This window comes from Capricornis sumatraensis, unplaced genomic scaffold, assembly GCF_032405125.1.
Source record: "Capricornis sumatraensis isolate serow.1 unplaced genomic scaffold, serow.2 scaffold52, whole genome shotgun sequence".
NCBI classification, from domain to species: Eukaryota; Metazoa; Chordata; class Mammalia; order Artiodactyla; family Bovidae; genus Capricornis; species Capricornis sumatraensis.
Genome location: NW_027184661.1, coordinates 6,453 through 77,572, shown reverse-complemented (window position 1 = coordinate 77,572; position 71,120 = coordinate 6,453). Strand labels below are relative to the sequence as shown.

General features: G+C 45.2%; 4 protein-coding genes and 1 pseudogene across 4 annotated transcripts; 1 reads left to right on the top strand and 4 right to left on the bottom strand.

Moving 5' to 3' along the window:
- Positions 1-10,049: 10,049 nt before the first annotated feature.
- LOC138072485 (melanoma-associated antigen B1-like) lies at positions 10,050-10,976 on the bottom strand. Its single transcript, XM_068963527.1, has one exon. It carries the CDS (start codon positions 10,974-10,976, stop codon positions 10,050-10,052), a length of 927 nt encoding a protein of 308 aa, XP_068819628.1.
- A 10,495-nt stretch (positions 10,977-21,471) lies between these two features.
- Positions 21,472-23,101, bottom strand: LOC138072478 (melanoma-associated antigen B2-like). Its single transcript, XM_068963521.1, has 4 exons — positions 22,885-23,101; positions 22,109-22,818; positions 21,832-22,008; positions 21,472-21,744 (listed from the first exon to the last, which is right to left on the bottom strand). Exons 1-4 carry the CDS (start codon positions 23,099-23,101, stop codon positions 21,472-21,474), a joined length of 1,377 nt encoding a protein of 458 aa, XP_068819622.1.
- A 14,371-nt stretch (positions 23,102-37,472) lies between these two features.
- LOC138072483 (melanoma-associated antigen B2-like) lies at positions 37,473-38,948 on the bottom strand. Its single transcript, XM_068963525.1, has 2 exons — positions 37,714-38,948; positions 37,473-37,521 (listed from the first exon to the last, which is right to left on the bottom strand). Exons 1-2 carry the CDS (start codon positions 38,946-38,948, stop codon positions 37,473-37,475), a joined length of 1,284 nt encoding a protein of 427 aa, XP_068819626.1.
- Positions 38,949-53,776: 14,828 nt separating this feature from the next.
- LOC138072481 (melanoma-associated antigen B2-like) lies at positions 53,777-55,252 on the bottom strand. Its single transcript, XM_068963524.1, has 2 exons — positions 54,031-55,252; positions 53,777-53,847 (listed from the first exon to the last, which is right to left on the bottom strand). The coding sequence occupies exons 1-2, from the start codon at positions 55,250-55,252 to the stop codon at positions 53,777-53,779; spliced, it is 1,293 nt and encodes a 430-aa protein (XP_068819625.1).
- An 11,795-nt stretch (positions 55,253-67,047) lies between these two features.
- Positions 67,048-67,994, top strand: LOC138072480 (ubiquitin-conjugating enzyme E2 D3 pseudogene; annotated as a pseudogene).
- The last annotated feature ends 3,126 nt before the right edge of the window (positions 67,995-71,120 follow it).

Below are 71,120 nucleotides of genomic sequence, written 5' to 3'. Positions count from 1 at the left end.
TAAGGAACTCAGGACAGATGTTATGATGTCACAGAGATCCAGGTGATATATTCCTGCTCTTCAGCCACATTTAGGTTGGGTGCTTAATCGCTCAGTCATGTCCCACTGTTTGTGACGCCATGTACTGTAGTCCGCCAGGCTCCTCTGTCCATGCAGATTCTCCAGGCAAGAATTCTGAAGTGTTTTACATGCCCTCCACCAGGGATTCTGCCCAACCCAGAGATCGAACCCAGGTCTCCCGTATTGCAGGCGCATTCTTTACCATCTGAGTCACCAGATTTAGGGTAGTTCTAAAATATTTACTCTCGGCACCTCCCTGTTGGTCTAGTGGTTTTGCGCCCCCAATGCAGGGGTCCTAGGTTTGATCCCTAGTCAGGCAACGTGATCCCACATGCCACAACTAAAACTCTCATATCCGACAACTAAGAGTTCTCGTGCCACAACTAAAATCTCACATTCCAAAACTAAAGAGCCAGCATGTGGCAACAAAGATTCCCAATGTCACAACTAAGACCCAGAGCAGTCAAAAAATAAGTAGAAATAACTATTTTTAGTTAAAACAAAGAAAATGTTTACTGTCTACATAGAAGGTCAGCGCCAGATAATCTTGTAAGCCCTCGATCACTTGAGGCTGTCTGAATTTGCACCTGCAGATGATCATATGCTTACTGAGCAGTGTCTCCTGCTCTCCTTTATTCACACCTCTTTATTATTTTGGAGTTTGTATTGCTTTGGCTAGGTGTTCCATCCCAGTGTTTTCATCACAGAGTCCTTCTTTCTGTCACTCAAGATACATTTTGGAGTGCTAGAAGACAGTGAATTAACTGACTCATGAGCACCTCAGGCCGGGACAAGGGGAAGGCTGCACGCTGTGCACAAATTCAGACCAGCGCTCCAGTCCCAGCTCTGGCTCTTATCAGTTGTGTCGACTTGGGTCCATCCCCAACTCGGGGAGCCTCAGGTGAAGTGGCTTTGGTAGGGCTAGTGGCATGGCGCTAAAGCACCTGGCACAGTGCCTGGACCACACTGAGACTTTACACAATATCTGTTTTTCCTATGATTATGATTCTTTTCATCCTGGAGGATACCACCGACCCTGATGAAGTTCTTAAATCCAGGAGATGGCAGAGAATCTGTGGCATTCTTGGACATGGAACACCAAATCAGTCCAAAATGCTCTTTAGAAAGAATCCTTCATTTCCACTACTAAATCATATTTTGAGTGTGGAGGTAGTATTTTAACTGAACGAAATTCCAAGAATCTAAATTTGATTCTGAGACTAATTTTGTCTTCCTTCCCGGCTGCTCTTTCATCTGAACAACTCCTAGAGACTTCCTTAGTGGTCCAGGGGTTAAGACTCTGCACTCCCAATGCAGGAGGCCTGGGTTCCACCGCTGATCAGGGAACTAGGTCCCAAATGGCACAGCTTTGCCGCAACTAATAGTTCACACGCCACAACTAAAGATCGTATATGCCACAACTGAAACATTCCCCAAGCCGCAACTAAAGAACTCTCAGGCTGCAAGGAAGATCAAGGATCCTGCGTGCCAAAGACAAGACCAAGCATAGCCAAATAAATAAGTAACTAAATAAAATAAGCCCCTATCTTCTTCAATTTCACCATCACCTAAAATATACTCACCTCACAGACTTTGGTGGAATTATCAACATAGGCAAAAACGCTGAATGGAATGCCCTTTCAATAAAATGAGCTGTTTCCACGACTCACAGCAAAGAGTGTCAGCCCACTGGCTTCTGAGTTTCCGGTTTCATTCTACTATTACTTTTTTCACAGAAGCTCCTTGGAGATGATGTGCATGAAACATCTCGGTTGTGCACTGTGTTCACGGGCACTGGGACAGGAGCACAGGGCACATTCCACCCCCACCCCAGGGAGGATTTCTCTCTCGTCTACTCATGTTGCTCTTTAGTCACCTGGTCGTGTCTGACCCTTTTCTACCCCATGGACTGAACAGACTGCCCTGTCCATGGGACTCTCCAGGCAAAAATACTGGATTGGGTAGCCATTTCCTCCTCCAGGGGATCTTCCTGACCCAGGGATTGAACCCACGTCTCCTGCAGTGGCAGGCGGGTTCTTTAGCACCGAGCTGCCTGGGAAGCCTGATCATTGAAAAGCAATTGTTCAGAGTAGTTTTCCATTCCAGGCTTAAGTCTCTCATCTTTGAGACCCACCATCTGAGGGTCTGGCCTCTATTTAGTGTTTCCACAGCCTCCCTGGTGGGCTCAACATGTAGCCTAACTTAAAACTACCTCCCATGGACATTTATTGTCCTACAGTCTCCAAGTGCCTTGCCTCAGTGTATTTACACTAGACTCCTCATGAAGAAGCCCTCAATCCCCTCACCTCCTTACATGTCATTTTTTATTCGGCTCCTATATGTTTGTCCACAAGCTACTGTATATGAATTGTTCTCTTAGACTCTAGAATCCTATAGGAAATGGTTCGGTTTATTTTTCTTAGCATCACCAATACTACTCAGAAGCCTCCAAAGAACAGATGCTAAAATAATATTTGAAGAATTACAGTGAAAGTGTGCAAGAAGTGAAGTTTACTGGGATTTCACTTCTCCCACATTCTTAAATAAGCTAAGCCAATCCAGGTATATACATTTCAGTTTTACAAAGAAAGACTAAAAGGAATAAAACAAACCAAGAAGTGAATACCTCTTAAGATTTCTTTTTTTCTGCATCTGATAATTACACAGACTTCACCGTGAAATAATTTCCATTTTTGCAAAAAATCCATATTCCAATATCATGTTTCCTTGTTCCAAATGACAAGAAATGATTCAAGGATTTCAGTTTTTGCCATGTAATACAAAAATTCTTATTTTTCAACTTGTTAATCTGCAGTACATGGGGGAGGTGCGCCATTAGTATACTTAGACTCTGAAGCTAAACACATCTTTAATTAAAAGGAGCAACACTTAAAAATAGAAAAAAGAAAAACCTCCAATTTGTGCATATTGTATAGGAACACAAATACTTTATATGCTGTGTTTCCATGAGAAAAACCTTGGCCCTCCGGTAGCTGGAAGACTGCCTGCTTTCTCTAAATGCAATGTGAAGTATCTGCTCAGACTTCACTAGGGGTAGGAGGAGCTTTGGACATGCTCTGGAAAGTGCAGTGGCCCTGGCACCATAGGAGCCCTGGCTGCAGCTCTGGCTCTGGTTCTCTTTCAGCTCACAAAGCCTCTTCATACCAGGATGTGAAGGCACTGGGCTTGGTATCATTGACATTAGCCCCAAACTCCCACATTCTTTTATATATCTATATCTATCACGGAAGCATCCCTTACTAGTTTACAAAGACCATGCTCATTATTTTTTATAACTGTATAGTACTCCACTCTGTGGATATATATTATGTTCCTTCAGTTAGCATGTTCATGGATATGTAAGGATTTTCATATGGTTGTGGATGTCTCTTCAGGGTTAATTTCTGAAAACTCTAATTACTGGCTCAAATGTGAAAGCATATTTAGTTTTCTGATAATACCAAGTTGTGTTTAGGCTCTAATCTTATTTTTGACATGTTGCTGTCAAAGAATGAGATTAGTATATTCTCTAACACTATATACAAAAATAAACTGAAAATGGATTAGAGACCTAAATATGAGTGGAAACCATAAAACTCTTAAAAGACACTATGAGTGGGACACTTTTTGATATAATTCATAATAATATTTTTTTTGGATCTGTCTCCTAAAGCTAGGAAAATAAAAGCAAAAATAAATAAATGAGATTTAACTAAAGCTAAAAACTTTTGCACAGCAAGGAAACCATCAGCAAAATGAAAAGACAACCTACTATATGGGAAAAAATATTTGCCAATGATATAACCAATAAGGGGTTAATATCCAAAATATATGAATGGCTTATATAACTTGAGAGTTTAAAAAAAGAATTTAAAAATGGGCAGAAGACTTAAATACACATTTTTCCAAAGAAGACATATAAATGGCCGAGAGGCACATGAAAAGATGTTCAACATCGTTAATCATCATATGAATGCAAATTAAACCCACAATGAGGTATTATCTTACACCTATCAGAAGGGCTATCATCGCAAAGGAAGAGAAGTGACAAATGCTGGTGAGCATGTGGACAAGATCTGTACACTGTTGGTGGGAATGTCAATTGGTGCAGCCACCATGGATAACAGTTAGGAGGGCCCTCAAAATCTAAAAACAGAACTACCAAATGACCCAGCAATCCCACTCCTGGGTGTACAGCTGAAAAAAAAAAAACCCACTAATTTGAATGGTCTCTGTCAGGTACGCGATGCTTGTCTGAGTCTAAGGGTTTCCACTGCTCGTCTCCCCTTCCCCTCCAGCCTCATCTACTCTCTGCCAGGGAGCCCTCCCCAGTCCAACCTCTCTGGTTATTAAGAAGGCACCTGTGTCTGGCAGAGCCAGTGTGAGATGAAGAGTTAGTCCTTCCCAGCCACCAGATAATCAGGAGTTTTGGCCGGACGTTTGAGTACACACTGAGACAGTGAGGAGTCAGACAAAAAGCACAGACTGTGGCACTGAAATGGATTAATAAGGAACTTAGTGATGTGGCCAGTGACCATCCAGCACAATATTCTGCAGGTCCAGTTGGGGATGATACATTTCATTGGCAAATCACAATTACGAAAAAGAATGGCAGCCCATATCAAGGCAGTGTATTCTCTGTGACAATTCATTTCCGTAAAGACTACCCGTTCACACTACCTAAGGGTGCATTTGCAACAGAATTTATCACCCAGACATGAACACTAATGGCGGCACTCGGCTCGCTACTCTAAGATCACTGTGGTCTCTTGCTTTCATGATTTCTAGAGTTCTGGTGTCCATTTGTTCCCTGCTATGTGATCCGAATCCAAATGATAGCGTCCTCAGTGCCAGAGGTTGCATAGATCTATAAGACAGACAGAGATAAGTACAACAGAATTTTTCAGGAAGGTACTCAGAAGTATGCCATGTGATGCTAACGTAAAAATCAGAATAACCTGCATTAAATCTTGAGTAAACTTTAAATTACTGTTTAAAATGGAAAAAAAATCCACTAATTCAAAAATTCCATGCACTCCAATGTTCATAGCAGCATTACTGACATTTGTCAAGGTACAAAAGTAATCTATATGTATACAACGTATACACACACACACGCATGTGTGTGCGTGCATAATGGAATATTACTCAGTCATTAAAAAGAATGACCTTTTGCAATTTTTCAACAACATGTATGGAGTTGGAGGGTATTATGCTATTAATCAGTAAATAGTTGGATGGTATTAATGAAATAAGTGAGACAGAGGAAGACAAATGCTGTATGATACCACTGACACAGAGAATTTAAAAAATAAAACAGACCTGGGAAATGAAGCAGACTCACAGATACAGAGAACAAGCTAGTGGTTAGCAGTGGGGAGTGGCAAGCAGGAGGGGAAGGTCAGGGACAGAAGATTAAGAGGTGCAAACTAATATGTATACAATAAGCAACAAGGATATATTGTACAACAAAGGGAATATCGCCAATATTTTGTAATAACTGTAAATGGAACATAACCTTTAAAAACTGGGAATCACTTTGTTATTCATCTGTAATTTATAAAATATTGTACATCAACTATGAAAATGAAGTGAAAGTATTAGTTGCTCAGTCTTGTCCAACTCTTTTTGACCACACAGACTGTAGCATACCAGGTTGCTTTGTCCATGAATTCTCCAGGCAAGAATACTGGAGTGGGTAACCATTCCCTTCTTCAGGGGATCTTCCTGACCCAGGGATTGAACCCAGGTCTCCTGCCTTTCACGCAGATTCTTTGCCATCTGAGCCACCAGGGAAGCCCACATCAACTATACCTCACTTTAAAAAAATCTATTCTCTCAGGAACTTTCACATATACTATACAGTATTATTAACTATGGGGTTCTCTGGTGGCTCAGCAGTAAAGAATCTGCCTGTTGATGCAGAGATGAGGGTTTGATTCCTGGGTCAGGAAGATCCCCTGGAGAAGGACATGGCAACTGAATCCAGTATCCTTGCATGGAAAATTCCTCAGACAGAGGAGGCTGGCAAGCTACAATCCATAGGGTTGCAGAGAGTAGGAAACCACTTGGTGACTTAACAACGATTGACTACAGTCACCATCCTGTATATAATATCCCTAGGGCTTCTTTATTTTGCAAGTGAAAGTTGTGAAAGTTTATGCCGTTTGGCCACTTATACCCATTTAATCCATCCTCCAACCCCCACTTGCGGCAACCACCAATCTATTCTCTGTGAGTTCATTTTTCAAAAATTTTCACATATAAGTGAGATTATATAGTATTTGTCTTTGTCTGACTTATTTCACTTAGCATAATGCCCTCAAGGTGCATCAGTGTTACTGCAAATGGCCAGATTTCCTTTTTTTCTTTTATTGGCTAAATAATATCTGAGTGAGGATGAGTGTTTGTGTGTGTCTGTGTGTGTCTATGTGACATTCTCTTTATCCATTCATCCATTAATGGACAGTTATGTTGTTTTCATAATTTGATTATGGTAAATAATGTTTCAACGAACATGGGGGGGGGGTTCAGATATCTTTTCCAGGTGTTGGCTTTATTTCTTTCAGCTAAATTTCCAGGAGTAGAGTTGCCAGATCACATGGTAGTTCTATCTTCAATTTTTTTTATGAGCATCTATACTGTTTTCCTGGAGAAGGCAATGGCACCCCACTCCAGTACTCTTGCCTAGAAAATCCCATGGATGGAGGAGCCTGGGAGGCTGCAGTCCATGGGGTCGCTGAGGGTCGGACACGACTGAGTGACTTCACTTTCACTTTTCACTTTCATGCATTGGAGAAGGAAATGGCAAGCCACTCCAGTGTTCTTGCCTGGAGAATCCCAGGGACAAGGGAGCCTGGTGGGCTGCCGTCTATGGGGTCGCACAGAGTCAGACACGACTGAAGTGACTTAGCACCAGCATACTGTTTTCCATAGTGGCTGAATCAATTTACATTTTCATAAACTCACATTTTCTTTAATAATTTAAGTATATCCTAAATGCAAGTTACATATGCTTCTAAATTTAAAAGGTATATATCTTTGAAATTTAGGAATGAGAGACTGAATACAGTAAGCTAGACCTGTAACTGAATCACTTTAAAATTTTGTTCTCTTCTTATCCTATCTTAGTGTGGGGTTTTTTACATTACCAAGGATACCCCTATTCCAATGCCATGTAATCTTGCTCTGGATCACACAGATGATTTAAAATTTTTCAGTTTGTATTTCAGAAAGCGAAATTCTTATTTCTAAATCTGGTAAACAGCAATAAATGTGTGACCCGTGTCATTCATAAGCTTATGTTTTGAATCTAAATAAACTTTCTACTGAAAAGAAAATCACTTGAAAATTACTGCCTCACCCCCTGCAAGAAAAGGGTAAGTCAAAAAGTTATTGATGCATATCAGGAACACAGGTTGACAGGCTTTTCTGATCACAAAGTAAAGAACGGATTCATACCACACTAGAGGTGAGATTGAGTGGCCAGATGCAGCCATGGAGTAGGCACTGGCCACAGAAGGGCCATCGCCGCCCAGGGAGAAATGCAGCTGCAGCTCTGGCTCCGGTGCTCTCTACTTCCTCTCTCCAAGTCACCTCACAATAGGGGCAGGAATGCAGTGGGGACAGTATAGTTGACCTTGGCCAAAAACTCCAGGACTTTCACCTTGCCGGTTTCCATAATGGCTCTCGGACCCCACAGGAGCGCTCTCGGATCCCCCTATAGCGAGGGGGATTGTGGCCAGGCAGTGTGAAGAGAAATGAATTGACAAAATGTCAGCCTCAGACTGGGAGGAGTGAAACATTATGGACTCGGGCGCAATTCAGACCAGGCTCTACACTCAGTTCTGTCACTTTATCAGCTTGGAGAATAGAAGTTCTTTGTCTGCTAAGTGAATTTGATAAGCCTTGTCTTACAGAAGTATCAGAACATATATAGCTTGTGTACAGCACCTGGCACTGCAGCTGGCAATGTTTAGGTCTTATGACACTTATTTTCATACCAGAAAGACAATCTATGGGAATTTCTACCTTCATCTATGGGAATTTTTCTTCATCCAGGAGAAACTAGAGACTATGTGGTCTTCTAAACAAAGAAAGCTAAGTCAATCAAACTGCTGCTTAGCAAGAAACGGTAGGGCTTCCCAGGTGCCTCAGTGGTAAAGAATCTACCTGACAATCAGGAGATGTCAGTTCAGTCCCTGGGTTGTGAAGACTGGCAATCTGGGTTGTGAATTGGCAGTCCACTCCAGTATTCTTGCCTGGAAAGTTCCATGGACAGAGGAGCCTGCCAGGCTACTCCATGGGGCCACAATGAGTCAGACATGACTTAGCAACTAAACAAGTAACCCTAAGTAAATTTAGAGGCAAGCGTTTTACCAGGATGCAACGCAAAAACTTATAGAATTTACGTCAAGGACCAGTAACTGCCCTGCCTCCCAAAGCCCTCCCGACAAAACACCCTGATTTTCATGTATTTCACCACCACTAAAATCTAGCCCCGCCCAGCAGGTCTACTAGATTACACTCGAGATACCCTCATGTTTGGAGTGTGCGTTCAGGGCCCAGAGTGCCAGCACAGTGACGTCTCCACATCCCATCACAAAGGTGACAATAATACGCATCAAACACCTGGTTTGTGGACTGTGTTCACCTGCACTGGGGCAGGAGCACTGGACACCTTCTGTTCTTTCCCACAGGCGGAGATTCCCTCTGCTTGACTCACAATCTCAGGGTAACTGTTCAGGGCAGCTTCTCATTTCAGTTTCAGCCTCCCAAACCTGAGGCCCACCATCTAGGGGTCTGGGCCCAGCTCACCATTATCACAGATTCATCCAGCCCACCACGCAGCCAACTTAAAATGACCTCCCAAGAAGGAACAAGAACGCAAAGATGGGAGATTATGATTAGCTTTCCAGCCCCACCTTAGCCTCCCACAACTTAAAAGGTTGGGAGTGTTGGTGGAACACAGTGAAACAGTTGCCTCAGACCTCACTAGGGGCTGGAGGGACTGCTAGACATGACTTTGGAGCACACACTGGCCTTGGCACGACTACAAACCCTGACTGCAGCTCGGGCTCTCTCGTCATCATCTCTCAGAGCCTCTTCATAATGGGGTGGGAAGGCACTGGGGATGTTACCATTGACCTTGGCCAAAATACCAAACCTCAAAGTTTTGGTTTAAGAGAATAAAGGCTGAGAGAACTTATACCTCACTGCTCTCATCCCAACTCCCTCCCCAGCATCCTCCCTGCTTTTTGTCACCTTCCTTATGGAATCACTGCTCATATACTCAAGACATCTACAGGCAGGTGCAGGGTCTCCTTTATCTTTGCATCACCCTCACCAGCACAGAAGCTTCTGAAGAGCAGATGCTCAAGTAAAGATGGGCATAAAGGAGCCACCAAGCAAGGAATGTAGTTTCTTATTGTTTATTTTTATTGGCATTCTTGAATAAACTAACAACATCTAAGTGTATCGCTAAAGGTACTACTGAATGTTAAGACGAAGGTGAATAACATAAATCAAAACTTGACTACAGCTTACTTGATTTTCATCTGTTTTAAAACAACAACCTTCTTTCACATTTCCAAGAAAATTCCTATTCCAAAGCTATGTTATCTTGTTCTGGATCCAAAAATGATGAAGAATTTTCTGAATTCTACTACACAGTGCCAAAACTCTTACTCTTAGATCTGACAGATAATAACAAAACTGTCATTTGTAAACTTGGATTCTGAATCTAAACATTCTAGGACACGCAACAACATTTGAAAGGTAACAGGGTAAAACAGGAACACAAAGAAAATATATATTATGACTTTTCCAGGCCTACTTTAGCCTCTCACTTCTTAAAAGGTTGGCAGTATCGGTCAAACGAAGTGAAGAAGCTGCCTGAGAACTCACTGGGCACTGGACAGATCTCTGGGTGGGAACCTGGAGCGGGCAGTGGCCCTGGCAGCAGCATGAGATCTAACTAGAGATCTGCCTCAGGATCTCTTTTCCTCTTCTCTCAAAGCTTCTGCATAATGGAATGGGAAAGCACCGGGGATGGTACTATTGATCTTGGCCAAAAACTCCAGCACCTTCATCTTGCTGGTTTCAGTGTAGGCTCTTGAGCCCCACAAGAACTCATAGCTCAGGGGATCACTGTCGGGAATCTGACGATACACCAGGTAATTCTGCTGCACCCATTCTTCCGTGATGAGCTTCCTGGGATCCCCAAAGATTACATGCTGCTTTCCATCATAGATGCCCAGAACATTCAGGAACTCCCAGACATCAGCCTCAGAGGCGCGGTTGCCATTCAGGTAGATCACACTCAACAGAGGCATCAAAAGCCCATTCTTCGGCAGCTCACAGCTGCTGCTCAGCACCTCATCACTAACAAGGCCTATCTTGCTGACCAGGGTATAGGAGTAACCATTCGGCTTGATTTCCTTCAATTCAAGGCCAAAGGCCAGCTCCATGCACTCAGCTGCTCTCCTGAAGATCTCGGGGAAGCGTGTCTTGTACCTTTTGTGAAAAAGCTTCAGCATATCTACCCTCCTAATGGGCTCTTTCATCTTAAACTTCTCAAGCAGGAAATGTATCAACACCACTGCCTTCTTGGTCAGAGGATCTGGAGGAGCGGTCTTAGCAGAGGCTGAGGCCTGGGAAGAATTTTTATGTTCCTTAACTTGGCGCCTGCCACGTGCTTTAGATCTTGGGGGTGAAGCCTCTGCAACAGGAGAGCTAGTGGCTTCAGCTCCCTGAGGCTTCTGGCCTGCATCAGCAGTGGGGGGGCCCGGGGGCGCACTCCCAGAAGTAGGGGCGGGGGAGGCAGCAGCCTGAGCATCCCCGAGATCCTTGGTCTCCATGCGTGCCTGGCGGCGTTTCTCACGCGCACGGCGCTTGCTCTTCTGCCCCCGAGGCATGACTGTCAGCAGGCACAGCAGGCAGGGGAGCAGGCAGGCAAGTAGGTGATGCTGGCACCTGGAGAAGGGAAGATGAGTGGATGAGCTCCTTCAGCATGGAGGGAAGGCTGCTCTGCCCGTTTCCTGGAGAGCCCTGCTCCAGGAACCGCTGGCCTCTTGTTCTTGGTCAGCCTATCCCCTGAGAACCCGGTGTAAGAAGTGAGCGCGCGCCAGCCTCAGCCTGCCTGTGGCTACCTCCAGGGACAGCAGAGCCTGGGAGTGGGGCCCCCTCTGGGTCCCTTCATTCACACACACAACTGTCACATCAGCTCTTAGTGGGGCCGGGACCCCTGCCATGTGCCACTTGAAAGGTGATGCCTCAAAGCTCCCTGGGACCCATGAGAAGGAACTGAGTCATGGACACTAGGGGTGGATGGCACTGGCAGTTCTGGGGCCTGCTCTGTCCTGAACTCGGTTCTCCACCATTCAGGGTCCTCATCTTGTCAACACCAAGGCCGTGGGCCCCTCCCTCCTGCCTCTGGTGCCGCCCCTTCAGGTGAAGAACCTCAGCTCCCTTAGAAATGACACAAAGAAATGAGGAGGATCAGGCAAGACTCTAGCGTTCATTTGATTAGCTGGAAGGGGGAGTGTGCTACCTTCAGTCCAAATTCGCAGTCCCCACTTTGACTCCTGGGAGGATCTGGGGGCTCCTTTCTCTCCTGGCTTGAGGACCTTTCCTCACAGCAAGGCCAACAGCTCCCTGAGATCGAATGGGGGAAGCCAGGGTGGCCCTACCTGGCCTTACCACCCATGGTCTCTGGGGCCTGGAGAGCTGCAGCAGGAGGCTGAGGCCCTGTAATGGGTCCCCAGATTTTACTCAAAGAGTCTAAGATTCCTTCCTCTGCTGACCCATTAGACTAAGGCACTCACTTCCCTGTTAGCTGTGAGTGAGGCACACTTCTGCCTGCCATGTATGCCTGGGGGCACCAAGGAGTGACAGTGAGAGGAATTCTGGGAGTTTCCCACAGTCCTCAGCATCTTCTCCGTGAGTCCTGGCAAATGTTAGAAATTCTCCTTCTGCTGACCTGAGCACACTGAGGTTCCCAAGGTGAAAGAAAGTGTGAGCCACCTCCTGTCACCCCTGTCCCTGACCTCCCTGGGATGGCAGCAGGGGCTGGACTCTCTGGGACTCCACTGTTCCATCATTGCTGGCCGTCCTCACCTGGATGGGATCTATGCTCCTCTCTTAGTCCACCCTGAGTCTTCTGGCCTCAGATCAAGGCCCACATCTCCCTGAGTTCCTGGGGCTGGAAGTGAGGGGTGACATCTGGCGACCTCTGCCCGGGGTGCCCCAGGGCTGACAGGGGCTGGGACTTTGCGGGCCCCCACTGCTCTGGGTAGGTGCTCATCTAAGTCATCTCTCTGGGTCCTTACTGTGACTCTGTGACTCCTGGCAAGACCAGGAAATCTCTGTCTCGACTTGAGATCTCTCGCCTCCTACTAAGGCCCCCATCTCCCTGAGACCCACTAAAAAGCAGCACCATTTTCCCGATCTCTAGCTACAGCTGTGTGTGGACTCCTGATGCAGACAGTCAGGAAGAGATTCTGCACTGCCCTCTGTTGTCGCAGGGTAGCTGGATGGTCCCCTCAATTCTTAGGTCCTCTTCTGGGCTCCTGGTACTAGCTGCAAATGCTCCAGTGGTGGACCTGAACCCATACCCCCATCAACGAGGTTCTTCACCTCCCTGCAAGGCTCTGGGCAGAAGCAAGTGGGGGTCATCTGGTCCCCATGCCTGGGTCTTCCAGGTCTGAGAGGGGTGATGTGACTATGTGGTTCACTTCCTCCTGGGTGGGGTTCTCGCATGTTCACTCAGTGTTACCACTGTGTCTCCTTTTAGGAACCGGGCTTCCTCCCTATGTTGAATGAGGCCTCACCCATCACACTGAAACCCCAATGTCCCTGAGACCATCCTTCGAGGAAATGAGAGGGTATCTCAGCCTGAGAGCTCTAACCCGGCTTCCCAGGGTGACGGCAGAGGTGGCACTCTGTGGGCTCCTCTGTTCTGGGGGAGTCAGTTGTCTCCTTCCTCACATAGAATTGGTGCCTCAACATCTGTCATGGCCTGGGACTCCTTGTTTTCTGCTGACTTGGGCAGCCAGATCTGAAACCAAGGCCCTCATCTCCCTTGGACCCCACAGGCAGAAGTCAGGGGCACCAGAACTGGCCAACTGTGTCCTGGGACCCCAGGGGCTGACAGCAGAGGCGGCATCCGATGTGGCTCTCTCTACCGTGTATGGATCTTCCCCTCGACTCCGCATCCTTCCTGGGATTCTGCCCTCTGTCAATCTGAGCCCAAAACCCTGCAAAAACGGTCTTCACCTTTCTGGGACCAGAGGTGACAGAGTGAGCCACATCCTGCCAAAACTGATTTGGGGCTATGCTGCTAACCACAAGGGCAGGACTCTTGACCTCCACCCCTGCCCCAGTTCTGGAGTCAGGGGCTCCCTCAGTCCTCAGGATTCTGGCCTCCAGTTTGGGAGTCTTCCCTCTGCTGATCCGAGTCTACATGCCCCAGAGCAAAGCTCTCACCTCCCTGAGTGGCTAGAGGAGATGCTGGGGGCTCCATATCCAGCTACCTTGTTTGGGGATGCCCAGATCTGAGAGCGGGGCTGCTCCTTAGTGCAGCAATCCGCTTGGATGCCAGGCCTGCTGACTAGCACTGAAGGTCCTGGCTTGACTCCTCCTAAGGCTAAAACTCCTCCCTATGCCTAATGGGGTTACCTTATCTATCTTTCTCTTTACTTACCTTTCACACCTATTGATTTTATTATGTAACTGGTAGTTTGTACATCTTAATCTTCCTCATCTATTTCTCTCCTCCCCCACTCTCTCAACCCTAACTCCCATCAATTACCACCTCTTTTTTTTCTCTGCATCACAACTGTTTCTGTTTTACAGATTTCTCATAGAAGTACAATCATATAGTTTCTTTTTCTCTAACTTATTTCACCTAACATACATAATACTCTCTAGGTCCATACCTTTTTATATAAATGCCTTTCTCTACCTGAACGTCCCTTACTCCCAATGCTTGCCACCACCCCCACCACAAAAATGACGGGTTCTCTCAGCCTGAATTACTCTATGGTAATTTGGACCCCTATGGTAGGAGTCCAAACCTTCCCAATCTAATGCCTAATGATCTAAACTGGAGTAGATGTAATAAAAACAGAAATAAAGTAACAATGTAATGTGCATCCCAAAACCATCCCTTCACCCTAACCCACCCTACTCCCATGCCACCCCACCCTTCCTTGTCCACCCCGTCGTGCCCCATCCCACCAGCTCACCCCACCCCATGCAAAAACTGTCGTCCAAGAAACCAGTCCCAGGTGCCAAAAAGATTGGGGGCTGCTACTCCAGGTCCCTGCAGCAGTGGCGGCAGGAGGGGCCTCTGTGCAGTCACCTCTTTGGAAAGAGATACCCCTGTGAGCTCTGACGGCCCCATCTTTTCACCTTTTGAGAACAAGACTACTCCCTTCACCTAAAGAGGCCGCCCTCTTTAAACAAAGCTGCCTGACCCGCTGCGGCCCTCCACATGGCAACTACAAGATGGCTCCTCGGCCCTGTAATTCAGGACAGGGCCAGTGAAACTGTGTATTGCAGGGGTGGGATGGGGCTGGGTCACTTTTATTACTGGGAGAACTTGGGAAATTCCCTTCAGCTACATTCATGTCCTCACCTTGGCTCCAGACGAGTTCTGGACAATCAATCTCTGCAGAACAGACGCCACAGCAAGCGGCCGAGTGCCTCGCTTCCGAAGCGGAAGTGGAGAGGCGGGGCATACGGTCCTACGTGGGGTCTCCCAGGGATGATGGCAGGGGCAAGGACCTACGGAAACCCTGGTAGCTCAATATTCACCCGTCCTATGAATTTGAGTCCTCCAGCCTCCAAACAAAGCCCTTGCTTCCTGAAGTCCCTAGTCGGGGGAGTCAGGGCACTGCTCTGAGCACCTCTGCTTGTCAGGAGGAGCGCCACTCTGTAAGCCTCCCTCTTTGAGGGGAGGCCCTCTCACTAGTACCGACGGTCCTCACTTTAAGTCCGGTTATGGTCAAGATGCCTCTTTCTGCGGATCTGGGGTCCAATTCCGCTAGAGGAGGCCCTGCCCTCCCTGAGATCACACAGGTGGAATGAGGGAACCACTCAGAAGTAGCTCTTCTGGGTCTCTTAGGGCTAAGAATTTACAGAATTCTGTTTAGCTCCCTCTCCAGGGGTCCCCTCTAACGCTCAGCATTATTACGTGAGGTTCTCCTTGGATTCAGGTCCCTCCCTCTGTGAAAATGAGGCTGATCGTATTAGACAGAGGTCTCACCTCGCTGAGCCTTTCCAGACTGAAAGCAACCTGACATCTGTGCCCTGAGCTTCCTGGGGACCACAGTGTCAGATTTTCCAGGGCCTCCTTTGATGCAGTGTGTGCTACTGTGAGTCCACTTTCACGTCCTCACATCGACACGTGACGAATCCTGTAACTCCGCTCTCTGCTTTATGAAGCTGCTTGTCTTACATCAAGGTCCTAGTCTCCTTCAGAATTCGAAGTTGGAAGTCAGGGTGATCCTCGTTACATCGTAGTCCATTGGAGCCTCCGAGTGGGGATGCAACTCGAGTCCTTCTGGACTCCTCGTACGCAGCATCATCCTCACTACACCTACCACAGCCTGGGACTGCTCTTTCTACTGATCTGAGATTCTTCTTCTTAGTCTTTGGGTGACCCTTACATTCAGGGATGACTGTCTCCTCGGTCCTCTTTCATGGAGGTTCCTATATTAGCTTCTGTCGCTTGATTAAAGGCTTCCTCGGAAATGCATGTTCCTACAACATTTGAGCAGCTACCCTCTAGCAAATCTTGGGGAAAATGGGTCTCTGTCCCCAAAGTGATATAAGGTTAGGAAAATGCAGCACAAATCAAGGAATCCAAGATACATGTTATGCTGTCAGAAAAAAAGAGTTGATATATTCCTTCTCTTCAGTCAGATTTACGGTGTGTGTGTTTATTCGCTCAGTCATGTCCAACTCTTTACAACCCCATGGACTGTAGCCTGCCAGGCTCCTCTGTCCATGTGGGTTCTCCATGCAAGAAACCTGGAGTGGGTTGCCTCCTCCAGGGCATGTTCCCAACCCAGGGATCAAATCCAGGTCTGCTGCATTGCAGGCGCATTCTTTACCATCTGAGCCATCAGATTTAGGTTAGTTCTAAAATCTTTATTTTGGGACTGCCTTGTTAATCCAGTGGTTAAGACTCTGTGCTCCCTGCTTGGGTTTGATCCCTGGTCAGGTACCTGGATCCCACATGCCACAACTAAGTGTTCATTTGCCACAACTAAAAATCTCACATGCCACAACTAAAGAGCCTGCCCATGGCAAAAAAGATTCGAGTGTCACAACTAAGACCCAGAGCTGTCAAAAAATAAAAATAAAAATAAATATTTTAATTAAATAAATATTCACTTTCTACAGAGAGGGATAGTGGCAGATAATCTCGTAAGCCTTGATGACTTGAGGGTGTTTAATTTTGCACAAGCAGATGATCATACTGTTACTGAGCATTATCTCTTTGTCTCCTTTATTTATCACTCTTAATTATTTGGTTAATTATGTGTTATGTGGCAGTATTGATGAGACAGGAGTTTGGGAACGAATGGATACATGTATATGGATGGCTGAGTCCTTCACCGTTCACCTGAACCTGTCACAATATTGTTAATTTGCTATACCCCAACACAAAATAAAAAGTTAAAATTAAAGAAAAACGGTGCTTCCAGTGCAAAGAGTGTGAGTTCAAACCCTGGTTGGCGAACTGAGACCCCATGTGCCATATACCAATCAATCAATCAATAAAATATCATCATAGAAAAAAGTGATAGAGATCCATGAAAGAAATAATTGATAAGCTAGATTTCATTCCCTTTAAACTTCTGCTTTATAAAAATAAACCAAGAGAACAAGAAGATGAGCCATAGTCTGGGAGAAAATATTTGCAAAAGACATATCTGATGAAGGCTCTAATCTAAAATATACAAAGAACTCTTGAGAAGAAGAAAACTAACATCTAACAAAAGTGGACAAAACATATGATCAGATACCTCACCAAGGAAGATACACAGATAGCAAACAAGCATATGAAAAGATGCTCAGCCTCATATACCATTCAGTTCAGTTCAGTTCATTTCAGTCACTCAGTCGTGTCCGACTGTTTGCGACTCCATGAATTGCATCACGACAGGCCCCCCTGTCCATCACCATCTCCCGGAGTTCACTCAAACTCACATCCATCGAGTCGGTGATGCCATCCAGCCACCTCATCCTCTGTCGTCCCCTTCTCCTCCTGCCCCCAATCCCTCCCAGCATCAGGGTCTTTTCCAATGAGTCAACTCTTCACATGAGGTGGCCAAAGTACTGGAGTTTCAGCTTTAGCCTCATTCCTTCCAAAGAACACCCAGGGCTGATCTCCTTTAGAATGGACTGGTTGGATCTCCTTGCAGTCCAAGGGACTCTCGAGAGTCTTCTCCAACACCACAGTTCAAAAGCATCAATTCTTCAGTGCTCAGCTTTCTTCACAGTCCAACTCTCACATCCATACATGACTACTGGAAAAACCATAGCCTTGACTAGACAGATCTTTGTTGGCAAAGTAATGTCAAAAAATTAAAAAAAAGTAATGGCAACCCACTTCAAAATTCTTCCCTGGAAAATCTCATGGACAGAGGGGCCTCATGGGCTACAGTCCATGGTGTCACAAAAGTGTCAGACATGACTTAGCAATTCAATAATAACAAAAAGGTGTGATATAAAGAAGTTAGGGAGAGTGCTGACAGCCATGCCCTGATCTTCTAGAACTGACATCAAAGGATAGGGCATGACTCTCTTTTGTCCCCTCTATTCAACGATGGATGGACCCCTCAGTCTCCACTCAGGCTCCACAATTTGAATTTTGGTGGGGCCTGGGGAATCCCCTCCTTCTTGAACTCCTCATAGTAAGACCAATACCTCCCTGTGAGCCTGGAGGAAGAAATAAGGGTGGCCTTAACTAGCCATGCCTGCCAATAGTCTCATAAGGATGAAAGCTCTGGAAGCTGGTTGAGGATGACAGATGGTTCCTCTCAGGGTCCCAAATCAGGGTCTCAAATTTGACTCTCAGCCAAGCCCAAGATTCCCCCTTGTTAACATGGGACCCAAAACCCTAACTTTCCTGCTACTCCTCAGTCAGAACTGAACAGCCCCTTGGCCTGACAACTTTGCCTGGGGCCTTGTAGCCTGACAGTAGGGAGGATTCTGTGTGGACATCCTGGTATATGTATTCTCACATTCTTTATCATCTTCAATCTGACTTGGAAATAACCTGGAAATGCTCCCTGAATTGCCTTAACGCTTCTCCAATCAGGCCCCCAATTCCCTGAGATTCTCAAGGTAGGTGGAATTTGTCTCACGGGCCACCCAGTCTGTGGTCTTCCAAGGCTAACAGTAGTGGAAGGAATATGTTCTGCCCCCACTGTTTTGAGGCAGGTGGTCTTTCAGTCTTCAGGGTCCTCACCTTGACTTCTGGCACAAGCTGAAAATCATCTTTCTACGGAGCTTTGGCTGCTCCCTTTGATCAGGATGAGGTTCCTTACCTCCATGTGATCCTCTGGGAGGAAGTGAGTAGGACTCACCATGTCACCAGGCCTAGTGGCACAGTCTAAGGCCTAACAGGGACAGTGCCCTCTGTAGCCCCCTTCTTTCTGGGAGGGATCCTTCGCTGTCGGTCTGTATCATCAGTTGATTCCTGTTAGGAACTGGGTACCCTTGCTCAGCTGATACAGGCTCCCTCCATTAGCCCAAGGACTTTAAGGTGCTGAAGCCATTCGCCTTCAGAAAATAAGGGATAAACCTAGTCTGAAAGCCCTGCCTGTTCCCTCCTAGGGCTCATTACATTTGCAGGACTGTCTAAGAATTTATCTGTAATGGGGTAGCTGGCTGCCACACTCCTCATACAGGACTGTGCAAATGTCATGTCTGGGATTTCCACTCTCTGATGAAGAGCCAGCTTATAAATCAATGTCCACATCTCCTTGACACCCTCCAGGCAGAAGTCAGGGGGCCCTTTAGCTGGCCAGCACTTACCTATGTTTCCCAGGGCTAACTGGAGAGGAGGGAGTAAGTGTAGCCTTGTCAGCTGGGGTTGCGGGGCTTCCATATCCACACTCTGGGTCTTCAATCTGCACCCTTCCTGGGGCTCTATTCTCTGCTGATCTGAGGCTGAGGACTCTGCTGATTCCCAATGTCCCCACCTTCCTGGGACCTGAGCTGAAAGCATTAACCACAGCAGCCTGGATTTTTCTGGACTTTATGGGCTTGCCAATGAGGACAGGTCTTTATGGGTTGCTACTGTTGTGGCTGGGTCTTTCTATCACCCTCATTCACGTTAATCACCGTCAATTCCTCACTCCTATCCAACCTCAGAACTCTGCCCCAACACCAAGTTTCTTAGGTCTCTGAGAAGCCTGAAGAATAAGCAAGGCTATGCTTTGCCTAACAGTTCTGAGATCCTCTGTGTCTGAGAGCAGTCGGGAATGCTGTTCCAGTGACCACTCCCTCCTTTTCTGGTGTGTTGCTCTCCTCAACCCTCCTACATGGGGTCCTCATCTTGCTTTCTGTGTCTTGGATTAAAGGCCTTTGGGGAAATTCCACGTCTCTACAAACTCTTCAGCTATGTTTGCTCTGCAGTGCTACAGAGAATGGGTCCCTGTCCTAGGAGTGATGGGAGATGGAGAAGCTATAGCCCAAGGCAGGAGTCCCAGGACAGGTGGTCACCCATTAGGGAAAAAAAAAGTACATCAATCTATCTCCTCATCTGCCAGGTGAAGATTCTCATGTTATTTCTGATAGATATACTTTCTGCCACCAAGAGACTGTAAGCATGATATGGAGAGCCCTTGGTCTTCAGAGGTTATCTAATAGGGCCAACGCACATGCTTATACTGGCACCAAATATTGTCTCACTAATCTGCGAGAAATGAATAAGGGATATGTATTTTTGGTTAAATATATTTGGTATTCTTACTGCTCTGGCTACACATTCTGATCCAAGAGCTTGAGCACAAGGGCATTCTTTTTTATCACCTACAACAAATTTTGAAGTATTAAGGAAAACCCTGAAATAAATGATACAGGGTGGGGAGTTTCCTGGTGGTCCAGGGACTAGGACTCCAGGCTCCCAATGCAGGGGGCCCAGGTTTGATCTCTGGTCAGGGAAGTAGACCCCACGTGCTGCAACTAAGAGCCAGCACAGCCAAATAAATAAGAAAAAGGAAATGAAATATCAAATGTTAAAAGTACTTGTTAAAAAAAAAAAAAGATAAGGGGTGGGGGGTGGAAATAGTATGAGTGCTACAGTAGTTTATAGAGCAGAAGTCTAGTCCCAACTCTGTCATTTACCAGCCTGAAGTACTTCAGCAAAAATCAAACACTATCTCTATGAGCCTTGGGCTCTACATCATGAACTGTGTTTGATAGGCCCTGTCTTGTTGGACTGGTGGAATATATGTATTTACAGAAAGCATCTGTCATGGTGCTTGACTCTACTGAGACATTAGGGGCAATGGCAGTTATTACTATGATTATCTTGACCTCAGATAATTAGCTGGGATTACATCAGCTGGTATTTTTTTTCTTTTTTTGCATCTAAGAGATAGCAGGTACTATGCAGCATTCTAACTGAAGGGAAAAAAAAATACCCAACCTCCTGAATCTAGCAAAAATTCTTCCTAGCAATGAAAACAAAGTAATATGCTGTTTCCAACCCCACTTTACCCTTTTTTCTTTTTCTTCTTGAGGTAGAGAGCATCTCAGCCTCTTCCATAGAATGACAGCTTCTCTGAGAGACTATAATTGAATGGGAAGAGGCTGAGACATTTTTGACTAAATATCACCAGTATAAGCATGAAGACTTCTTAAAAGCAGATGCTCAATTAATGTTTGTGTAAAAGAAGAACCACGAATAAATCATTTGCAATAATTTATAATCTCAAACATTCTTGAAAAACATAAGCATATTCAGGTATATAACTTTTATCTTTACAAAAAGGGAGACTAAACAGAGAGGAAAGTAAACCAAAAACTGACTAGCTTTCAGCTATATCTCAATTTATGTATCAATGTTCTGAGCCTCTCTTAGCGTGGTGTCTTTCACATTTCTAAGCAGATTCTCATCCTAAAGTGATGTTATTCTCACCCTGGATCACAAAGGTGATGTGAGGATTTCCAATATTTGAGAAAACAAAATGTTTGTTTCTAAATTTGACAAACAGCAAACTGTGTGTGACCCATGTTATTCATATGCTTATATCATGAATCTAAATGACCTTTCTGTTGAAATATTTTAAGAACTGAAAATTGGGGGAAATAATGTCAACAAGTTACTGATGCGTATCAGGAACACAGATTGACAGGCTTCTCCACGCACAAAGTGAACAACGGGCTTCAGACCACACTAGGGGCGAGATGAGCGGCTGGATTTGGCCCTGGGGCGCGCAGTGGCCAAAGCTGAAGGCCCAGCAGCAGCTGAGGGTGCAGTGCCAGGCCAGGCTGAAGCAGAAGGGCCAGAAGCGGCTGAGGCAGCAATGCCAGGCTTGGTCGAAGCAGAAGGGCCAGCAGCGGCTGAGGCAGCACTGCCAGGCCTGGCTGAAGCAGAAGGGCCAGCAGCGGCTGAAGCAGCAATGCCAGGCTTGGTCGAAGCAGAAGGGCCAGCAGCAGCTGAGGCAGCAATGCCAGGCTTGGTCGAAGCAGAAGGGCCAGCAGCGGCTGAGGCAGCAATGCCAGGCTTGGTCGAAGCAGAAGGGCCAGCAGCGGCTGAGGCAGCACTGCCAGGCCTGGCTGAAGCAGAAGGGCCAGCAGCGGCTGAGGCAGCAATGCCAGGCTTGGTCGAAGCAGAAGGGCAAGCAGCGGCTGAGGCAGCAATGCCAGGCTTGGTCGAAGCAGAAGGGCCAGCAGCGGCTGAGGCAGCACTGCCAGGCCTGGCTGAAGCAGAAGGGCCAGCAGCGGCTGAGGCATCAGTGCCAGGCCTGGTTGAGGCAGAAGGGCCAGCCCTGGCTGCACCTCTGTCTCCGGTGCTCTCTACCTCCTCTCTCCAAGCCTCCTCATACTGTGGCAGGAAGGCTGTATGACCGGAATCCTTGACCTTGGCCAAAAACTGCAGGACTTTCATCTTGCTGGTTTCTGTGAGCAATTTAGGACCCCACAGGAACTCATAGCGAGGGGGATCACTGCTGGGCACCTGGCGGTACTCCAGATACCCTTCCTGCACCAGATCTTCTGTGATGAGCTTCCTGGGCTCTCCAAAGATGAAGTGACTTCTCCCATCATAGATGCCCAGCATATTCAGGAACTTCCAGATCTTCTCCTCAGGGGCGTGGTTGCCATTCAGGTAGATGACACCCAGCAGAGGCATCAGAAGACCATTCTTCGGCAGCCCCCAGTCACCTCTCATAGACTCACTGTCGCTGAGATCTAGGTTGCTCACCAGGGTATAGCAGTGACTGTTGGGCCTGACTTCCTTCAGCACCAGGCCAAACACCAGCTCCATGCGCTCAGAGGCCCGGCTAAGGATCTCAGGGAATTGCTCCCTGTACCTTCTAGTGACTGCCTTCAGCATTTCAGACCTCTTAATGAGCGCCCTCATCGTATACTTACACAGCATGTACTGCACCAACATCTCTGCCTTCCAGGTCAGAAGATCTGTAGGAGAGCTCTCAGCAGCAGCTGAGGCCTGGGAGGAATTTTCCCCTTCCTGAACTTGGCCCTCAGCACCTATACCAGATCTCGAGCGTGCTGCGTGCCCGACACCAGATCTTGAGCGTGCTGCGCGCCCGACACCAGATCTTTTGCACATAGTACCCGCAGCAGCACTGGTGGTGCCTTGGGCTCCCTGAGGCCCCTTGGAGGTGCCAGCAGCAGACGAGCTTGAGGGACCGCTCTCTGAATCAGGAGGCGAGGAGGAGGTGGTCTCTTCTGCCCCAGATGTGGTAGCCTGATCATGAAGACCCTGGGTCTCAGCTCGGGCCTGGCGATGTTTCTCACGAGCACGGTGCTTACTCTTCTGCCCACGAGGCATGATGGCTGTGGTCAGGGACCACAGGCACGAGTCTGGGCCAATAGACAGGAAGTTGGGGAACCTAGAGGATGGAGAATGAGCTGACATGAGCACCTTAAAACAGGGAGAGTCTGCATTGGCTTAATCAAAGGCCGCCTCTGCAGGTGTCCTTGAGGACACTGCCCTAGGAACCCACAAGGCTCCTGTTGTCCTGCTTAGCCTTTCCCCACACAATCCCACAGAGGAAGAATAGAGGCCGTACTTTTCCTCTGCGACCTCTCAGCCCTGCTTTGGATTCACTCAGGTGCCAGCAGGTGCCAGCAGTGGGGTTTTCTAAGTTCTACTTCAGTGTTATCACGTCAAGTCCTGGCGGAGCCTTGGCACCCTTCCCTCTGCTACACTGATGCCGACACTTTAGGCCTCCCCATGATCCAGAGATAAGTGAAGGAATGCCTCAGTCCACCTCCCTGCCAGGAGATAGACAACCAGTGCTGAGAGCTCATTAGGGTCTTTTCTACCCTGAGTTCACTGGGATCATCATGCAAGGTCCTTACCTCGGCTCCTTAAAACATTGGGCACCATTATCCATTTGCGGGCTGCTGTCTGCACCTTCAGACTAGACATTTCCCCTCCCGCAGACTTTGTATAACACAGTAAAGAAGGTGCTGAGCCTCACAGCCCTTCCCTGAGATTTCCTGGGCTGAAATCTGAGGGCTGGCATGGGTGCACTGATTACTCACTCCGGTTCCTTATTGAGCTCCTGGTAGAGAAGCTCAACTTTCTCCTGAAGTGACGACTGCTTGATACTAAAAGCCAGTCACTCTGTGTCCCAAAAGCAGGAAGTGAAGATGACCTTATCTTACCAAACACGGTCTCCTGAGGACAAAATCTGGTACAGGCAGATTGATGTCCCTGTGGACCCTCAAAAGATCCCAATTCAAGGTCTAAAATATTCTTTTGTTTCTGTTTTCTCCTATATGTCTTTTTGGAAATAAATTTATTTTTTACAATATTACATTATTAATTTATAATATTGTACCAGTTTCTGCCACACATCTGTATGAATCAGCCATAGGTTTATCTTATGTCTCCTCCATCTTGAAACTCCCTCCCACGTCACACCCCTCTTAAGTTATCACAGAACACTGGCTTTAAGATTCCTGGTCATAAAACTAATTCCCACTGGTTATCTATTTTCCATATGGTTATATGTACCTTTTCAATGTTAATCTCTCAATCTGCCCCTCCCTCTCCTTCCCCTACTGTGTCCACGAGTGTGTTCTCTAGGCCTGCATCTCCAGGCTGCCCTGCAAATAGGTTCATCAGTACCATCTTTCTGGATTCCATATATATGCATTAATATATGATATTGGCTTTCCTCTTTCAGACTTAACTCACTCTGCATAAAAAAAAACTAGGAATAAAACTATCACATGAGCAAACAATGCCACTACTGGGCATATATCCTGAGGAAACGGTAATGGAAACAGACACCTGTACTCATGTTCACTGCAGCAGTCTTTACCATGGCCAGAACACAGAAGCACCCAAGGCCTACATTTGACTCATGACAGGGTGGAAGATTTCTCCCTCTGCTGACCACTCCATTCAGACCAAGACCCTTACTTCCCCATTAGCCCACAGTGGGATTCAACATGTATCCTTGAGGTCTCCCAGGGACGAAGACAGGGAGATGTGGTCCGAATGACGTGGTGTGGAACATCCACAGCCCCCCAACGTTCTCACCATCCACCAGGAAACTGCAAACCCTCCCTTGCCAACCTGTGGCTGCCCTCACTGACCTGGTCTCTCACTTTCCTGAGATGTCCCGGGAAGTGTCATGTCAAAACGCCTGATTCTCCCAGTCCTGAAAATAGGACTGGCGCTTTATGTGGCTCCATTTCTTATGGGAGGAGCCCCCATCCTTACTAGCGTCACAGCCATTAATATTGTTGAGGACTAGGTCCCTTTGTTGACCTGGGTCTGTTCCATTAGAGCAAAGCTCTCACTTCCCCAAAACCAGCTCCAGGGAAACACCAGGGGGCACGACAGTTGGCCAGCTCTACCCGGGGCCTCCTAGAGCCCAGTATAGCGGGGCCGCTCAGACTGGCCCCCTTGCAGTGTCGAAGTCTGCTCATCAGCCCTCAGGGCCCTCCTCTAGGACCTAGAGCTTCTCCGGGGGTAGAATCCGGGCCTACCCCCCACAGACCAACGCCTTAGCCTGAGAAACTCTAGCGCACATTCAGCCGATAGCGCTGAGGGACTCATAAGAGCCATATCACAGGGGTAGGATGTGGATGGGTCACTTTTATTGCTGGGAGGGTTGGGAAAGTCCCTTCAGCTCCATTCAGGTCCTCACCTTGGTTCCGGACGAGTCCTGGACACTAAGTCTCCGCCAAACGGTCGCCGCAGCTCCCAGCCCATCCATTCGCTTTCAAAGCGGAAGTTGAGGGGAGCTGCGTAGGGTCCTACGTGGGATCTCCCAGGGATGACGGCAGGGGCAGCGTGCTACCGGAACCCTGGTAGCTCAATATTCATCCATCCTCGCATCCTCCTTGTGCAGTGTATCAGAGCCCAGGATGCCTCCTTGTATGAACCTAAGTCTTCCAGCTCCCAGACAAAGCCCTCGCCTTCCCAAGTCCCCAGTGGTGGGATGTCAGCTCTGCTCTAAGCATCTCTGCTTGTCAGGTGGGTTGCCACTCTGTGAGCCTCCTTCGTTGGGGGAGAGATCCTCCCACTAGAACTGATGGTCCTCACCTTAAGTCCTGTTAGGGTCAACACACCCCCATCTGCAGATCTCGGTTCTGATCGGGCTAGAGGAGACTCAGCCCTCCCTAATATCACACAGGTTGAAGGAGGGGATCACTCAGAAGTAGCTTTGGGGGCTTCACAGAGCTAAGAATTTACAGAATTCTGTTTGGCTCCCTCTGCAGGCGTCCCCGTTAACACTCAGCATCACATGTGAGGTCCTCCTTGGACTCAGGTCCCTCCCTCTGCGAAACTGCGGCTGATTGTATTAGACAGAGGTCTCACTTCGCTAAGACTGTCTAGACTGAAATCAACCTGACATCTGTGCCCAGGGCTTCCTGGGGTCCACAGCATCAGTGATTTTCCAGGGCCTCCTTTTGTGTATAGTGTGTGTATAGTGTGTATAGTGTATAGTGTGTGTATAGTGTATAGTGTGCGTATAGTGTGTATAGAGTATAGTGTGTGTATAGTGTGTATAGTGGTTATAGTGTATAGTGTGTGTATAGTGTGTATAGTGTATAGTGTGTATAGTGTGTATAGTGTATAGTGTGTGTATAGTGTGTATAGTGTATAGTGTGTGTATAGTGTGTATAGTGTATAGTGTGTGTATAGTGTGTATAGAGTATTTTGTGTGTATAGTGTGTATAGTGTATAGTGTGTGTATAGTGTGTATAGTGTATAGTGTGTATAGTGTGTATAGTTTATAGTGTGTCAATAGTGTGTATAGTGTATAGTGTGTCTATAGTGTGTCTATAGTGTGTGTATAATGTGTGTATAGTGTATAGTGTGTGTATAGTGTGTGTAGTGTATCGTGTGTGTATAGTGTGTGTAGTGTATAGTGTATAGTGTGTGTATAGTGTGTGTATAGTGTATAGTGTGTGTATAGTGTGTATAGAGTATAGTGTGTGTATAGTGTGTATAGTGTGTATAGTGTATAGTGTGTGTATAGTGTGTATAGTGTATAGTGTGTATAGTGTGTATAGTGTATAGTGTGTCTATAGTGTGTGTATAGTGTGTGTATAGTGTGTAGAGTGTGTGTATAGTGTGTATAGTGTATAGTGTGTGTATAGTGTGTATAGTGTATAGTGTGTGTATAGTGTGTATAGTGTATAGTGTGTGTATAGTTGTATAGTGTATAGTGTGTGTATAGTGTGTATAGTGTATAGTGTGTCTATAGTGTGTGTATAGTGTGTGTATAGTGTATAGTGTGTGTATAGTGTGTGTAGTGTATCATGTGTGTATAGTGTGTGTAGTGTATAGTGTATAGTGTGTGTATAGTGTGTGTATAGTGTGTGTATAGTGTATAGTGTGTGTGTAGTGTGTGTATAGTGTGTATAGTGTATAGTGTCCACTTTCAGGTCCTCACGATGACACATGATGAACCCTGTAACTCCACTCTCTGCTTTATGAAGCTTTTTCTCTTCCATCAAGGTCCTAGTCTCCTGAGAATTCCAAGTTGGAAGTCAGGATGATCCTCATGTGATCCTAGTCCATCAGGGCCTCTGAGACTAGACAGTGGGGATGCAACTTGAGTCCTTCCGATTCCTCTTGCTTAACATCCTCACTACATCTACCACAGCCTGGGACTGCTCCTTCTACTGATCTAAGATTCCTCTTCTTAGGCTTTGGGGGACCGCTATATTCAGGGGTGATTGTCTCCTCAGTCCTCCTTCATGGAGGTTCCCATATCAGCTTCTGTCCCTGGATTAAAGGCTTCCTGGGGAATGCATATTCCTACAAACAGTGAGCAGTTACCCTCTAGCAAATCTTGGAGAAAATGGGTCTCAGTCCCAAAAGTGATGTAAGATTAGGAAAATGCAGTAGAAATTAAGGAACTTAGCACAGATGTTATGATGACAAAGAGATCTAGGTGATATATTCCTGCTCTTCAGCCACATTTAGGTTGTGTGCTTAATCGCTCAGTCATGTCCCACTGTTTGTGACGCCATGTACTGTAGTCCACCAGGCTCCTCTGTCCATGCAGATTCTCCAGGCAAGAATACTGAAGTGTGTTTCATGCCCTCCACCAGGGATTCTGCCCAACCCAGAGATCGAACCCAGGTCTCCCGTATTGCAGGCGCATTCTTTACCATCTGAGTCACCAGACTTAGGGTAGTTCTAAAATATTTACTCTCGGCACCTCCCTGTTGGTCCAGTGGTTTTGCGCTCCCAATGCAGGGTCCTAGGTTTGATCCCTAGTCAGGCAACTTGATCCCACATACCACAACTAAAACTCTCATATCCGACAACTAAGAGTTCTCGTGCCACAACTAAAATCTCACATTCCATAACTAAAGAGCCTGCATGTGGCAACAAAGATTCCAAGTGTCACAACTAAGACCCAGAGCAGTCAAAAAATAAGTAGAAATAACTATTTTTAGTTGAAACAAAGAAAATGTTTACTGTCTACATAGAAGGTCAGCGCCAGATAATCTTGTAAGCCCTCGATCACTTGAGGCTGTCTGAATTTGCACCTGCAGATGATCATATGCTTACTGAGCAGTGTCTCCTGCTCTCCTTTATTCACACCTCTTTATTATTTTGGAGTTTGTATTGCCTTGGCTAGGTGTTCCATCCCAGTGTTTTCATCACAGAGTCCTTCTTTCTGTCACTCAAGATACATTTTGGAGTGCTAGAAGACAGTGAATTAACTGACTCATGAGCACCTCAGGCCGGGACAAGGGGAAGGCTGCACGCTGTGCACAAATTCAGACCAGTGCTCCAGTCCCAGCTCTGGCTCTTATCAGTTGTGTCGACTTGGGTCCATCCCCAACTCGGGGAGCCTCAGGTGAAGTGGCTTTGGTAGGGCTAGTGGCATGGCGCTAAAGCACCTGGCACAGTGCCTGGACCACACTGAGACTTTACACAATATCTGTTTTTCCTATGATTATGATTCTTTTCATCCTGGAGGATACCACCGACCCTGATGAAGTTCTTAAATCCAGGAGATGGCAGAGAATCTGTGGCATTCTTGGACATGGAACACCAAATCAGTCCAAAATGCTCTTTAGAAAGAATCCTTCATTTCCACTACTAAATCATATTTTGAGTGTGGAGGTAGTATTTTAACTGAACGAAATTCCAAGAATCTAAATTTGATTCCAAGACTAATTTTGTCTTCCTTCCCGGCTGCTCTTTCATCTGAACAACTCCTAGAGACTTCCTTAGTGGTCCAGGGGCTAAGACTCTGCACTCCCAATGCAGGAGGCCTGGGTTCCACCGCTGATCAGGGAACTAGGTCCCAAATGGCACAGCTTTGCCGCAACTAATAGTTCACACGCCACAACTAAAGATCGTATATGCCACAACTGAAACATTCCCCAAGCCGCAACTAAAGAACTCTCAGGCTGCAAGGAAGATCAAGGATCCTGTGTGCCAAAGACAAGACCAAGCATAGCCAAATAAATAAGTAACTAAATAAAATAAGCCCCTATCTTCATCAATTTCACCGTCACCGAAACTATACTCACCTCACAGACTTTGGTGGAATTATCAACATAGGCAAAAACGCTGAATGGAATGCCCTTTCAATAAAATGAGCTGTTTCCATGACTCACAGCAAAGAGTGTCAGCCCACTGGCTTCTGAGTTTCCGGTTTCATTCTACTATTACTTTTTTCACAGAAGCTCCTTGGAGATGATGTGCATGAAACATCTCGGTTGTGCACTGTGTTCACGGGCACTGGGACAGGAGCACAGGGCACATTCCACCCCCATCCCAGGCGGGATTTCTCTCTCGTCTACTCATGTTGCTCTTTAATCACCCAGTCGTGTCTGACCCTTTTCTACCCCATGCACTGAACAGACTGCCCTGTCCATGGGACTCTCCAGGCAAAAATACTGGACTGGGTAGCCATTTCCTCCTTCAGGGGATCTTCCTGACCCAGGGATTGAACCCACGTCTCCTGCAGTGGCAGGCGGGTTCTTTAGCACCGAGCTGCTTGGGATCTTGATAATTGAAAAGGAATTGTTCAGGGTAGTTTTCCATTCCAGGCTTAAGTCTCTCATCTTTGAGACCCACCATCTGAGGGTCTGGCCTCTATTTAGTGTTTCCACAGCCTCCCCGGTGAGCTCGCCATGTAGCCTAACTTAAAACTACCTTCCACCGCCAGACTTTTATTGCCCTAAAGTCTCCAAGTACCTTGCCTCAGTGTATTTACACTAGACTCCTCATGAGGAAGCCCTCAATCCTCTCACCTCCTTACACCTTATTTTTATTGGGCCCCTAGATCTCAGGTCACCAGCTACTTTATATGAAGGCTGCTCTTAGACTCTAGAATTCTATAAGAAGGGGTTGAGTTTAGTTTTCTTAGCATCCTCAAAACCACCCAGAAGCCTTCCAAAGAGAAGATGCTAAGTTCATATTTGAACAACTATCGTGCAAGTGTGCAAGAAAGCAATATTACTGGGATTTCACTTCTTCCACATTCTTAAATAACCTAAGCCAATCCAGGTAAATAAACTTCAATTTTATAAAGAAAGACTAAAACAAATAAACCAAGAAGTGAATACCTCTTAAGATTTTTTTCGGTATCTGATAATCACACAGACTTCACTGTGGAAAAATTCCCATTCTCACAAAAACATCCATATTCCAATATCATGTTGTCTTATTCCAAATGATAAGAAATGATTCATGGATTTCATTCTGTGCTATGTACTATGAAAATTCTTATTTTTCAACTTGATAAGCTGCAGTATATGTGGGAGCTGTGCCATTAGTATACTTGGACTCTGAAGCTAAACACATCTTTAATGAAAAGGAACAACATTTAAAATCAGAAGAAAGAAAAGTCTCCAATTTGTGCAAATTGTACAGGAACACAAATACGTTATATGCTGAATTTCCATGAGCCCCACCTTGGCCCTCCACTAGTGGGAAGATTGCCTGCTTTCTTGAAATGCAATGTGAAGTATCTGCTCAGACTTCACTAGGGGTGGGAGGAGCTTTGCACACGCTCTGGAAAGTGCACTGGCCCTGGCACCGTAGGAGCCTGGCTGCAGCTCTGGCTCTGGCTCTCTCTTTCAGCTCACAAAGCCTTTTCATACCAGAATGGGAAGGCACTGGACTTGGTATCATTGACATTAGCCCCAAACTCCCACATTCTTTTATATACCTCTATCTATCACAGAAGCATCCCTTATTAGTTTACAAAATTGTACTCAATTCCTTTTTATAGCTTCGTAGTACTCCACTCTGTGGATATATCATGTTGCCTCAATTAACATGTGCATGGACATTTACGTATTTTCCTATGGTTGTGGAGGTCTCTTCAGGGTTAATTTCGGAAAACACTGAATTACTGGCACATTTAATTTTCTGACATTACCATATTGTATTTACACTCTAATCTCATTCTTTGACATGTAGTTCTCAAAGAATGACATCAGCATATTCTCTAACACCATATACAAAAGTAAATGGAAAATGGATTAAAGACCTAGCTGTAAGAGTGGAAAGCATAAAACTCTTAGAAGATAAAAAGAGCAGAACACCCTTTGACATAAATTTTAATAATATTTTTTTGGATCTGTCTCCTAAAGCTAGGGAAATAAAAGCAAAAATAAATAAATGGGCTGTAATTAAAGTTAAAAGCTGTTGCACAGCAAAGGAAGCCATCAAAAAAAAAAAAAAAGAAAAGCCAACCTGCTATATGGGAGAAAATATTTGCCAATGATATCACCAATAAGGGGTTAATATCCAAGATATATAAACAGTTTACATAACAGTTTAAAAACAACAATCAAGATAAAGATGGCAGAAGACTTAAATACACATTTTTCCAAAGAAGACATATAAACGGCTGAGAGGCACATGAAAAGATGTTCAACATCGTTAATCATCATATGAATGCAAATTAAACCCACAATGAGGTATTTCCTCACACCTATCAGAAGGGCTATCATCCCAAAGGAAGAGAAGTGACAAATGCTGGTGAGCATGTGGACAAGATCTGTACACTGTTGGTGGGAATGTCAATGAGTCCTATTGTGTTATTCAAAGTTTACAGTATCGTACCTAACGGAGTAAGAAATAGCTGTGAATCATTGGTGATCACAGTTTTTGAGATAACACTTTAGTATAGAAACTGTTCATCATAGATGCATAGTGCTATTCATGATCCATGTCTGTGTGTGTGTGTTGTTCTTACCAATACAAGTGCAGCTGATCTAAGTTTCATGCTTACCTGTGGTACTTGAATTTCTTAATTGGATTCTGGACCTTCTATAAAGGTTATTTTGCTACTTATATACTGTTAAAATCTGGGCTGCGGAGGGGAAACAGGGGCTGGGAATTCCTGTTCCCCTCTATTGCAGATGCCACACAGACAAGACCTTTATTTTTTTTTTTTTAATTTCCTGATATGAACAATTTCACTCACTGTCCATTATCATTGGCAAGAATCTACCAATTCTCTTGTCATGTCATCTTGTTCTGAACCACCAAAGGAGATTCAAGGATTTCTGATTCAATAAAAACACCTTTGTGCTTATACTGAATTACAGCAATAAATGGGATATACTTTGTTTATAAACACAAAAATGGAAGTCAAATTAACCTTCAGTTACAAGAAGCGTATTCCAATAGTGCCAGAAAGAAAGCCCTAAACAGAAAAAGATACATCTCCCAGTTACTGAGGCCAAGCAAGAACAAAAAAAGACATAAAATGTGCTCCCTTCAGATCCACCTTGGCACTCAATTACTTGGAATACTTACTTCTCTTTTCAATCCCAAGATGAAGGATCTGCCCTGGATGTCACTATGTGCGAGGAGCTGGCAGACTTGGTTCTGGAACGTGCCCGGCCCATGGCAGTAGCGCTCTGTCTCTCAGCTCTCGAGGCCTCTCTCTACCTCATCCTATGATGGAATTCAGGACCTCCCAGGGCTGACAGCACGAAGTGGACGCTACAGAACCCCAGTGGTTCTGGGTGGCTATTTCTTTCACTTCTTTTTAAGGGGCCTCACATATAGGTTTGACAGTTGCTACTCTGACCTGAGATTGCCCTCCTTAGACCAAAGGTCTCAAGTCCCTGACGACTGTCCTGAGACAACAGAGAAAAGAGATGCTCAGCTTGAGAGCTCTGCCCGAAGGCTTCTTACACCTCATATTCTGGGCTGTTGCTTTCCTCAGTCCAGTTGCATGGGTGTCTTCCTAAAGGCCCTTGCCCCTTTGATTAAAGCCTTCTTGGGAAATGCCACATCCCTGGAAGGCTCTGAGTACTTTCTCTCCTGCAGACCTTGCAGAGAAGGAATCCCTGTCCTAGGAGTGATAAGAGATAGGAAATCCATGGCATAAGTAAGGGGGCCCAGGTAGAGACCTGTGAGAGAAACAAAACGTGGTAACCTGTCCCTTCTCTCCTTCAGCCAGACTTCTCAGGCAACCTCTGTTCTAATCAATAACCTTTATATTTTAGATCTAACAGATTTCTTTTATACAAAGGAATGGCTGTGAGATGAGGTTTTTGAGTCCCTTACTGATCTTATAAGCTTATCTAAAACTGAAAACTTTCAGAGCTTTTAAGATGTTTGAACCCCCATGTGTGTGGGCAGATGATCCTATTGCCAGCAAATACTCTCTCTTTTTTCCTCTCTTCATATGTCATATTTATTTTGGCATTACTATTATTATTGCTCTGGCTATGGATTACAATATAATAGTTTGACCTGAGAGTCCCTCTTCTTAATGCTTCATACATTTCACAGTAATGAGAATAAAAAGGGAAGTAAGGGCACAAGTCAGACCAGGCTTGCAGGAGTGAGAGGGTGAGCTTCAGACTAACTCAGATCAAGGGCCTGTGACCATCCCTGTCACTTAAACAGCCATGGAAAAGTTTGTCATATCGGTAAACTCTCTGAGAGTGCCTTGGGTTCTTTAACTGTGAAGGGAGTTTGACAAGCCCTGTCTGGAAGGACTGCTGGCATGTGGTGGTAACTGTAAAGCATCTGCCACAGTGCCTGGCAGGCACCATGACCCTCCCTTCTCATGACTTTCTAGAACTGACATCAAAGGGTAGGGCATGACTCTCCTTTGTCCCCTCTATTCAGGGATGAGTAGACCCACAGTCTCTGCTCGGGCTTCACAATTTGACTTCTGGTGGGGCCTGGGGAATCCCCTCCTTCTTGACCTGAGGCCTATCTCCTCATACCTCCCTGTGAGCCTGGAGGAGGAAATAAGGCGGCCTTATCTAGCCACCCCTACCCATAGTCTCACAAGAACGAGCGCTGTGGCAAGCTCCCTGAGGATGACAGACGGTTCCTCTCAGGGTCCAAAATCAGGGTTCCAAATTGACTCTCAGCCAAGCCCAAGACTCCCCCTTCTGTTGACATGGGAACACCACCATCGGACCAAAACCCTAACGTTCCTGCTACTCCTCGGTCAGAGCTGAAGGGCCCCTTGGCCTGGTAAATCGGCGTGAGGCCTTCTGGGCTGAGAGTAGGGAACATACTGTGTGGCCATCCTGGTATTTGTGTTCCCACGTTCTTGCTGTCCTCACCGTCTTGGAAACATTCCCCAGCTGGAAACATTCCCTGACTTGCCTTAAAGCTTCTGCACCCAGGCCGGTAATTCCCTGATCCCTGAGGAAGAGGAGTTTGCCTCATAGGGCCACCACAGGCCATGGTCTTCTGACGCTAAGAATAATGGAAGGAATATGTTCTGCCCCCACTGTTTTGAGGAGGGTGGTCTTTTCAAGTCTTCACAGTTCTTACCTTGACTTCTGGCACAATGTGGAAATCATCCTTCTGCTGAGCTTCGGCTGCTCCCTTTGATCAGGATGAGGTTCCTTACCTCCATGTGATCCTCTGGGAGGAAGTGAGGAGGGCTCACCACGTCACCCGGCCTAAGTGGCACAGTCTCAGGCCCGACAACAGGGACAGTGCCCTCTGTAGCCCCCTTCTTTCTGGGAGGGATCCTTCGCTGTCAGTCTGTATCATCAGTTGACTCCTGTTAGGAACTGGGTACCCCTCCTCAGCTGATACAGGCTCCCTCCATTAGCCCAAGGACTTTAAAGCCCTGAAGCCATTCGCCGTCAGAAAATAAGGGATAAACCTAGTCTGAAAGCCCTGCCTGTTCCCTCCCAGGGCCCATTACATTTGTAGGCCTTTCTGAGAATTTATCTGTAATGGATTAGTTGGTTGCCACACTCTTCATACAGGACTGTACAAATGTCATGCCTGGGATTTCCACTCTCTGATGAAGAGCCAGCCTATAAACCAAGGTCGTCTCCTTGAAACCCTCCAGGCAGAAGTCAGGAGGCCCTTGACTTGGCCAGCACTTACCTATGCCTCCCAGGGCTAGCTGGAGAGGAGGGACTAAGTGCAGCCCTGTCGGCTGTGGATTCAGGGGCTTCGTGTCCACACCCTGGGTCCTCACTTTGACTCTGCGCCCTTCCTGGGGCTCTATTCTCTACAGAATCCCAATGTCCCCAGCTTCCCAGGACCTGAGTTGCAAGTGTTAAGCACAGCAGCCCAGATAGTTCTGGACTTCATGGGCTTGCCAATGAGGACGCGTCTTAAGGATCCTACTGTTCTGGATGGGTCTTTCCATCACCCTCATTCAGGTTAATCACCATCATTTCTGAGAGACTGATTCTCCCTACCAACCTCAGAACTCTGCGCCGAGACCAAGTTTCTTAGGTCTCCGAGAAGCCTGAAGAATAAGTGAGGCTATGCTAATAGGCTAACCCTAACAGTTCTGAATTCCTCTGTGTCTGAGATCAGAAGGGAGTCCTGTCCCAGTCACCACCATCCCCCATATTCTTGCATCTTGCTCTCCTCAACCCTCCTACATGGAGGTCTTGCTTTCTGTGTCTTGGATTAAAGGCCTTTGGGGAAATTCCACGTCTCTACAAACTCTTCAGCTATGTTTGCTCTGCAGTGCTACAGAGAATGGGTCCCTGTCCCAGGAGTGATGGGAGATGGAGAAGCTATAGTCCAAGGCAGGAGTCCCTGGACAGGTGGTAGTCCTTTAGGGAGAAAAAAGTAGATCAATCTATCTGCTCAGCCACGTGAAGATCCTCATGTCATTTCTGTTCTGACAGGTTTACTTTCTACAGGGAAGAGACTGTAAGGATGGCATGGCGACTCCTTGGTCTTCAGAGGTTATCTAACATGGCCAGTGTACACACTAATACTGTCCCTGAATATTGTTTTTTTTCACTTATCTATGAGTAGTGAGTAAGGGATACATATCTTTGGTTAAGGATACCTGGCATTCTTACTGCACTGGCTACATATTTTGATCCAGTAGCTTGAGCACAAGGGCAATCTTTTCTATCACCTAGGACAAATTATGGAGTCCTGAGAAAAGCACTGAAATAAAAGATACAGGGTGGGGACTTTCCTGGTGGTCCAATGGCTAGGACTCCAGGCTCCCGATGCAGGGGGCCCAGGTTTGATCCCTGGTCAGGGAACTAGACCACACGTGCAGCAACTAAGATCCAGCACAGCTAAATTAATAAATAAATAAAAATAAACAAAGAAATGTCAAATGCTAAAAGTACTTGTTAAAAAAAAAAAAGACAAGGGTATGTCTCAGGTTGGGGGGGAGAACAACATTATGTGTGCCAAAGTAGTTCAGAGCAGGAGTCTATCGCCTGCTGTCATTTACCAGCATTATGTATTTAAGCACAAAACCAAACTCTATGAGCCTTGGGCTCTCCACTGTGAAGGAAGTTTGATAAGCCCTTTCTTGTCAGATTGCTGGAATATAGGTATTTATGGAAAGCTTCTGTCATGGCGCCTGTCTCTATTGAGACATTAGGAGCAACAGCAGTTATTACTATGAGTATCTTGACCTCAGATGTTGCATCAGCTGGATTTTTTTTCAATCTATCAGATGTCAGAAACTATGAAGCGTTCCAACGGGGAAAAGAAAAGACCCAACCTCCCAAATCAGCCAAAATTCAGCTAAGCAATGAAACCAAAGTAATATGTTCTCTCCGACCCCTCTTTACCCTGCTTCTTTCTTGTTCTTCGTGAAGTAGAGAGTATCTCAGCCTCTTCCATAGAATGACAGCATCTCTGAGAAACTATCATGAATGCACAGAGGCTAAGACTTCTTTTGACTAAACATCACCAGTACAAGCATGAAGACTTCTGAAGAGCAGATTCTCAATGGTTGTGTAAACAAGAGGCCCGAATAAATCATTTGCTGTAATTTATATTCTCAAACATTCTTGAAAACCATAAAGCATAAGCAGAGGCAAGTATGTGTCTTTTACATTTACAAAGAGGGAGACTAACCAGAGAGTAAAGCAAGCCAAAAACTGTAGGAATTTCAGCTATCTCCCTAACAATGTATTAATGCTCTGAGCCTCAATTAGTGTGGTGTTTTTTGCATTTCTAAGGACACTCTTATCCTAAAGTGATGTTATTCTCACCCTGGATCACAAAGGTGATGTGAGGATTTCCAATATTTATTTGAGAAAACAAAATTTTTGCTCCTAAATCTGACAAACAGCAAACTGTGTGTGACCCATGTTATTCACATGCTTATAATCATGAATCTAAATGACCTTTCTGTTGAAAAATTTTAAGAACTGAAAATTGGAGGAAATACAGTCAACAAGTTATTGATGCATTTCAGGAACACAGATTGAAAGGCTTCTCCATGCACAAAGTGAACAATGAGCTTCAGACCACACTAGGGGCGAGATGAGCGGCTGGATGCGGCCCTGAGGCGCGCAGTGGTCAAAGCTGAAGGCCCAGCAGCAGCTGAGGGTGCAGTGCCAGGCCAGGCTGAAGCAGAAGGGCCGGCAGCGGCTGAGGGTGCAGTGCCAAGCCTGGCCGAAGCAGAAGGGCCAGCAGCGGCTGAGGGTGCAGTGCCAGGCCAGGATGAAGCAGAAGGGCCAGCAGCGGCTGAGGCAGCAATGCCAGGCTTGGTCGAAGCAGAAGGGCCAGCAGCGGCTGAGGCAGCAATGCCAGGCTTGGTCGAAGCAGAAGGGCTAGCGCTGGCTGAGGCAGCAGTGCCAGGCCGGGCTGAAGCAGAAGGGCCAGCACCGGCTGAGGGTGCAGTGCCAGGCCTGGCTGAAGCAGAAGGGCCAGCAGCGGCTGAGGCAGCAGTGCCAGGCCTGAGTGAGGCAGAAGGGCCAGACCTGGCTGCCCCTCTGTCTCCGGTGCTCTCTACCTCCTCTCTCCAAGCCTCCTCATACTGTGGCAGGAAGGCAGTATGACCCGAATCCTTGACCTTGGCCAAAAACTGCAGGACTTTCATCTTGCTGGTTTCTGTGAGCAATTTAGGACCCCACAGGAACTCATAGCGAGGGGGATCACTGCCGGGCACCTGGCAGTACTCCAGATACCCTTCCCGCACCAGATCTTCTGTGATGAGTTTCCTGGGCTCTCCAAAGATGAAGTGACTTCTCCCATCATAGATGCCCAGCATATTCAGGAACTTCCAGATCTTCTCCTCAGGGGCGTGGTTGCCATTCAGGTAGATGACACCCAGCAGAGGCATCAGAAGACCATTCTTCGGCAGCCCCCAGTCACCTCTCATAGACTCACTGTCGCTGAGATCTAGGTTGCTCACCAGGGTATAGCAGTGACTGTTGGGCCTGACTTCCTTCAGCACCAGGCCAAACACCAGCTCCATGTGCTCAGAGGCCCTGCTAAGGATCTCAGGGAATTGCTCCCTGTACCTTCTAGTGACTGCCTTCAGCATTTCAGACCTCTTAATGAGCGCCCTCATCTTATACTTACACAGCATGTACTGCACCAACATCTCTGCCTTCCAGGTCAGAAGATCTGTATGAGAGCTCTCAGCAGCAGCTGAGGCCTGGGAGGAATTTTCCCCTTCCTGAACTTGGCCCTCAGCACCTACACCAGATCTCGAGCGTGCTGCGCGCCCGACACCAGATCTCGAGCGTGCTGCGCGCCCGACACCAGATCTTTTGCGTATAGCACCTGCAGCAGCACTGGTGGTGCCTTGGGCTCCCTGAGGCCCCTTGGAGGTGCCAGCAGCAGACGAGCTTGAGGGACCGCTCTCTGAATCAGGAGGGGAGGAGGAGGTGGTCTCTTCTCCCCCAGATGTGGTAGCCTGATCATGAAGACCCTGGGTCTCAGCTCGGGCCTGGCGATGTTTCTCACGAGCACGGTGCTTACTCTTCTGCCCACAAGGCATGATGGCTATGGTCAGGGACCGCAGGCACGAATCTGGGCCAATAGACAGGAAGTTGGGGAACCTAGAGGATGGAGAATGAGCTGACATGAGCACCTTAAAACAGGGAGATTCTGCATTGGCTTAATCAAAGGCCGCCTCTGCAGGTGTCCTTGAGGACTCTGCCCTAGGAACCCACAAGGCTCCTGTTGTCCTGCTTAGCCTTTCCCCACACAATCCCACAGAGGAAGAATAGAGGCCGTACTTTTCCTCTGCGACCTCTCAGCCCTGCTTTGCATTCACTCAGGTGCCAGCAGGTGCCAGCAGTGGGGTTTTCTAAGTTCTACTTCACTGTTATCACGTCAAGTCCTGGCGGAGCCTTGGCACCCTTCCCTCTGCTACACTGATGCCGACACTTTAGGCCTCCCCATGATCCAGAGATAAGTGAAGGAATGCCTCAGTCCACCTCCCTGCCAGGAGATAGACAACCAGTGCTGAGAGCTCATTAGGGTCTTTTCTACCCTGAGTTCACTGGGATCATCATGCAAGGTCCTTACCTCGGCTCCTTAAAACATTGGGCACCATTATCCATTTGCGGGCTGCTGTCTGCACCTTCAGACTAGACATTTCCCCTCCCGCAGACTTTGTATAATACAGTAAAGAAGGTGCTGAGCCTCACAGCCCTTCCCTGAGATTTCCTGGGCTGAAATCCGAGGGCTGGCATGGGTGCACTGATTACTCACTCCGGTTCCTTATTGAGCTCCTGGTAGAGAAGCTCAACTTTCTCCTGAAGTGACGACTGCTTGATAGTAAAAGCCAGTCACTCGGTGTCCCAAAAGCAGGAAGTGAAGATGACCTTATCTTACCAAACACGGTCTCTTGAGAACAAAATCTGGTGCAGGCAGGTTGATGTCCCTGTGGACCCTCAAAAGATCCCAATTCAAGGTCTAAAATATTCTTTTGTTTCTGTTTTCTCCTATATGTCTTTTTGGAAATAAATTTATTTTTTACAATATTACAATATTAATTTATAATATTGTACCAGTTTCTGCCACACATCTGTATGAATCAGCTGTAGGTTTATCTTATGTCTCCTCCATCTTGAAACTCCCTCCCACGTCACACCCCTCTTAAGTTATCAAAGAACACTGGCTTTAAGATCCCTGGTCATAAAACTAATTCCCACTGGTTATCTATTTTCCATATGGTTATATGTACCTTTTCAATGTTAATCTCTCAATCTGCCCCTCGCTCTCCTTCCCCTACTGTGTCCACGAGTGTGTTCTCTAGGTCTGAATCTCCAGGCTGCCCTGCAAATAGGTTCATCAGTACCATCTTTCTGGATTCCATATATATGCATTAATATATGATATTGGCTTTCCTCTTTCAGACTTAATTCACTCTGCATAAAAAAACTAGGAATAAAACTATCACATGAGCAAACAATGCCACTACTGGGCATATATCCTGAGGAAACGGTAATGGAAACAGACACCTGTACTCATGTTCACTGCAGCAGTCTTTACCATGGCCAGAACACAGAAGCAACCAAGGCCTACATTTGACTCATGACAGGGTGGAAGATTTCTCCCTCTGCTGACCACTCCATTCAGACCAAGACCCTGACTTCCACATTAGCCCACAATGGGATTCAACATGTATCCTTGAGGTCTCCCAGGGACGAAGACAGGGAGATGTGGTCCGAATGACGTGGTGTGGAACATCCACAGCCCCCCAACGTTCTCACCATCCACCAGGAAACCGCAAACCCTCCCTTGCCAACCTGTGGCTGCCCTCACTGACCTGGTCTCTCACTTCCCTGAGATGTCCCGGGAAGTGTCATGTCAAAACGCCTGATTCTCCCAGTCCTGAAAATAGGACTGGCGCTTTATGTGGCTCCATTTCTTATGGGAGGAGCCCCCATCCTTACTAGCATCACAGCCATTAATATTGTTGAGGACTACGTCCCTTTGTTGACCTGGGTCTATTCCATTAGAACAAGGCTCTCACTTCCCCAAAACCAGCTCCAGTGGACACCAGGGGGCACCACAGTTGGCCAGCTCTACCCGGGGCCTCCTAGAGCCCAGTATAGGGAGGCCGCTCAGACTGGCCCCCTTGCAGTGTCAAAGTCTGCTCATCAGCCCTCAGGGCCCTCCTCTAGGACCTAGAGCTTCTCTGGGGGTACAATCCGGGCCTACCCCCCACAGACTAACGCCTTAGCCTGAGAAACTCTAGCGCACATTCAGCCGATAGCGCTGAGGGACTCATAAGAGCCATATCACAGGGGTGGGATGTGGATGGGTCACTTTTATTGCTGGGAGGGTTGGGAAAGTCCCTTCAGCTCCATTCAGGTCCTCACCTTGGTTCCGGACGAGTCCTGGACACTAAGTCTCCGCCAAACGGTCGCCCCAGCTACCGGCCGATCCGTTCGCTTTCAAAGCGGAAGTGGAGGGGAGCTGCGTAGGGTCCTACGTGGGGTCTCCCAGGGATGACGGCAGGGGCAGCGTGCTACGGGAACCCTGGTAGCTCAATATTCATCCGTCCTCGCGTCCGCCTTGTGCAGTGTATCAGAGCCCAGGATGCCTCCTTGTATGAACCGAAGTCTTCCAGCTCCCAGACAAAGCCCTCGCCTTCCCAAGTCCCCAGTGGTGGGAGGTCAGCTCTGCTCTAAGCATCTCTGCTTGTCAGGTGGGTTGCCACTCTGTGAGCCTCCTTCGTTGGGGGAGAGATCCTCCCACTAGAACTGATGGTCCTCACCTTAAGTCCTGTTAGGGTCAACACACCCCCATCTGCAGATCTCGGGTCTGATCTGGCTAGAGGAGACTCCGCCCTCCCTAATATCACACAGGTTGAAGGAGGGGATCACTCAGAAGTAGCTTTGGGGGCTTCACAGAGCTAAGAATTTACAGAATTCGGATTGGCTCCCTCTGCAGGCGTCCCCGTTAACACTCAGCATCACATGTGAGGTCCTCCTTGGACTCAGGTCCCTCCCTCTGCGAAACTGCGGCTGATTGTATTAGACAGAGGTCTCACTTCGCTAAGACTGTCTAGACTGAAATCAACCTGACATCTGTGCCCAGGGCTTCCTGGGGTCCACAGCATCAGTGATTTTCCAGGGCCTCCTTTTGTGTATAGTGTGTGTATAGTGTGTATAGTGTATAGTGTGTGTATAATGTATAGTGTGTGTATAGTGTGTATAGAGTATAGTGTGTGTATAGTGTGTATAGTGTGTATAGTGTATAGTGTGTGTATAGTGTGTATAGTGTATAGTGTGTATAGTGTGTATAGTGTATAGTGTGCCTATAATGTGTGTATAGTGTGTGTATAGTTTGTATAGTGTATAGTGTGTGTATAGTGTGTATAGTGTATAGTGTGTGTATAGTGTGTATAGAGTATAGTGTGTGTATAGTGTGTATAGTGTGTATAGTGTATAGTGTGTCTATAATGTGTGTATAGTGTGTGTATAGTGTGTATAGTGTATAGTGTGTGTATAATGTATAGTGTGTATATAGTGTGTATAGAGTATAGTGTGTGTATAGTGTGTATAGTGTGTATAGTGTATAGTGTGTGTATAGTGTGTATAGTGTATAGTGTGTATAGTGTGTATAGTGTATAGTGTGTCTATAATGTGTGTATAGTGTGTGTATAGTGTGTATAGTGTATAGTGTGTGTATAGTGTGTATAGTGTATAGTGTGTGTATAGTGTGTATAGAGTATAGTGTGTGTATATTGTGTATAGTGTGTATAGTGTACAGTGTGTATAGTGTGTATAGAGGATAGTGTTTGTATAGTGTGCATAGTGTGTATAGTGTATAGTGTGTCTATAGTGTGTATAGTGTATAGTGTGCATAGTGTATAGTGTGTCTATAGTGTGTGTATAGTGTGTGTATAGTGTGTATAGTGTGTGTATAGTGTGTATAGTGTATAGTATGTGTATAGTGTATAGTGTGTGTATAGTGTATAGTGTGTATAGTGTATAGTGTGTCTATAGTGTGTGTATAGTGTGTGTATAGTGTGTATAGTGTGTATAGTGTGTAGAGTGTCTATAGTGTATAGTGTGTGTATAGTGTGTATAGTGTATAGTGTGTCTATACTGTGTATAGTGTATAGTGTGTCTATAGTGTGTATAGTGTATAGTGTGTGTATAGTGTGTGTATAGTGTGTATAGTGTATAGTGTGTGTATAGTGTGTATAGTGTATAGTGTGTGTATAGTGTGTATAGAGTATTTTGTGTGTATAGTGTGTATAGTGTATAGTGTGTGTATAGTGTGTATAGTGTATAGTGTGTATAGTGTGTATAGTTTATAGTGTGTCTATAGTGTGTATAGTGTATAGTGTGTCTATAGTGTGTCTATAGTGTGTGTATAATGTGTGTATAGTGTATAGTGTGTGTATAGTGTGTGTAGTGTATCGTGTGTGTATAGTGTGTGTAGTGTATAGTGTATAGTGTGTGTATAGTGTGTGTATAGTGTGTGTATAGTGTATAGTGTGTGTGTAGTGTGTGTATAGTGTGTATAGTGTATAGTGTCCACTCTCAGGTCCTCACGATGACACATGATGAACCCTGTAACTCCACTCTCTGCTTTATGAAGCTTTTTCTCTTCCATCAAGGTCCTAGTCTCCTGAGAATTCCAAGTTGGAAGTCAGGATGATCCTCATGTGATCCTAGTCCATCAGGGCCTCTGAGACTAGACAGTGGGGATGCAACTTGAGTCCTTCCGATTCCTCTTGCTTAACATCCTCACTACATCTACCACAGCCTGGGACTGCTCCTTCTACTGATCTAAGATTCCTATTCTTAGGCTTTGGGGAACCACATTATTCAGGGGTGATTGTCTCCTCAGTCCTCCTTCATGGAGGTTCCCATATCAGCTTCTGTCCCTTGATTAAAGGCTTCCTGGGGAATGCATATTCCTACAAACAGTGAGCAGTTACCCTCTAGCAAATCTTGGAGAAAATGGGTCTCAGTCCCAAACGTGATGTAAGATTAGGAAAATGCAGTAGAAATTAAGGAACTCAGCACAGATGTTATGATGACAAAGAGATCTAGGTGATATATTCCTGCTCTTCAGCCACATTTAGGTTGTGTGCTTAATTGCTCAGTCATGTCCCACTGTTTGTGACGCCATGTACTGTAGTCCACCAGGCTCCTCTGTCCATGCAGATTCTCCAGGCAAGAATACTGAAGTGTGTTTCATGCCCTCCACCAGGGATTCTGCCCAACCCAGAGATCGAACCCAGGTCTCCCGTATTGCAGGCGCATTCTTTACCATCTGAGTCACCAGACTTAGGGTAGTTCTAAAATATTTACTCTCGGCACCTCCCTGTTGGTCCAGTGGTTTTGCGCTCCCAATGCAGGGTCCTAGGTTTGATCCCTAGTCAGGCAACTTGATCCCACATGCCACAACTAAAACTCTCACATCCGACAACTAAGAGTTCTCGTGCCACAACTAAAATCTCACATTTCATAACTAAAGAGCCTGCATGTGGCAACAAAGATTCCAAGTGTCACAACTAAGACCCAGAGCAGTCAAAAAATAAGTAGAAATAACTATTTTTAATTAAAACAAAGAAAATGTTTACTGTCTACATAGAAGGTCAGAGCCAGGTAATCTTGTAAGCCCTCGATCACTTGAGGCTGTCTGAATTTGCACCTGCAGATGATCACATGCTTACTGAGCAGTGTCTCCTGCTCTCCTTTATTCACACCTCTTTATTATTTTGGAGTTTGTATTGCCTTGGCTAGGTGTTCCATCCCAGTGTTTTCATCACAGAGTCCTTCTTTCTGTCACTCAAGATACATTTTGGAGTGCTAGAAGACAGTGAATTAACTGACTCATGAGCACCTCAGGCCGGGACAAGGGGAAGGCTGCACGCTGTGCACAAATTCAGACCAGCGCTCCAGTCCCAGCTCTGGCTCTTATCAGTTGTGTCGACTTGGGTCCATCCCCAACTCGGGGAGCCTCAGGTGAAGTGGCTTTGGTAGGGCTAGTGGCATGGTGCTAAAGCACCTGGCACAGTGCCTGGACCACACTGAGACTTTACACAATATCTGTTTTTCCTATGATTATGATTCTTTTCATCCTGGAGGATACCACCGACCCTGATGAAGTTCTTAAATCCAGGAGATGGCAGAGAATCTGTGGCATTCTTGGACATGGAACACCAAATCAGTCCAAAATGCTCTTTAGAAAGAATCCTTCATTTCCACTACTAAATCATATTTTGAGTGTGGAGGTAGTATTTTAACTGAACGAAATTCCAAGAATCTAAATTTGATTCCAAGACTAATTTTGTCTTCCTTCCCGGCTGCTCTTTCATCTGAACAACTCCTAGAGACTTCCTTAGTGGTCCAGGGGCTAAGACTCTGCACTCCCAATGCAGGAGGCCTGGGTTCCACCGCTGATCAGGGAACTAGGTCCCAAATGGCACAGCTTTGCCGCAACTAATAGTTCACACGCCACAGCTGAAGGTCGTATATGCCACAACTGAAACATTCCCCATGCCGCAACTAAAGAACTCTCAGGCTGCAAGGAAGATCAAGGATCCTGCGTGCCAAAGACAAGACCAAGCATAGCCAAATAAATAAGTAACTAAATAAAATAAGCCCCTATCTTCATCAATTTCACCGTCACCTAAACTATACTCACCTCACAGAGTTTGGTGGAATTATCAACATAGGCAAAAACGCTGAATGGAATGCCCTTTCAATAAAATGAGCTGTTTCCACGACTCACAGCAAAGAGTGTCAGCCCACTGGCTTCTGAGTTTCCGGTTTCATTCTACTATTACTTTTTTCAGAGAAGCTCCTTGGAGATGATGTGCATGAAACATCTCGGTTGTGCACTGTGTTCACGGGCACTGGGACAGGAGCTCAGGGCACATTCCACCCCCACCCCAGGCGGGATTTCTCTCTCGTCTACTCATGTTGCTCTTTAGTCACCCGGTCGTGTCTGACCCTTTTCTACCCCATGCACTGAACAGACTGCCCTGTCCATGGGACTCTCCAGGCAAAAATACTGGACTGGGTAGCCATTTCCTCCTTCAGGGGATCTTCCTGACCCAGGGATTGAACCCACGTCTCCTGCAGTGGCAGGCGGGTTCTTTAGCACCGAGCTGCTTGGGATGTTGATAATTGAAAAGGAATTGTTCAGGGTAGTTTTCCATTCCAGGCTTAAGTCTCTCATCTTTGAGACCCACCATCTGAGGGTCTGGCCTCTATTTAGTGTTTCCACAGCCTCCCCGGTGAGCTCGCCATGTAGCCTAACTTAAAACTACCTTCCACCGCCAGACTTTTATTGCCCTAAAGTCTCCAAGTACCTTGCCTCAGTGTATTTACACTAGACTCCTCATGAGGAAGCCCTCAATCCTCTCACCTCCTTACACCTTATTTTTATTGGGCCCCTAGATCTCAGGTCACCAGCTACTTTATATGAAGGCTGCTCTTAGACTCTAGAATTCTATAAGAAGGGGTTGAGTTTAGTTTTCTTAGCATCCTCAAAACCACCCAGAAGCCTTCCAAAGAGAAGATGCTAAGTTCATATTTGAACAACTATCGTGCAAATGTGCAAGAAAGCAATATTACTGGGATTTCACTTCTCCCACATTCTTAAATAACCTAAGCCAATCCAGGTAAATAAACTTCAATTTTATAAAGAAAGACTAAAACAAATAAACCAAGAAGTGAATACCTCTTAAGATTTTTTTCGGTATCTGATAATCACACAGACTTCACTGTGGAAAAATTCCCATTTTCACAAAAACATCCATATTCCAATATCATGTTGTCTTATTCCAAATGATAAGAAATGATTCATGGATTTCATTCTGTGCTATGTACTATGAAAATTCTTATTTTTCAACTTGATAAGCTGCAGTATATGTGGGAGCTGTGCCATTAGTATACTTGGACTCTGAAGCTAAACACATCTTTAATGAAAAGGAACAACATTTAAAATCAGAAGAAAGAAAAGTCTCCAATTTGTGCAAATTGTACAGGAACACAAATACGTTATATGCTGAATTTCCATGAGCCCCACCTTGGCCCTCCACTAGTGGGAAGATTGCCTGCTTTCTTGAAATGCAATGTGAAGTATCTGCTCAGACTTCACTAGGGGTGGGAGGAGCTTTGCACACGCTCTGGAAAGTGCACTGGCCCTGGCACCGTAGGAGCCTGGCTGCAGCTCTGGCTCTGGCTCTCTCTTTCAGCTCACAAAGCCTTTTCATACCAGAATGGGAAGGCACTGGACTTGGTATCATTGACATTAGCCCCAAACTCCCACATTCTTTTATATATCTCTAACTATCACAGAAGCATCCCTTATTAGTTTACAAAATTGTACTCAATTCCTTTTTATAGCTTCGTAGTACTCCACTCTGTGGATATATCATGTTGCCTCAATTAACATGTGCATGGACATTTACGTATTTTCCTATGGTTGTGGAGGTCTCTTCAGGGTTAATTTCGGAAAACACTGAATTACTGGCTCAAATGTAAAAGCACATTTAATTTTCTGACATTACCATATTGTATTTACACTCTAATCTCATTCTTTGACATGTAGTTCTCAAAGAATGAAATCAGCATATTCTCTAACACCATATACAAAAGTAAATGGAAAATGGATTAAAGACCTAGCTGTAAGAGTGGAAAGCATAAAACTCTTAGAAGATAAAAAGAGCAGAACACCCTTTGACATAAATTTTAATAATATTTTTTTGGATCTGTCTCCTAAAGCTAGGGAAATAAAAGCAAAAATAAATAAATGGGCTGTAATTAAAGTTAAAAGCTGTTGCACAGCAAAGGAAGCCATCAAAAAAAAAAAAAAAAAGAAAAGCCAACCTGCTATATGGGAGAAAATATTTGCCAATGATATCACCAATAAGGGGTTAATATCCAAGATATATAAACAGTTTACATAACAGTTTAAAAACAACAATCAAGACAAAGATGGGCAGAAGACTTAAATACACATTTTTCCAAAGAAGACATATAAACGGCCGAGAGGCACATGAAAAGATGTTCAACATCGTTAATCATCATATGAATGCAAATTAAACCCACAATGAGGTATTTCCTCACACCTATCAGAAGGGCTATCATCCCAAAGGAAGAGAAGTGACAAATGCTGGTGAGCATGTGGACAAGATCTGTACACTGTTGGTGGGAATGTCAATGAGTCCTATTGTGTTATTCAAAGTTTACAGTATCGTACCTAACGGAGTAAGAAATAGCTGTGAATCATTGTGATCACAGTTTTTGAGATAACACTTTAGTATAGAAACTGTTCATCATAGATGCATAGTGCTATTCATGATCCATGTCTGTGTGTGTGTGTTGTTCTTACCAATACAAGTGCAGCTGATCTAAGTTTCATGCTTACCTGTGGTACTTGAATTTCTTAATTGGATTCTGGACCTTCTATAAAGGTTATTTTGCTACTTATATACTGTTAAAATCTGGGCTGCGGAGGGGAAACAGGGGCTGGGAATTCCTGTTCCCCTCTATTGCAGATGCCACACAGACAAGACCTTTATTTTTTTTTTTTTTTACATTTCCTGATATGAACAATTTCACTCACTGTCCATTATCATTGGCAAGAATCTACCAATTCTCTTGTCATGTCATCTTGTTCTGAACCACCAAAGGAGATTCAAGGATTTCTGATTCAATAAAAACACCTTTGTGCTTATACTGAATTACAGCAATAAATGGGATATACTTTGTTTATAAACACAAAAATGGAAGTCAAATTAACCTTCAGTTACAAGAAGCGTATTCCAATAGTGCCAGAAAGAAAGCCCTAAACAGAAAAAGATACATCTCCCAGTTACTGAGGCCAAGCAAGAACAAAAAAAGACATAAAATGTGCTCCCTTCAGATCCACCTTGGCACTCAGTTACTTGGAATACTTACTTCTCTTTTCAACCCCAAGATGAAGGATCTGCCCTGGATGTCACTATGTGCGAGGAGCTGGCGGACTTGGTTCTGGAACGTGCCCGGCCCATGGCAGTAGCGCTCTGTCTCTCTCAGCTCTCGAGGCCTCTCTCTACCTCATCCTATGATGGAATTCAGGACCTCCCAGGGCTGACAGCACGAAGTGGACGCTACAGAACCCCAGTGGTTCTGGGTGGCTATTTCTTTCACTTCTTTTTAAGGGGCCTCACATATAGGTTTGACAGTTGCTACTCTGACCTGAGATTGCCCTCCTTAGACCAAAGGTCTCAAGTCCCTGACGACTGTCCTGAGACAACAGAGAAAAGAGATGCTCAGCTTGAGAGCTCTGCCTGAAGGCTTCTTACACCTCATATTCTGGGCTGTTGCTTTCCTCAGTCCAGTTGCATGGGTGTCTTCCTAAAGGCCCTTGCCCCTTTGATTAAAGCCTTCTTGGGAAATGCCACATCCCTGGAAGGCTCTGAGTACTTTCTCTCCTGCAGACCTTGCAGAGAAGGAATCCCTGTCCTAGGAGTGATAAGAGATAGGAAATCCATGGCATAAGTAAGGGGGCCCAGGTAGAGACCTGTGAGAGAAACAAAACGTGGTAACCTGTCCCTTCTCTCCTTCAGCCAGACTTCTCAGGCAACCTCTGTTCTAATCAACAACCTTTATATTTTAGATCTAACAGATTTCTTTTATACAAAGGAATGGCTGTGAGATGAGGTTTTTGAGTCCCTTACTGATCTTATAAGCTTATCTAAAACTGAAAACTTTCAGAGCTTTTAAGATGTTTGAACCCCCATATGTGTGGGCAGATGATCCTATTGCCAGCAAATACTATCTCCTTTTTCCTCTCTTCATATGTCATATTTATTTTGGCATTACTATTATTATTGCTCTGGCTATGGATTACAATATAATAGTTTGACCTGAGAGTCCCTCTTCTTAATGCTTCATACATTTCACAGTAATGAGAATAAAAAGGGAAGTAAGGGCACAAGGTCAGACCAGGCTTGCAGGAGTGAGAGGGTGAGCTTCAGACTAACTCAGATCAAGGGCCTGTGACCATCCCTGTCACTTAAACAGCCATGGAAAAGTTTGTCATATCGGTAAACTCTCTGAGAGTGCCTTGGGTTCTTTAACTGTGAAGGGAGTTTGACAAGCCCTGTCTGGAAGGACTGCTGGCATGTGGTGGTAACTGTAAAGCATCTGCCTCAGAGCCTGGCAGGCACCATGACCCTCCCTTCTCATGACTTTCTAGAACTGACATCAAAGGGTAGGGCATGACTCTCCTTTGTCCCCTCTATTCAGGGATGAGTAGACCCACAGTCTCTGCTCGGGCTTCACAATTTGACTTCTGGTGGGGCCTGGGGAATCCCCTCCTTCTTGACCTGAGGCCTATCTCCTCATACCTCCCTGTGAGCCTGGAGAAGGAAATAAGGCGGCCTTATCTAGCCACCCCTACCCATAGTCTCACAAGAACGAACGCTGTGGCAAGCTCCCTGAGGATGACAGACGGTTCCTCTCAGGGTCCAAAATCAGGGTTCCAAATTGACTCTCAGCCAAGCCCAAGACTCCCCCTTCTGTTGACATGGGAACACCACCATCGGACCAAAACCCTAACGTTCCTGCTACTCCTCGGTCAGAGCTGAAGGGCCCCTTGACCTGGTAAATCGGCCTGAGGCCTTCTGGGCTGAGAGTAGGGAACATACTGTGTGGCCATCCTGGTATTTGTGTTCCCACGTTCTTGCTGTCCTCACCGTCTTGGAAACATTCCCCAGCTGGAAACATTCCCTGACTTGCCTTAAAGCTTCTGCACCCAGGCCGGTAATTCCCTGATCCCTGAGGAAGAAGAGGAGTTTGCCTCATAGGGCCACCACAGGCCATGGTCTTCTGAGGCTAAGAATAATGGAAGGAATATGTTCTGCCCCCACTGTTTTGAGGTGGGTGATCTTTTCAAGTCTTCACAGTCCTTACCTTGACTTCTGGCACAATGTGGAAATCATCCTTCTGCTGAGCTTCGGCTGCTCCCTTTGATCAGGATGAGGTTCCTTACCTCCATGTGATCCTCTGGGAGGAAGTGAGGAGGGCTCACCACGTCACCCGGCCTAAGTGGCACAGTCTCAGGCCCGACAACAGGGACAGTGCCCTCTGTAGCCCCCTTCTTTCTGGGAGGGATCCTTCGCTGTCAGTCTGTATCATCAGTTGACTCCTGTTAGGAACTGGGTACCCTTCCTCAGCTGATACAGGCTCCCTCCATTAGCCCAAGGACTTTAAAGCCCTGAAGCCATTCGCCGTCAGAAAATAAGGGATAAACCTAGTCTGAAAGCCCTGCCTGTTCCCTCCCAGGGCCCATTACATTTGTAGGCCTTTCTGAGAATTTATCTGTAATGGAGTAGTTGGTTGCCACACTCTTCATACAGGACTGTACAAATGTCATGCCTGGGATTTCCACTCTCTGATGAAGAGCCAGCCTATAAACCAAGGTCATCTCCTTGAAACCCTCCAGGCAGAAGTCAGGAGGCCCTTGACTTGGCCAGCACTTACCTATGCCTCCCAGGGCTAGCTGGAGAGGAGGGACTAAGTGCAGCCCTGTCGGCTGTGGATTCAGGGGCTTCGTGTCCACACCCTGGGTCCTCACTTTGACTCTGCGCCCTTCCTGGGGCTCTATTCTCTACAGAATCCCAATGTCCCCACCTTCCCAGGACCTGAGTTGAAAGTGTTAAGCACAGCAGCCCAGATAGTTCTGGACTTCATGGGCTTGCCAATGAGGACGCATCTTAAGGATCCTACTGTTCTGGATGGGTCTTTCCATCACCCTCATTCAGGTTAATCACCATCATTTCTGAGAGACTGATTCTCCCTACCAACCTCAGAACTCTGCGCCGAGACCAAGTTTCTTAGGTCTCTGAGAAGCCTGAAGAATAAGTGAGGCTATGCTAATAGGCTAAGCCTAACAGTTCTGAATTCCTCTGTGTCTGAGATCAGAAGGGAGTCCTGTCCCAGTCACCACCATCCCCCATATTCTTGCGTCTTGCTCTCCTCAACCCTCCTACATGGGGTCCTCATCTTGCTTTCTGTGTCTTGGATTAAAGGCCTTTGGGGAAATTCCACGTCTCTACAAACTCTTCAGCTATGTTTGCTCTGCAGTGCTACAGAGAATGGGTCCCTGTCCCAGGAGTGATGGGAGATGGAGAAGCTATAGTCCAAGGCAGGAGTCCCTGGACAGGTGGCAGTCCTTTAGGGAGAAAAAAGTAGATCAATCTATCTGCTCAGCCACGTGAAGATTCTCACGTCATTTCTGTTCTGATAGGTTTACTTTCTACAGGGAAGAGACTGTAAGGATGACATGGCGACTCCTTGGTCTTCAGAGGTTATCTAACATGGCCAGTGTACACACTAATACTGTCCCTGAATATTGTTTTTTTCACTTATCTATGAGTAGTGAGTAAGGGATACATATCTTTGGTTAAGGATACCTGGCATTCTTACTGCACTGGCTACATATTTTGATCCAGTAGCTTGAGCACAAGGGCAATCTTTTCTATCACCTAGGACAAATTATGGAGTCCTGAGAAAAGCACTGAAATAAAAGATACAGGGTGGGGACTTTCCTGGTGGTCCAATGGCTAGGACTCCAGGCTCCCGATGCAGGGGGCCCAGGTTTGATCCCTGGTCAGGGAACTAGACCACACGTGCAGCAACTAAGATCCAGCACAGCTAAATTAATAAATAAATAAAAATAAACAAAGAAATGTCAAATGCTAAAAGTACTTGTTAAAAAAAAAAAGACAAGGGTATGTCTCAGGTTGGGGGGGAGAACAACATTATGTGTGCCAAAGTAGTTCAGAGCAGGAGTCTATCGCCTGCTGTCATTTACCAGCATTATGTATTTAAGCACAAAACCAAACTCTATGAGCCTTGGGCTCTCCACTGTGAAGGAAGTTTGATAAGCCCTTTCTTGTCAGATTGCTGGAATATAGGTATTTATGGAAAGCTTCTGTCATGGCGCCTGTCTCTATTGAGACATTAGGAGCAACAGCAGTTATTACTATGAGTATCTTGACCTCAGATGTTGCATCAGCTGGATTTTTTTTCAATCTATCAGATGTCAGAAACTATGAAGCGTTCCAAGTGGGAAAAGAAAAGACCTAACCTCCCAAATCAGCCAAAATTCAGCTAAGCAATGAAACCAAAGTAATATGTTCTCTCCGACCCCTCTTTACCCTGCTTCTTTCTTGTTTTCGTGAAGTAGAGAGTATCTCAGCCTCTTCCATAGAATGACAGCATCTCTGAGAAACTATCATGAATGCACAGAGGCTAGCACTTCTTTTGACTAAACATCACCAGTACAAGCATGAAGACTTCTGAAGAGCAGATTCTCAATGGTTGTGTAAAACAAGAGGCCCGAATAAATCATTTGCTGTAATTTATATTCTCAAACATTCTTGAAAACCATAAAGCATAAGCAGAGGCAAGTATGTGTCTTTTACATTTACAAAGAGGGAGACTAACCAGAGAGTAAAGCAAGCCAAAAACTGTAGGAATTTCAGCTATCTCCCTAACAATGTATTAATGTTCTGAGCCTCTATTATTGTGGTGTTTTTTGCATTTCTAAGGACAATCTTATCCTTAACTGATGTTATTCTCACCCTGGATCACAAAGGTGATGTGAGGATTTCCAATGTTTATTTGAGAAAACAAAATTTTTGCTCCTAAATCTGACAAACAGCAAACTGTGTGTGACCCATGTTATTCATATGCTTATAATCATGAATCTAAATGACCTTTCTGTTGAAAAATTTTAAGAACTGAAAATTGGAGGAAATACAGTCAACAAGTTATTGATGCATTTCAGGAACACAGGTTGAAAGGCTTCTCCACGCACAAAGTGAACAATGAGCTTCAGACCACACTAGGGGCGAGATGAGCGGCTGGATGCGGCCCTGAGGCGCGCAGTGGTCAAAGCTGAAGGCCCAGCAGCAGCTGAGGGTGCAGTGCCAGGCCAGGCTGAAGCAGAAGGGCCAGCAGCGGCTGAGGGTGCAGTGCCAAGCCTGGCCGAAGCAGAAGGGCCAGCAGCGGCTGAGGGTGCAGTGCCAGGCCAGGATGAAGCAGAAGGGCCAGCAGCGGCTGAGGCAGCAATGCCAGGCTTGGTCAAAGCAGAAGGGCCAGCAGCGGCTGAGGCACCAATGCCAGGCTTGGTCGAAGCGGAAGGGCCAGCAGCGGCTGAGGCAGCAATGCCAGGCTTGGTCGAAGCAGAAGGGCCAGCGCTGGCTGAGGCAGCCATGCCAGGCCGGGCTGAAGAGGAAGGGCCAGCAGCGGCTGAGGCAGCAGTGCCAGGCCTGAGTGAGGCAGAAGGGCCAGCCCTGGCTGCCCCTCTGTCTCCGGTGCTCTCTACCTCCTCTCTCCAAGCCTCCTCATACTGTGGCAGGAAGGCAGTATGACCCGAATCCTTGACCTTGGCCAAAAACTGCAGGACTTTCATCTTGCTGGTTTCTGTGAGCAATTTAGGACCCCACAGGAACTCATAGCGAGGGGGATCACTGCTGGGCACCTGGCGGTACTCCAGATACCCTTCCCGCACCAGATCTTCTGTGATGAGCTTCCTGGGCTCTCCAAAGATGAAGTGACTTCTCCCATCATAGATGCCCAGCATATTCAGGAACTTCCAGATCTTCTCCTCAGGGGCATGGTTGCCATTCAGGTAGATGACACCCAGCAGAGGCATCAGAAGACCATTCTTCGGCAGCCCCCAGTCACCTCTCATAGACTCACTGTCGCTGAGATCTAGGTTGCTCACCAGGGTATAGCAGTGACTGTTGGGCCTGACTTCCTTCAGCACCAGGCCAAACACCAGCTCCATGCGCTCAGAGGCCCTGCTAAGGATCTCAGGGAATTGTTCCCTGTACCTTCTAGTGACTGCCTTCAGCATTTCAGACCTCTTAATGAGCGCCCTCATCGTATACTTACACAGCATGTACTGCACCAACACCTCTGCCTTCCAGGTCAGAAGATCTGTATGAGAGCTCTCAGCAGCAGCTGAGGCCTGGGAGGAATTTTCCCCTTCCTGAACTTGGCCCTCGGCACCTACACCAGATCTCGAGCGTGCTGCGTGCCCGACACCAGATCTCGAGCGTGCTGTGTGCCCGACACCAGATCTTTTGTGTATAGCACCTGCAGCAGCGCTGGTGGTGCCTTGGGCTCCCTGAGGCCCCTTGGAGGTGCCAGCAGCAGACGAGCTTGAGGGACCGCTCTCTGAATCAGGAGGGGAGGAGGAGGTGGTCTCTTCTCCCCCAGATGTGGTAGCCTGATCATGAAGACCCTGGGTCTCAGCCCGGGCCTGGCGACGTTTCTCACGAGCATGGTGCTTACTCTTCTGCCCACGAGGCATGATGGCTGTGGTCAGGGACCGCAGGCACGAGTCTGGGCCAATAGACAGGAGGTGTGGGCACCTGGAGGATGGAGAATGAGCTGACATGAGCACCTTAAAACAGGGAGATTCTGCATTGGCTTAATCAAAGGCCGCCTCTGCAGGTGTCCTTGAGGACTCTGCCCTAGGAACCCACAAGGCTCCTATTGTCCTGCTTAGCCTTTCCCCACACAATCCCACAGAGCAAGAATAGAGGCCGTACTTTTCCTCTGAGACCTCTCAGCCCTGCTTTGGATTCACTCAGGTGCCAGCAGGTGCCAGCAGTGGGGTTTTCTAAGTTCTACTTCAGTGTTATCACGTCAAGTCCTGGTGGAGCCTTGGCACCCTTCCCTCTGCTACACTGATGCCGACACTTTAGGCCTCCCCATGATCCAGAGATAAGTGAAGGAATGCCTCAGTCCACCTCCCTGCCAGGAGATAGACAACCAGTGCTGAGAGCTCATTAGGGTCTTTTCTACCCTGAGTTCACTGGGATCATCATGCAAGGTCCTTACCTCGGCTCCTTAAAACATTGGGCACCATTATCCATTTGCGGGCTGCTGTCTGCACCTTCAGACTAGACATTTCCCCTCCCGCAGACTTTGTATAATACAGTAAAGAAGGTGCTGAGCCTCACAGCCCTTCCCTGAGATTTCCTGGGCTGAAATCCGAGGGCTGGCATGGGTGCACTGATTACTCACTCCGGTTCCTTATTGAGCTCCTGGTAGAGAAGCTCAACTTTCTCCTGAAGTGACGACTGCTTGATAGTAAAAGCCAGTCACTCGGTGTCCCAAAAGCAGGAAGTGAAGATGACCTTATCTTACCAAACACGGTCTCTTGAGAACAAAATCTGGTACAGGCAGGTTGATGTCCCTGTGGACCCTCAAAAGATCCCAATTCAAGGTCTAAAATATTCTTTTGTTTCTGTTTTCTCCTATATGTCTTTTTGGAAATAAATTTATTTTTTACAATATTACAATATTAATTTATAATATTGTACCAGTTTCTGCCACACATCTGTATGAATCAGCTGTAGGTTTATCTTATGTCTCCTCCATCTTGAAACTCCCTCCCACATCACACCCCTCTTAAGTTATCACAGAACACTGGCTTTAAGCTCCCTGGTCATAAAACTAATTCCCACTGGTTATCTATTTTCCATATAGTAATATGTACCTTTTCAATGTTACTCTCTCAATCTGCCCCTCCCTCTCCTTCCCCCACTGCGTCCACGAATGTGTTCTCTAGGCCTGCATCTCCAGGCTGCCCTGCAAATAGGTTCATCACTACCATCTTTCTGGATTCCATATATATGCATTAATATATGATATTGGCTTTCCTCTTTCAGACTTAACTCACTCTGCATTAAAAACTAGGAATAAAACTATCACATGAGCAAACAATGCCACTACTGGGCATATATCCTGAGGAAACGGTAATGGAAACAGACACCTGTACTCATGTTCACTGCAGCAGTCTTTACCATGGCCAGGACACAGAAGCAACCAAGGCCTACATTTGACTCATGACAGGGTGGAAGATTTCTCCCTCTGCTGACCACTCCATTCAGACCAAGACCCTGACTTCCCCATTAGCCCACAATGGGAATCAACATGTATCCTTGAGGTCCCCCAGGGACGAAGACAGGGAGATGTGGTCCGAATGACGTGGTGTGGAACATCCACAGCCCCCAACGTTCTCACCATCCACCAGGAAACCGCAAACCCTCCCTTGCCAACCTGTGGCTGCCCCCACTGACCTGGTCTTCACTTCCCTGAGATGTCCCGGGAAGTGTCATGTCAAAACGCCTGATTCTCCCAGTCCTGAAAATAGGACTGGCGCTTTATGTGGCTCCATTTCTTATGGGAGGAGCCCCCATCCTTACTAGCGTCACAGCCATTAATATTGTTGGGGACTAGGTCCCTTCGTTGACCTGGGTCTATTCCATTAGAGCAAGGCTCTCACTTCCCCAAAACCAGCTCCAGTGGACACCAGGGGGCACCACAGTTGGCCAGCTCTACCCGGGGCCTCCTAGAGCCCAGTATAGGGGGGCCGCTCAGACTGGCCGCCTTGCAGTGTCGAAGTCTGCTCATCAGCCCTCAGGGCCCTCCTCTAGGACCTAGAGCTTCTCCGAGTGTTGAATCCGGGCCTACCCCCCACAGACCAACGCCTTAGCCTGAGAAACTCTAGCGCACATTCAGCCGATAGCGCTGAGGGACTCATAAGAGCCATATCACAGGGGTGGGATGTGGATGGGTCACTTTTATTGCTGGGAGGGTTGGGAAAGTCCCTTCAGCTCCATTCAGGTCCTCACCTTGGTTCCGGACGAGTTCTGGACACTAAGTCTCCGCCAAACGGTCACCACAGCTACCGGCCGATCCGCTCGCTTTCAAAGCGGAAGTGGAGGGAGGGGAGCTGCGTAGGGTCCTACGTGGGGTCTCCCAGGGATGACGGCAGGGGCAGCGAGCTACGGGAACCCTGGTAGCTCAATATTCATCCGTCCTCGCATCCTCCTTGTGCAGTGTATCAGAGCCCAGGATGCCTCCTTGTATGAACCGAAGTCTTCCAGCTCCCAGACAAAGCCCTCGCCTTCCCAAGTCCCCAGTGGTGGGAGGCCAGCTTTGCTCTGAGCATCTCTGCTTGTCAGGTGGGTTGCCACTCTGTGAGCCTCCTTCGTTGGGGGAGAGATCCTCCCACTAGAACTGATGGTCCTCACCTTAAGTCCTGTTAGGGTCAACACACCCTCATCTGCAGATCTGGGTTCTGACCAGGCTAGAGGAGACTCAGCCCTCCCTAATATCACACAGGTTGAATGAGGGGACCACTCAGAAGTAGCTCTTTGGCACTTCTCAGGGCTAAGAATTTACAGAATTCTGTTTGGCTCCCTCTGCAGGGGTCCCCGCTAACACTCAGCATCACATGTGAGGTCCTCTTTGAATTCAGGTCCCTCCCTCTGTGAAGCTGCGGCTGATTGTATTAGACAGAGGTCCCACCTCGCTAAGACTTCTAGACTGAAATCAACCTCACATCTGTGCCTAGCGCTTCCTGGGGTCCACAGCATCAGTGATTTTCCAGGGCCTCCATTTACAGTGTGTGTATAGTGTGTATAGTGTGTGTATAGTGTATAGTGTGTGTATAGTGTGTATAGTGTATAGTGTGTGTATAGTGTGTGTATAGTATGTATAGTGTGTATAGTGTGTATAGTGTATAGTGTGTGTATAGTGTGTATAGTGTATAGTGTGTGTATAGTGTGTATAGTGAATACTGTGTGTATAGTTTGTGTATAGTATATAGTGTGTGTATAGTGTGTATAGTGTATAGTGTGTGTATAGTGTGTGTATAGTGTGTATAGTGTGTATAGTGTGTATAGTGTATAGTGTGTGCATAGTGTGTATAGTGTGTATAGTGTATAGTGTGTGTATAGTGTGTATAGTGTATGGTGTGTATAGTGTATATTGTGTGTATAGTGTGTATAGTGTGTGTATAGTGTATAGTGTGTGTATAGTGTCTATAGTGTGTGTATAGACTGTATAGTGTCTATAGTGTGTGTATAGTGTTTGTATAGTGTGTATAGTGTGTGTATAGTGTGTATAGTGTCTATAGTGTGTGTATAGTGTGTGTATAGTGTGTATAGTGTGTGTATAGTGTGTGTATAGTGTGTATAGTGTGTATAGTGTATAGTGTGTGTATAGTGTGTATAGTGTATAGTGTGTATAGTGTATAGTGTGTGTATAGTGTGTATAGTGTGCGTATAGTGTATAGTGTGTGTATAGGGTCTATAGTGTGTGTATAGTCTGTATAGTGTCTATAGTGTGTGTATAGTGTGTGTATAGTGTGTATAGTGTATAGTGTGTGTATAGTGTGTATAGTGTGTGTACAGTTTGTATAGTGTGCTTAGTGTATAGTGTGTGTATAGTGTGTATACTGTATAGTGTGTCTATAGTGTGTGTACAGTGTGTATAGTGTATAGTGTGTGTATAGTGTGTATAGTGTATAGTGTGTGTATAGTGTGTATAGTGTATAGTGTGTATAGTGAATAGTGTGTGTATAGTGTGTATAGTGTGTGTATAGTGTATAGTGTGTGTATAGTGTCTATAGTGTGTGTATAGTCTGTATAGTGTCTATAGTGTGTGTATAGTGTGTGTATAGTGTGTATAGTGTGTGTATAGTGTGTATAGTGTCTATAGTGTGTGTATAGTGTGTGTATAGTGTGTATAGTGTGTGTATAGTGTGTGTATAGTGTGTATAGTGTGTATAATGTATAGTGTGTGTATAGTGTGTATAGTGTATAGTGTGTATAGTGTATAGTGTGTGTATAGTGTGTATAGTGTGCGTATAGTGTATAGTGTGTGTATAGTGTCTATAGTGTGTTTATAGTGTGTATAGTGCCTATAGTGTGTGTATAGTGTGTGTATAGTCTGTATAGTGTATAGTGTGTGTATAGTGTGTATAGTGTGTGTACAGTTTGTATAGTGTGCTTAGTGTATAGTGTGTGTATAGTGTGTATACTGTATAGTGTGTCTATAGTGTGTGTATAGTGTGTATAGTGTATAGTGTGTGTATAGTGTGTATAGTGTATAGTGTGTGTATAGTGTGTAAAATGTGTATAGTGTATAGTGTGTGTATAGTGTCTATAGTGTGTATAGTGTATAGTGTGTGTATAGTGTGTATAGTGTGTATAGTGTATAGTGTGTGTATAGTGTGTGTATAGTTTGTATAGTGTGTGTATAGTTTGTATAGTGTGTTTATAGTTTGTATAGTGTGTGTACAGTGTGTATAGTGTGTATAGTGTATAGTGTGTGTATAGTGCGTATAGTGTATAGTGTGTGTATAGTGTGTGTATAGTGTGTATAGTGTGTATAGTGTATAGTGTGTGTAGTGTATAGTGTATAGTGTGTCTATAGTGTGTGTACAGTGTGTGTATAGTGTGTATACTGTATAGTGTGTCTATAGTGTGTGTATAGTGTGTGTATAGTATGTGTATAGTGTGTATAGTGTATAGTGTGTATAGTGTGTGTATAGTGTGTATAGTGTATAGTGTGTTTATAGTGTGTGTATAGTGTATAGTGTGTGTATAGTGTGTATAGTGTGTATAGTGTATAGTGTGTCTATAGTGTGTATCCTGTATAATGTGTGTATAGTGTGTGTATAGTGTGTGTATAGTGTATAGTGTGTGTATAGTGTGTGTATAGTGTGTATAGTGTATAGAGTGTGTATATTATGTGTATAGTATGTATAGTGTGTATAGTGTGTATAGTGTATATTGTGTGTATAGTGTGTGTATAGTGTGTATAGTGTATAGTGTGTGTATAGTGTGTATAGTGTGTTTATAGTGTATAGTGTGTGTATAGTGTGTATATTGTATAGTGTGTCTATAGTGTGTGTATAGTGTGTATAGTGTATAGTGTGTTTATAGGGTCTATAGTGTGCATAGTGTATAGTGTGTGTATAGTGTGTATAGTGTATAGTGTGTATAGTGTATAGTGTGTGTATAGTGTGTATAGTGTATAGTGTGTATATAGTGTCTATAGTGTGTATAGTGTATAGTGTGTGTTTAGTGTGTGTACAGTGTATATAGTATGCATAGTGAATAGTGTGTGTATAGTGTGTATAGTGAATAGTGTGTATAGTGTATAGTGTGTGTATAGTGTGTAGAGTGTGTGTATAGTGTATAGTGTGTGTATAGTGTATAGTGTATGTACAGTGTCTATAGTGTGTGTATAGTGTGTATAGTGTATAGTGTGTATAGTGTATAGTGTGTGTATACTGTGTATAGTGTGTGTATAGTGTCTATAGTGTGTGTATAGTGTCTATAGTGTCTATAGTGTGTGTATAGTGTGTGTATAGTGTGTATAGTGTATAGTGTGTGTATAGTGTGTATAGAGTGTATAGTGTGTGTACAGTTTGTATAGTGTGCTTAGTGTATAGTGTGTGTACAGTCTGTATAGTGTATAGTGTGTCTATAGTGTGTGTGTATTGTGTATACTGTATAGTGTGTGTATAGTGTGTTTAGTGTATTGTGTGTGTATACTGTGTATAGTGTGTATAGTGTATAGTGTATTTATAGTGTGTATAGTGTATAGTGTGTCTGTAGTGTGTGTATAGTGTGCTTATAGTGTGTATAGTGTTTATAGTGTATAGTGTGTGTATAGTGTGTGTAGTGTATAGTGTGTCTATAGTGTGTGTATAGTGTGTGTATAGTGTATAGTGTGTGTATAGTGTGTATAGCGTATAGTGTGTGTATAGTGTGTATAGTGTATAGTGTGTCTATAGTGTGTGTATAGTGTGTGTATAGTGTGTATAGTGTATAGTGTGTCTATAGTGTGTATAGTGTGTCTTTAGTGTGTATAGTGTATAGTGTGTCTATAGGGTGTGTAAAATGTGTGTATAGTGTGTATAGTGTTTATAGTGTATAGTGTGTGTATAGTGTGTATAGTGTATAGTGTGTGTATAGTGTGCACAGTGTATAGTGTGCTATAGTGTGTGTATAGTGTGTATAGTGTATAGTGTGTGTATAGTGTCTATAGTGTGTATAGTGTATATTGAGTGTATAGTGTGTGTATAGTGTATATAGTGTGCATAGTGTGTATAGTGTATAGTGTGTGTATAGTATGTTTATAGTGTATAGTGTGTGTATAGTGTGTATAGTGTATAGTTTGTGTATAGTGTGTGTATAGTGTGTATAGTGTGTATAGTGTATAGTGTGTGTATAGTGTGCATAGTGTATAGAGTTCTATAGTGTGTGTATAGTGTGTATAGTGTATAGTGTGTGTATAGTGTGTATAGTGTATAGTGTGTCTATAGTGTGTGTATAGTGTGTGTATGGTGTGTATACTGTGTATAGTGTATAGTGTGTCTATAGTGTGTGTACAGTGTGTGTATAGTGTGTGTATAGTGTGTATAGTGTACAGTGTGTGTATAGTGTGTGTAGTGTGTATAGTGTATAGTGTGTCTATAGTGTGTGTACAGTGTGTTATAGTGTGTGTATAGTGTTTATAGTGTGTTTAGTGTACAGTGTGTGTATAGTGTGTATAGTGTATAGTGTGTGTATAGTGTGTGTATAGTGTGTATAGTGTATAGTGTGTATAGTGTGTGTATAGTGTTTATAGTGTATAGTGTGTGTATAGTGTGTGTATAGTGTGTATAGTGTGTGTATAGTGTATAGTGTGTGTATAGTGTGTGTATAGTGTGTGTATAGTGTATAGTGTGTGTATAGTGTGTATAGTGTGTATAGTGTATAGTGTCCACTCTCAGGTCCTCACGATGACACATGATGAACCCTGTAACTCCACTCTCTGCTTTATGAAGCTTTTTCTCTTCCATCAAGGTCCTAGTCTCCTGAGAATTCCAAGTTGGAAGTCAGGATGATCCTCATGTGATCCTAGTCCATCAGGGCCTCTGAGACTAGACAGTGGGGATGCAACTTGAGTCCTTCCGATTCCTCTTGCTTTACATCCTCACTACATCTACCACAGCCTGGGACTGCTCCTTCTACTGATCTAAGATTCCTCTTCTTAGGCTTTGGGGGACCGCTATATTCAGGGGTGATTGTCTCCTCAGTCCTCCTTCATGGAGGTTCCCATATCAGCTTCTGTCCCTTGATTAAAGGCTTCCTGGGGAATGCATATTCCTACAAAGAGTAGGGCAGTTACCCTCTAGCAAATCTTGGAGAAAATGGGTCTCAGTCCCAAAAGTGATGTAAGATTAGGAAAATGCAGTAGAAATTAAGGAACTCAGCACAGATGTTATGATGTCACAGAGATCCAGGTGATTTATTCCTGCTCTTCAGCCACATTTAGGTTGTGTGCTTAATCGCTCAGTCATGTCCCACTGTTTGTGACGCCATGTACTGTAGTCCGCCAGGCTCCTCTGTCCATGCAGATTCTCCAGGCAAGAATTCTGAAGTGTGTTACATGCCCTCCACCAGGGATTCTGCCCAACCCAGAGATCGAACCCAGGTCTCCCGTATTGCAGGCGCATTCTTTACCATCTGAGTCACCAGATTTAGGGTAGTTCTAAAATATTTACTCTCGGCACCTCCCTGTTGGTCTAGTGGTTTTGCGCCCCCAATGCAGGGGTCCTAGGTTTGATCCCTAGTCAGGCAACGTGATCCCACATGCCACAACTAAAACTCTCACATCCGACAACTAAGAGTTCTCGTGCCACAACTAAAATCTCACATTCCAAAACTAAAGAGCCAGCATGTGGCAACAAAGATTCCAAATGTCACAACTAAGACCCAGAGCAGTCAAAAAATAAGTAGAAATAACTATTTTTAGTTAAAACAAAGAAAATGTTTACTGTCAACATAGAAGGTCAGCGCCAGATAATCTTGTAAGCCCTCGATCACTTGAGGCTGTCTGAATTTGCACCTGCAGATGATCATATGCTTACTGAGCAGTGTCTCCTGCTCTCCTTTATTCACACCTCTTTATTATTTTGGAGTTTGTATTGCCTTGGCTAGGTGTTCCATCCCAGTGTTTTCATCACAGAGTCCTTCTTTCTGTCACTCAAGATACATTTTGGAGTGCTAGAAGACAGTGAATTAACTGACTCATGAGCACCTCAGGCCGGGACAAGGGGAAGGCTGCACGCTGTGCACAAATTCAGACCAGCGCTCCAGTCCCAGCTCTGGCTCTTATCAGTTGTGTCGACTTGGGTCCATCCCCAACTCGGGGAGCCTCAGGTGAAGTGGCTTTGGTAGGGCTAGTGGCATGGCGCTAAAGCACCTGGCACAGTGCCTGGACCACACTGAGACTTTACACAATATCTGTTTTTCCTATGATTATGATTCTTTTCATCCTGGAGGATACCACCGACCCTGATGAAGTTCTTAAATCCAGGAGATGGCAGAGAATCTGTGGCATTCTTGGACATGGAACACCAAATCAGTCCAAAATGCTCTTTAGAAAGAATCCTTCATTTCCACTACTAAATCATATTTTGAGTGTGGAGGTAGTATTTTAACTGAACGAAATTCCAAGAATCTAAATTTGATTCTGAGACTAATTTTGTCTTCCTTCCCAGCTGCTCTTTCATCTGAACAACTCCTAGAGACTTCCTTAGTGGTCCAGGGGTTAAGACTCTGCACTCCCAATGCAGGAGGCCTGGGTTCCACCGCTGATCAGGGAACTAGGTCCCAAATGGCACAGCTTTGCCGCAACTAATAGTTCACACGCCACAACTAAAGATCGTATATGCCACAACTGAAACATTCCCCAAGCTGCAGCTAAAGAACTCTCAGGCTGCAAGGAAGATCAAGGATCCTGCGTGCCAAAGACAAGACCAAGCATAGCCAAATAAATAAGTAACTAAATAAAATAAGCCCCTATCTTCATCAATTTCACCATCACCTAAAATATACTCACCTCACAGACTTTGGTGGAATTATCAACATAGGCAAAAACGCTGAATGGAATGCCCTTTCAATAAAATGAGCTGTTTCCACGACTCACAGCAAAGAGTGTCAGCCCACTGGCTTCTGAGTTTCCGGTTTCATTCTACTATTACTTTTTTCACAGAAGCTCCTTGGAGATGATGTGCATGAAACATCTCGGTTGTGCACTGTGTTCACGGGCACTGGGACAGGAGCTCAGGGCCCATTCCACCCCCACCCCAGGGAGGATTTCTCTCTCGTCTGCTCATGTTGCTCTTTAGTCACCCGGTCGTGTCTGACCCTTTTCTACCCCATGCACTGAACAGACTGCCCTGTCCATGGGACTCTCCAGGCAAAAATACTGGATTGGGTAGCCATTTCCTCCTCCAGGGGATCTTCCTGACCCAGGGATTGAACCCACGTCTCCTGCAGTGGCAGGCGGGTTCTTTAGCACCGAGCTGCCTGGGAAGCCTGAACATTGAAAAGCAATTGTTCAGAGTAGTTTTCCATTCCAGGCTTAAGTCTCTCATCTTTGAGACCCACCATCTGAGGGTCTGGCCTCTATTTAGTGTTTCCACAGCCTCCCTGGTGGGCTCAACATGTAGCCTAACTTAAAACTACCTCCCATGGACATTTATTGTCCTACAGTCTCCAAGTGCCTTGCCTCAGTGTATTTACACTAGACTCCTCATGAAGAAGCCCTCAATCCCCTCACCTCCTTACATGTCATTTTTTATTCGGCTCCTATATGTTTGTCCACAAGCTACTGTATATGAATTGTTCTCTTAGACTCTAGAATCCTATAGGAAATGGTTCGGTTTATTTTTCTTAGCATCACCAATACTACTCAGAAGCCTCCAAAGAACAGATGCTAAAATAATATTTGAAGAATTACAGTGAAAGTGTGCAAGAAGTGAAGTTTACTGGGATTTCACTTCTCCCACATTCTTAAATAAGCTAAGCCAATCCAGGTATATACATTTCAGTTTTACAAAGAAAGACTAAAAGGAATAAAACAAACCAAGAAGTGAATACCTCTTAAGATTTCTTTTTTTCTGCATCTGATAATTACACAGACTTCACTGTGAAATAATTTCCATTTTTGCAAAAAATCCATATTCCAATATCATGTTTCCTTGTTCCAAATGACAAGAAATGATTCAAGGATTTCAGTTTTTGCCATGTAATACAAAAATTCTTATTTTTCAACTTGTTAATCTGCAGTACATGGGGGAGGTGCGCCATTAGTATACTTAGACTCTGAAGCTAAACACATCTTTAATTAAAAGGAGCAACATTTAAAAATAGAAAAAAGAAAAACCTCCAATTTGTGCATATTGTATAGGAACACAAATACTTTATATGCTGTGTTTCCATGAGAAAAACCTTGGCCCTCCGGTAGCTGGAAGACTGCCTGCTTTCTCTAAATGCAATGTGAAGTATCTGCTCAGACTTCACTAGGGGTAGGAGGAGCTTTGGACATGCTCTGGAAAGTGCAGTGGCCCTGGCACCATAGGAGCCCTGGCTGCAGCTCTGGCTCTGGTTCTCTTTCAGCTCACAAAGCCTCTTCATACCAGGATGTGAAGGCACTGGACTTGGTATCATTGACATTAGCCCCAAACTCCCACATTCTTTTATATATCTATATCTATCACGGAAGCATCCCTTATTAGTTTACAAAGACCATGCTCATTATTTTTTATAACTGTATAGTACTCCACTCTGTGGATATATATTATGTTCCTTCAGTTAGCATGTTCATGGATATGTAAGGATTTTCATATGGTTGTGGATGTCTCTTCAGGGTTAATTTCTGAAAACTCTAATTACTGGCTCAAATGTGAAAGCATATTTAGTTTTCTGATAATACCAAGTTGTGTTTAGGCTCTAATCTTATTTTTGACATGTTGCTGTCAAAGAATGAGATTAGTATATTCTCTAACACTATATACAAAAATAAACTGAAAATGGATTAGAGACCTAAATAGGAGTGGAAACCATAAAACTCTTAAAAGACACTATGAGTGGGACACTTTTTGATATAATTCATAATAATATTTTTTTTGGATCTGTCTCCTAAAGCTAGGAAAATAAAAGCAAAAATAAATAAATGAGATGTAACTAAAGCTAAAAACTTTTGCACAGCAAGGAAACCATCAGCAAAATGAAAAGACAACCTACTATATGGGAAAAAATATTTGCCAATGATATCACCAATAAGGGGTTAATATCCAAAATATATGAATGGCTTATATAACTTGACAGTTTAAAAAAAGAATTTAAAAAATGGGCAGAAGACTTAAATACACATTTTTCCAAAGAAGACATATAAATGGCCGAGAGGCACATGAAAAGATGTTCAACATCGTTAATCATCATATGAATGCAAATTAAACCCACAATGAGGTATTATCTTACACCTATCAGAAGGGCTATCATCGCAAAGGAAGAGAAGTGACAAATGCTGGTGAGCATGTGGACAAGATCTGTACACTGTTGGTGGGAATGTCAATTGGTGCAGCCACCATGGATAACAGTTAGGAGGGCCCTCAAAATCTAAAAACAGAACTACCAAATGACCCAGCAATCCCACTCCTGGGTGTATAGCTGAAAGAAAAAGAAAAAACCCACTGATTTGAATGGTCTCTGTCAGGTACGCGATGCTTGTCTGAGTCTAAGGGTTTCCACTGCTCGTCTCCCCTTCCCCTCCAGCCTCATCTACTCTCTGCCAGGGAGCCCTCCCCAGTCCAACCTCCCTGGTTATTAAGAAGGCACCTGTGTCTGGCAGAGCCAGTGTGAGATGAAGAGTTAGTCCTTCCCAGCCACCAGATAATCAGGAGTTTTCGCCGGACGTTTGAGTACACACTGAGACAGTGAGGAGTCAGACAAAAAGCACAGACTGTGGCACTGAAATGGATTAATAAGGAACTTAGTGATGTGGCCAGTGACCATCCAGCACAATATTCTGCAGGTCCAGTTGGGGATGATACATTTCATTGGCAAATCACAATTACGAAAAAGAATGGCAGCCCATATCAAGGCAGTGTATTCTCTGTGACAATTCATTTCCATAAAGACTACCCGTTCACACTACCTAAGGGTGCATTTGCAACAGAATTTATCACCCAGACATGAACACTAACGGCGGCACTCGGCTCGCTACTCTAAGATCACTGTGGTCTCTTGCTTTCATGATTTCTAGAGTTCTGGTGTCCATTTGTTCCCTGCTATGCGATCCGAATCCAAATGATAGCCTCCTCAGTGCCAGAGGTTGCATAGATCTATAAGACAGACAGAGATAAGTACAACAGAATTTCTCAGGAAGGTACTCAGAAGTATGCCATGTGATGCTAACGTAAAAGTCAGAATAACCTGCATTAAATCTTGAGTAAACTTTAAATTACTGTTTAAAATGGAAAAAAAAATCCACTAATTCAAAAATTCCATGCACTCCAATGTTCATAGCAGCATTACTGACATTTGTCAAGGTACAAAAGTAATCTATATGTATACAACGTATACACACACACACGCATGTGTGTGCGTGCATAATGGAATATTACTCAGTCATTAAAAAGAATGACCTTTTGCAATTTTTCAACAACATGTATGGAGTTGGAGGGTATTATGCTATTAATCAGTAAATAGTTGGATGGTATTAATGAAATAAGTGAGACAGAGGAAGACAAATGCTGTATGATACCACTGACACGGAGAATTTAAAAAATAAAACAGACCTGGGAAATGAAGCAGACTCACAGATACAGAGAACAAGCTAGTGGTTAGCAGTGGGGAGTGGCCAGCAGGAGGGGAAGGTCAGGGACAGAAGATTAAGAGGTGCAAACTAATATGTATACAATAAGCAACAAGGATATATTGTACAACAAAGGGAATATCGCCAATATTTTGTAATAACTGTAAATGGAACATAACCTTTAAAAACTGGGAATCACTTTGTTATTCATCTGTAATTTATAAAATATTGTACATCAACTATGAAAATGAAGTGAAAGTATTAGTTGCTCAGTCTTGTCCAACTCTTTTTGACCACACAGACTGTAGCATACCAGGTTGCTTTGTCCATGAATTCTCCAGGCAAGAATACTGGAGTGGGTAACCATTCCCTTCTTCAGGGGATCTTCCTGACCCAGGGATTGAACCCAGGTCTCCTGCCTTTCACGCAGATTCTTTGCCATCTGAGCCACCAGGGAAGCCCACATCAACTATACCTCACTTTAAAAAAATCTATTCTCTCAGGAACTTTCACATATACTATACAGTATTATTAACTATGGGGTTCTCTGGTGGCTCAGCAGTAAAGAATCTGCCTGTTGATGCAGAGATGAGGGTTTGATTCCTGGGTCAGGAAGATCCCCTGGAGAAGGACATGGCAACTGAATCCAGTATCCTTGCATAAAAAATAACTCAGACAGAGAAGGCTGGCAAGCTACAATCCATGGGGTTGCAGAGAGTAGGAAACCACTTGGTGACTTAACAACGATTGACTACAGTCACCATCCTGTATATAATATCCCTAGGGCTTCTTTATTTTGCAAGTGAAAGTTGTGAAAGTTTATGCCGTTTGGCCACTTATATCCATTTAATCCATCCTCCAACCCCCACTTGCGGCAACCACCAATCTATTCTCTGTGAGTTCATTTTTCAAAAATTTTCACATATAAGTGAGATTATATAGTATTTGTCTTTGTCTGACTTATTTCACTTAGCATAATGCCCTCAAGGTGCATCAGTGTTACTGCAAATGGCCAGATTTCCTTTTTTTCTTTTATTGGCTAAATAATATCTGAGTGAGGATGAGTGTTTGTGTGTGTCTGTGTGTGTCTATGTGACATTCTCTTTATCCATTCATCCATTAATGGACAGTTATGTTGTTTTCATAATTTGATTATGGTAAATAATGTTTCAACGAACATGGGGTGGGCGGTTCAGATATCTTTTCCAGGTGTTGGCTTCATTTCTTTCAGCTAAATTTCCAGGAGTAGAGTTGCCAGATCACATGGTAGTTCTATCTTCAATTTTTTTTATGAGCATCTATACTGTTTTCCTGGAGAAGGCAATGGCACCCCACTCCAGTACTCTTGCCTAGAAAATCCCATGGATGGAGGAGCCTGGGAGGCTGCAGTCCATGGGGTCGCTGAGGGTCGGACACGACTGAGTGACTTCACTTTCACTTTTCACTTTCATGCATTGGAGAAGGAAATGGCAAGCCACTCCAGTGTTCTTGCCTGGAGAATCCCAGGGACAAGGGGGCCTGGTGGGCTGCCGTCTATGGGGTCGCACAGAGTCAGACACGACTGAAGTGACTTAGCACCAGCATACTGTTTTCCATAGTGGCTGAATCAATTTACATTTTCATAAACTCACATTTTCTTTAATAATTTAAGTATATCCTAAATGCAAGTTGCATATGCTTCTAAATTTAAAAGGTATATATCTTTGAAATTTAGGAATGAGAGACTGAATACAGTAAGCTGGACCTGTAACTGAATCACTTTAAAATTTTGTTCTCTTCTTATCCTATCTTAGTGTGGGGTTTTTTACATTACCAAGGATACCCCTATTCCAATGCCATGTAATCTTGCTCTGGATCACACAGATGATTTAAAATTTTTCAGTTTGTATTTCAGAAAGCGAAATTCTTATTTCTAAATCTGGTAAACAGCAATAAATGTGTGACCCGTGTCATTCATAAGCTTATGTTTTGAATCTAAATAAACTTTCTACTGAAAAGAAAATCACTTGAAAATTACTGCCTCACCCCCTGCAAGAAAAGGGTAAGTCGAAAAGTTATTGATGCATATCAGGAACACAGGTTGACAGGCTTTTCTGATCACAAAGTAAAGAACGGATTCATACCACACTAGAGGTGAGATTGAGTGGCCAGATGCAGCCATGGAGTAGGCACTGGCCACAGAAGGGCCATCGCCGCCCAGGGAGAAATGCAGCTGCAGCTCTGGCCCCGGTGCTCTCTACTTCCTCTCTCCAAGTCACCTCACAATAGGGGCAGGAATGCAGTGGGGACAGTATAGTTGACCTTGGCCAAAAACTCCAGGACTTTCACCTTGCCGGTTTCCATAATGGCTCTCGGACCCCACAGGAGCGCTCTCGGATCCCCCTATAGCGAGGGGGATTGTGGCCAGGCAGTGTGAAGAGAAATGAATTGACAAAATGTCAGCCTCAGACTGGGAGGAGTGAAACATTATGGACTCGAGCGCAATTCAGACCAGGCTCTACACTCAGTTCTGTCACTTTATCAGCTTGGAGAATAGAAGTTCTTTGTCTGCTAAGTGAATTTGATAAGCCTTGTCTTACAGAAGTATCAGAACATATATAGCTTGTGTACAGCACCTGGCACTGCAGCTGGCAATGTTTAGGTCTTATGACACTTATTTTCATACCAGAAAGACAATCTATGGGAATTTCTACCTTCATCTATGGAAATTTTTCTTTATC

Coding starts and splice junctions, on each gene's coding strand:
- LOC138072485 (XM_068963527.1), bottom strand. CDS start 10,976: ATGCCTCGGGGGCAGAAGAGCAAGCGCCGTGCGCGTGAGAAACGCCGC.
- LOC138072478 (XM_068963521.1), bottom strand. CDS start 23,101: ATGCCTCGTGGGCAGAAGAGTAAGCACCGTGCTCGTGAGAAACATCGC. Junction 22,819..22,884: donor CACCACCAGTGCTGCTGCGG/GTACTATGTGCA, acceptor TCGGGCACGCAG/CACGCTCGAGATCTGGTATA. Junction 22,009..22,108: donor AGGAGGCTTGGAGAGAGGAG/GTAGAGAGCACC, acceptor CTTCTGCTTCAG/CCAGGCCTGGCAGTGCTGCC.
- LOC138072483 (XM_068963525.1), bottom strand. CDS start 38,948: ATGCCTTGTGGGCAGAAGAGTAAGCACCGTGCTCGTGAGAAACATCGC. Junction 37,522..37,713: donor GCTGCTGGCCCTTCTGCTTC/GACCAAGCCTGG, acceptor GCCTTCAGCTTT/GACCACTGCGCGCCTCAGGG.
- LOC138072481 (XM_068963524.1), bottom strand. CDS start 55,252: ATGCCTCGTGGGCAGAAGAGTAAGCACCATGCTCGTGAGAAACGTCGC. Junction 53,848..54,030: donor TGGTGCCTCAGCCGCTGCTG/GCCCTTCTGCTT, acceptor CTGCACCCTCAG/CTGCTGCTGGGCCTTCAGCT.